Source organism: Thermobia domestica, chromosome 3, assembly GCF_964235325.1.
Source record: "Thermobia domestica chromosome 3, izTheDome1.hap1.1, whole genome shotgun sequence".
Lineage (NCBI taxonomy): Eukaryota > Metazoa > Arthropoda > Insecta > Zygentoma > Lepismatidae > Thermobia > Thermobia domestica.
In genome coordinates this window covers 281,583,980-281,656,068 of record NC_137456.1, presented here as the reverse complement: position 1 = coordinate 281,656,068, position 72,089 = coordinate 281,583,980, and positions in this window count along the sequence as shown.

Sequence of the window (72,089 nt, the reverse complement as noted above, 5' to 3'; positions counted from 1 at the left end):
TAGAACACAAAGTAATGAATAGGATCTGCCCGACGACAAATCTGTTATTTCCTTTTTTAAGTAGACTCTTTTTATCTTGTTCTATGAACATCTAAGAAGATTTAAGCTTTCTGTTCACGTGTACAACCATGAGAAAGAACACTCTTCTTGTTTCTTTTCTTCTTCTCTTTCTATCATTATTTATTTTCTCTTTCGTTACTTTTTTTTATCGTCTCTCCTCTTTTGCAGACCGACGTGTTGGAATGCAACTGCCTGGAGCACAATGTGGAGGCAGACGCCGCGCCGCTATCAAATACAAAATTCGGTCACTATGGTGATTGGCCAGTTGGTCACGAGAACAACTGAAGAACGGGGCAAGGATGGATTTTTTGGATAAAAACCTTGCATGTTCTCTTAACAAAAGGAAGATTGGATGAGACACCATCAACAAGTGTAAAGGCTTACTAAAGTCATATTATTAATAATAATGTTGTGGATATATAGAACGAGGCTCGCAGCCAGTAGTGATTTGGAGGAGGAGATTAGAATCCTAAATTTGCCGGAGTGAAACATATCTTTTGGTATATTTCGAACCTAATTTATTAAGAAAGTTAGGTTACTCCTTAATATATTTATTCCGTCCAATTTTGCCCGTGTAGCCTTCCATCCACCACCATTTGGTGTAACAGGCCTTTTTGTGGACCTAAGCCGTTCCAACACCATGTGTTAGCGACCGGCTGAAGTATGTTCAGTCTACCGGCGAACACTTGGTGAGAGCGCTACGTAACACTGTCTCTAACAGAGGAATCCGGAGCTTTCTAGATCTAGTGGCGGTCACGTTTTCATTCACGTGACTTCCCAGTTTGCCTCACGACACTGGATAAACGCCCAAAATTGTGAAGCACCGGCCGGGAGTCGAACACGGGACTATGCGGACGTAAGTCCAATGCTCTCACCACTAGGCTACGGTTACCGGAGACAAAAATTGCAGAACTAATTGATGGCTCACCACCAATTGTGAAAAAAATGAAATGAAATTTTTGAGTTTTACGTCCCACGGTTATGCCAGGTAAGGCTAAAGGAGACGGTGATGATGAGATATGAATGAAATGGTGTAATGAAGAAAGTGGGAGGAAACGGGAGAACCCCCAGAAAACCCACGCACATGGTGTTTGTCCACCACAAAGTCCACTTGGCGGGAGCAGGGTTTGAACCCGAGACCCCTACCTAGCACCAGAGGTGAACGCTCTACCACTGAGCCACCGCGGCCCCACCATCAGTTGTGAGTAAGGTCCAAAGTTACAAATCGAGTTCACTGACAGAGATGATATTCAAACCGGAAGTGATAGAAATCAACCATTTCCGGATTTAATGTTGATCAATATAGAATGTAATACATAGCGAGAAGCTGTTTCTTGCAATAGATTAAGGTCCACAGAATACATTTTGTCTTCATCCTTCATTTTGTCTCTACTAAATTCAAAAGTGACAGAAATCCGGTTTCACTACCATTTCCGGTTTCAATATTAATCTAGAACCCCCTCGTAGCTAAGTGGTTAGCGCACGTACCGTCAGCGTGGGAGGCCCCAGGTCGATTTCCGACGGGAGCTCATGTGGTTCGGATTCCATGTTAAACTGTATCATATACCCTCGCTGCTGAAAGGGAAGCTAAACTAAAAAAAAAAAAATCAAATCAATTAAATCAATATTGATTACACATATAAGAAACGAAAAGAAACACTGATAAGTTTTTATGTTTAAAAAAATCGTTTCAGGGTTTTAAAAATAGTTACTATCTTCTCTTTTAACTTTCTATTCCAACCAGAAATTACAGAAATCACAGAATAGGATTTTAAACCACATCCAGTTTTAATGTTAATCGATATAAATTAGGATTAGAAATTAGATTTCTGGCCTTACGGCATCTATGACCATGCTAGCCCGTGACGTATGAGGGATGGCGTCCTTCGGTGATCGCACTGTCCGAGGAAAGGGAAGGAAGAAAGTGGCTTGGGACCATTACATTAAGTACCATCCTGGCATTTACCTAGTGGGAATGAAGAACATCTCACTCCAGGTAAGTGGCCTAAAAAAGATTTTTTATTTTTTCGACCGAGTGTCCACACCAGGAATCGAACCCAGGACCTCTCGCATCAAAGGCGATTGATTGCTGTAGAGTAACAACAATAATAGATAGCAAGAAGCGGTTTTCTGAAGTCAATTAATCATCCCAAGAATATATTTTATTTCCACTGTAATCTATCTGTGAAAACCGGAATAATAATCTACTGAAATAATATTAGATTTCTCAATATTACTTGAGAAAATATAACGTCATACAAACTAAATTCCTTCAGTTGGTGTACAATAGGCATTCCTACTTATTTCCCTCATAGTATTCTAGGCCAGAATTTATGAGGCTGACACAAAAACTCGAACTTGATAATTGGGGCCAACTCGTGTGGGGTGAGTATATGTCTCGCTCTGAGAACACACAATATTCTTCCAATTTCTTACAAATACAGGGTGCGGCAGAACTGACTAAGCAGTTTCTATCGATTACCGCGAGAGCTGTGGTGGGGGTAGGCAGTTGTACATGGTCTGCCTTTGTTCAGTCGTTGACCCCATTTCAGTAGCTAATATGGTCTGGACCGGTGCACATCGTGGTTTTGCCGTTCGCGCTTATTATGAAAACAACAGATCTGTGATCGCTACACAACGAGCTTTTCGGCGACAGTTCAACATTCCACGCAACAATGCCGTTCCTAATGCAAACACAATTCGGTCCTGGGTTCGGCAGTTCGAGGAAACTGGTAGCACACTACGCATAGATACACATACACATGGCTGCTCACACAGCTCGAATTTCACTTGATGTTTTGAGAGAAATGTTTCCGGAAGAAATGTCTCTTTGAGGGGTAATGTCAAGTGGCCTGCGCGGTCACCAGATTTCAAATTTCTGACTACTTTCTTTGGGGATATCTAAAGGAAAAGGTTTTCAAAAGCCGCCCTTACACCTTACCAGAGTTAAAACAGCGGATTATTGACGAAGTGAATGCCATACCCCGCGATATGTGTGCAAGAGCTGCTCGAAAGTTCAGGGATCGTCTTCAACAATGTATTAATGCTGACGGCCGCCATCTTGAGGACATTATTTTCAAAACTAAATGAATGTAAAATGGTATATTGTACTAATTTAGAAAATAAAAACAATTTTTCTCTATATATCCAGATTTACTTTTTATTGCTCCTTAAAACTGCTTAATTGGTTCTGCCGCACCCTGTATATTTTGGTACATCTTTTGTCACTACAATACATCTTAATTAAATTTTGTTCTGAACTAATTATATACTCATTGTGTAACACTGCTTTGTTGGTATGTTCCGAACTACATAGTAAACAATGTTTTCTAGTGTTGAGCACGAGATGAAAATGAGACATAAGATTTTCTCCTCTCATTTCGTAAATTCTCTGATCTCGTCTCAATTCTCCGAAAACTTTTCTTATCTCGTCTCAATCTTTTCTAGCCTTTTTCGGCAAATTTATGTACAAAAGTTATGCCCTGATGTTCTCTTAATTTCGTCTAGAACTTACGAGAATTTCTCCGTGTCAAGAGAGGTACGCTGAAGGGTGTGCTATAACAACATTCAAACCATATTAGTTACTAGCATCAATTATCCGCATCGCTGAGTTAAATTAAGAAAAAGTAGTAATATGTTTCGTTAGCCAGTCACTTTTTACTATTATTGAAGCGTTCCTTGATATTGGTCATTTACGATGATACTTATATATCCCCTCTCAATCCCATGTTGCGGGCCACGGCATCGGCAGTGTCATTCTTCATCTCAGCGACCCCGAACAGTATGAATTCGACACTGAATTGGTCATTTTGATTTATATATATATATATATATATATATATATATATATATATATATATATATATATATATATATATATATATATATATATATATATATATACCCTTCCCCAATTTTTGTGGGGCTGAATTTGGATTTATATAGCATCAGAAGTGTCACTGTTCGTCTAAGCGAACTCAAAAACTATAGATTCGACACTAATATTGGTCATTTTCGATCATTTGTGAATGTCTTTCACCTCCTTTAAGTTACATCGTCAAAGTGATATAATAAAAATCATCTTATGTATGAACTTCATCTAGGTTGAAAATTTGATCGAGATCGGTCCGATGGTTCAAGAGTTATTAAGTTTTATTTATTTTTATATATATATATATATATATCTCCCCTTCCTACCTCCTCCCCTAAATTCTGTCGTCAAAGTGAATAGATAAATACCATCCCAGGCCCGAACCTCATCTATATTGAAAACTTGATCGAGATCGATCAGGTGGTTCAAGAGTGAAGTCACATAGACAGTCACTTTCATTTTTTTTACATCTATATCTCCGCCTCCCCCTTCCCCATCCCTACGCTCCACCGTCAAAGTTAAATGATAAAAAATATCCCAAGCCCGAACTTCATCTATGTTGAAAATTTGATCGAGATCGGTTGGGTGGTTCAAGAGTTATTAAGTTTTATTTATTTTTATATATCTGTCCCCTTCCCTAAGTTCTGCCGTCAAAGTGTTATGATAAAAACCACCCCAGGCCCGAACTTGATCCATATTGAAAATCTGATTAAGATCGGTCCTATGGTGTAAGCGTGATGAAGTCACAAAGACAGTCACTTTTATTTTTATTATTTTTACATATATCTCCCTCTCTTCCTCCCCTAGTTGCACCGTAAAAGTGAAATGACGAAAACGTCCTAGGCCCGAACCGTATCTATGTTGAAAGTTTGATCAAGATCGGTCTGGTGGTTCAAGAGTTATTAAGTTTTATTTATTTTTATAGATTTCTCCACTCCCATCCCCCTCCCCTAAGTTCTACAGTTAAAGTAATATGATAAAAACCAGCTAATATCTGAACCTCATCTATGTTGAAAATTTGGTTAAGATGGGTCGGGTGGTTTAAACGTGATGAAATCACAAAGACAGTCAGTTTTATTTTTACTTTTTTGACATGTATATCTTCCCCTCCCCCTCACCTTCGTTGCACTGTAAAAATGAAGAGAAGAAAACACCCCAGGCCCAAGCCTTATCTATGTTGAAAGTTTGATTGAGATCGGTTCGGTGGTTCAAAAGTTATTAATTCCCGAACATAGTCACTTTTATTTCTATATTTATTGATTTTTTTATATCTACCCCTCTACCCCTCCCCTACGTTGCTCCGTCAAAATGAACTGATAAAAATCATGCCAGTTTCGAACTTCATCTACATTGAAAATTTGATCGAGATCGGTCGGGTGGTTCAAGAGATTTTAAGAGTCACAAACATAGTCACTTTCAATTTTATAATATAGATTGGAGGGTATTGTGTAATGAACTTACAAGTAAACCTTACGTTTGGGTGAATCAAGTTGCTGACTGGGACACATATGAGAAAGTAGTACTAAATGTGGTCAGTATTTCAGTGAAGTTTTAGGTGCGAAGCTCCAGGGGTTTAGGAAATACAGCTACCAGAACATCACATGGAAGTACAGAATAGTCTTCGTACAGTTGGAGGTAAAAGCTCTGTAAGACCTGTTGTAACGACAAAAGGTGAATAACAAATATATGGGTACATATTAGGACTAGGGGGAAGTCATATAGTAAGGGTACACATGACGGCGGCCATCTTGAAATCCGCCATTTTGAATTAAGGTTAAGTTTTTAAAATAGGAATAGGGTCATGTGATACATGATTTAAGGCGCAAATTTAATCAGAAGAACAATGGTGACGTTAATTTTGATTTACGCGCAATTGGTAAAAAGTTACAAGGAAATTAAATATTGTTGCAGCATATGTATTCGTCCTTTACCCTACCTTGTAAATTTTGTGTTAATGATAATAATTAAATGAAAAGCAGGTGAATAAATATTAGGTCTATGGTAAGAGTTGCCTTGATGGCGGCCATGTTCAAATCCGCCATTTTGAATCAGACAAAAGTTTTAAACAAAACGCATAACAGTAACACCTTATTAATAGCAAATTTTACCATAACTCCAACGGTATAACCATTCTTGCTTTATCATTAACCAGCACAAAATTAAATGGGAATAAAGTAATGCACAAAATTAAATGGATCGCTCCTTACGACTACTGCTTTGACGGAATTGTTAACGACAAATGTGTCAAGTGTAACTCGATTGCCTTTGTCAGGTGTGCTCACTGTGAGCAGAACATTTGTGCAAGTCATGCACTCTTTTCTGAACTAGATATTGATTGTACTAATTGAGAACTTTTCTGGAAAAAAGACCCAAGTTCAATTATGACTCAATTCCACTTTGGTCATTTTTCCTTAAATTAGCAACTTGTTTATGCGATAACAAATGCTGGTTAATGATAAAGCAAAAATGGTTATACCGTTGGATTTATGGTAAAATTTGCTATTAATAAGGTGTCAATGTTATGCGTTTTGTTTAAAACTTTTGTCTGATTCAAAATGGCGGATTTGAACATGGCCGCCATCAAGGCAACTCTTACCATAGGCCTAATATTTATCCACCTGCTTTTTATTTAATTATTATCATTAACACAAAATTTACAAGGTGGGGTAAAGGACGAATACATATGCTGCAACAATATTTAATTTCCCTGTAACTTTTTACCAATTGCGCGTAAATCAAAATTAACGTCACCATTGTTCTTCTGATTAAATTTTTGCCTTAAATCAAGTATCACATGACCCTATTCCTATTTTAAAAATTTAACCTGAATTCAAAATGGCGGATTTTAAGATGGCCGCCGTCAGGTGTACCCTTACTATATGACTTCCCCCTAGTCCTAATATGTACCCATATATTTGTTATTCACCTTTTGTCGTTACAACAGGTCTTATAGAGCTTTTACCTCCAACTGTATGAAGACTATTCTGTACTTCCATGTGATGTTCTGGTAGCTGTATCTCCTAAACCCCTGGAGCTTCGCACCTACAACTTCACTGAAATACTGACCACATTTAGAACTACTTTCTCATATGTGTCCCAGTCAGCAACTCGATTCACCCAAACGTAAGGTTTACTTGTTAGTATCTGTAAACGTTGATAAATGCTCTTCATTAGGTTCGTATAAACGTTTTATCAATTTATAGTTTGATATATAAATTATGAAATACTAAAATAGTGTTTGAAATCTAAAACTTGGCTAACCTAGGGTCGTCCACCATACTCATAAAAGTTCTAGTCTCGTCTCGTTTTCGAGACGAGAATTGTTCATGTTTCTCATTTTGTTTCAAATTTAAAAAGGTACTTTTTGTCTCATTTTTAGATGAGACGAGAAATTTCGCGTCTCGAGTCAACATTAAAACTACGTACTAAAAAGCCCCCTTTATACATATATATACCAATTTTTGATCCAGCGGTTTGGAAGAGCTTTCTCCTACCTTTGATATTAAATTCGTATGAGTAAATGATTCGCATTCGTGTCTTTAAATCCAGCGTTTCCAAAGAATCTTTTTTTGTTCTCTTAGGAAATTAATTTTTAGACAAAGAAAATTGCACACTGTAGGGAAACCGTGTTCGACATGAAGTTGATGGACGCGAGTGGTGGCGTCGGAAACGTCTGGGTCTTCTAATCGTAGCGGTGATATTAGAAATCAAGCCCGGGCAAGGAGGCCCCTAAAAAGGGACTCGAAGTTTTGGACACGGTTTCCATCTATTCGTCTACTAAATATGGAGTTGTTAGGACGTGGGTGGTAGAGATGGAAATGTCAGGGTCTCCTATACATAGCGGTGCTTAGAAATCATTCCCTGGCCCTGAGGCCTCAGAAATGGAATCCTAAAGTTTTGGGTTGTGTTTCTTCTATTCGCCTATTAAACATGGAGGTTTCGGACGCGGTGGTGGCGTTGGAAAGGTCCTGGTCACTTTGGCACATCTGTGATTTTAGAAATGGAACCCAAGACTCGAGGCCTTAAAATGGAATCCCGACAGTTTGGGCTCGAGTCCCTTCTATTTACCTATTAAATATGAATTTGTTGGACGAGGGTAGTGGGAGTGGCGTTGGAAAGTTAGGGTCGTCTGAGCAAAGGTGTAATGTCAAAAATCGGGATCTGACTCGAAGCTCCGAAAATGAGGTCCCGAAGTTTTGGGCTTGGATCCTTTCTATTCACCTATGAAACGTGGAGTTTTTAGACGCGGGTGGTGGCATTCGAAAAATCCGGGTTCCCTTATCTGATCGGTGATGTCACAAGTGGGACCCGGACGTGAGACCCCAGAAATGACGTCCAGAAATTTCGGGTTGCATCGCAAAGTTTTGCTGTGGCTTAAACTCAATATAGGTATCTGAAAGTCTGTTAAAGTCTAAGCTCTACAGGCTTACCAACTGTCATCTTCTGGTTAGGTGTAAATTGAGTTATCCAGGTGTCGGTGATAGCAACTAAAGTGCTTGACCCGACCTAATGGAGTTATAGCAGTTGGGGGAATACTTTTGCTGCTGACTGTACAATAAATTACTGGTGACACTATGTACTCAATTTAGCCGAGCGTTGCAAAGATTATTTCTATCTGTCTGATAGATTTGTCTATTTTCTTTTTTATCCCAAAGAAATTGCGTTTTACATATTGCTGCATATTACATTGTCGCCAAGCGATTTGGAAGAAACCACAGGTCATGAAAACAAGTGGGATCACATGGTGACGAGGAGACGTGTGGTTTTTCTACCATTTCTGTCATAGATCTGCTCCTCAGTTAGTTCGAAGAATTGTAGCTTGAGGGCGACACATGTCATAACAAATTCCAAGGAGGTGTTATTATAAGGAGGTGCCATAAGATTCCTCTACGAGGTGGTCCAGTCACATAGTCATTTTCTTAGAAATGCTTAGTCTGTAGTCTGTGTGACACTACGTAAAGTTCTCTCGCAAATTGATATCTCAAACTATTAGAAAATAAACAATAATTATATGTGTTTAATTTTGTAAACGTGATGATTATGTAAATTCACATATTTTTTTTACATACACAGGGTGATCATAAGTGACTGCAACATAATTTTGGAGGCATATCTTTAGAGATGAAGAGGTCGTGCTTGATAATAAGGGACGCGCACAAATTATTGATCGATCTTGTAAGACCTTATTTTCAGTAATACTTGAATACAAATACATGGCATTGCCACCACTTAAAACAGGAATATTTGAATTTTCATACTGATCTTAACTAGATTAGATGTATGTCCTACGTGTGTTTGCTCATTCTTATTCGCCTAGTGTAGAAGTAATGGTCGGCTGCAGTGGATTAGTAGTAGAATGCCTACCTCTGGTGTGTTGGGTTCATAGCTCAAGCCGAGCTTCCGCCAAGTGGGTTTTTTGATGGTCAAACATCGTGGACTTTCTCAGGATCCTCTTTTTCCTCGTCTTCCTTTCGTCATTCCACTATTTCATTCAATCTCATCGACACCGTCTCCCTTAGCTTCGAAGCATAATCTTGGAACATTTAAGAAAGAACTGTTTCAGTGATTCATGGTAGATTTGGGAAGGGCGGGTGTTTTATTAAGAAGTGATATGGCAAACAATGGACAGTGGATACAATAATTGTGACAAAACACTTGCTATTCGTATAAGATGATAGCCGAAAGTACTATTATGAAGGATATCTGGATAGTATTACAACTTTGCTTTAAAATTATATAGGCAAGCAAACACTTACACTATAGCGTTCTAAAGCGTAGAGATCTTTAACTACTTTAATTAATACTTATATATATAGGCGCCGATTTTTAAGTTTATCAATGAGTGCTCAGGTTTCAGCACTAATGTCCCATATTTTTTTTAAGTTATCTATATTTTTAGTAGATCCAATAGACCGGTGGTTCCTAAATTCTCCCTGAAAGGCGAGAAAGATTATCAAGAGTTGCTGAAATAAAATGAACTTATTTTTAAATTGCAAAGGCTAATAATAATAATAATAATAATAATAATAATAATAATAATAATAATAATAATAATAATAATAATAATAATAATAATAATAATAATAATAATAATAATAATTTAATTTATTTTAGTACGATTTTCTAAACTTTATATGGAACAAAATTCCTAAACACTAAGATTTAGTTTGTAAATTTCAAACGTACATAGCAATATTGGCCAATAATCAACTGCCTCGTAATTTACGTAACGCATTTTACATTTTTAATAACATAAATTAACAACATCAAACATCAAATTCTTTAAAGAGATAATTATTCAAATTTACACCAACGGATTATTATTATTGTTGTGATGTTAAATCGCTCTATCCTCGATATGCCGTAAACCTGAATAGTTTAAAATATGTATTGATAAATCGTTATTCAAAACATATGGATCCCTATCTAAAATTTAACCTGTGATCACGTGCAATATAGTTTATTTTTATTATTCACGCCATGAAAATGTAATGTTGAAGCTAATTCCAACGCAAAAATTCAATGGGTGTTCAGCACCCATTAAATACCTCTAAGGGTGCTTGAGTTCCAGAGCACCCACGTAGTCGAATGTATCCCGCATACTTAGGACTCCAAGACGTCCAGGATTTATATCATTCTATCACCATAGAAATTGTTCGGGATTCCAAATGTCCCAATCACCTTCCAAAACATAAGTTAAAATAATTCCTATAATATCTTTAAAAATATCTCACTTTGATGTGTAATCGATACTCAATTCCTCAAATGTCAGGAATAATCTATTATCTATTACCCACTTTTGGTGACTGATCACTTATTATTTAATTAATTTTGTTGTATTTCAGCAAGAAGCAAGTGCATATCACATACAGTGACTTTTCATAAAGTACTTTTTTTTTGTCTAGAAATACTGGAGCTCTAGGTATACTGAAAGATAATCGGATTATGATGATAATATGTAAGGAATTGGAAGCCTATATCTGAATACTGCATAAGTAGATTGCTAATTTGTGCTGGAGATATAGGAGATTATGATTATAATAAAGAAAGTGGTAGCCGTAATTGAATGGTATTCTTTCCTTACATATGCAATTTTCGTACAGTTGATGAATCTGGACGCCAACACAATGTACAGATCATCTCCTGCTGCTTTGAAGAGGCTTTTTCTGTTAATTTATGAATTATCTTGCATTTTAACTCATGCCCTGTTCACATTGGTAATGATTTTCCTGAACAATGTTGGGTTGCCTAACCTTTTACAAGTATTTTCTTAAAGTACTTGATGTAATTTATATTTTTCATCTATGAAGATAGACGACCCACAGCTTTCTGGAGAATGTTCGGCTGTATAAGAGATCTTAAACCTCAGAAAACATTTTTTAAATGTTGAAAAAGTAATTGATAGTATCTAGAGATAAGCAACCTTCAATTCTCCACAGATTTTAGGGTTGCATAACTGTTGAGAAGGATTTGAGCCTCAGGCAAAACTTTTTTTTTTAACGTTGTTGAAATAGTACTTGAAATACTTGCCGGTAGGCAACCCACAATTACTTGCAGTATAGTGGGTTGCATAACCCAATCATTACAAAAATACTGTCCTCAGGCTATAACCTATATATTAATGTTTTCGAAACGGTAGTTGATATACTAGAAGATAAGCAATACTCAACTTCCTGAATAGTGTTGGGTTGCATAACCGTTTGTTTGTTTGTTTGTTTGTTTTTAAGAAAGAATGTATTCTCAGGGAACAGATATTCTAGTTGTTGAACCAGAAACAGTGTTTGGAGATAGGCAACCCACCATTCTCTGATGAATGTTAGGTTGCATAAACCTTAAAATGTAGCCTCAGACAATGAATTTAAAGGAGTTAGGTTTACCAAAACTCTTATGCGTGTATATTTATTTACTCTAATCGTCCGCCCGCCCAAGAAATACTTGATGGAGCACCATTAATTGTGGCCAGTATGTAGAGAATCAAAAGTTAGACGAGAAGCGGTTTCCTGCAATCGATTAAGCACCCGAAGAATACATTTCATCTCCATCCTTAAGTCTTTACTAAAACCGGAAGCGAACAAATCCACTAGAACTTCCGGTTTCACTATTGATACACATAAGCAAAAAACAATAGGAGATAACGAGAACCTTTTTAAAAAATCTATTTATAGTTCTAAAAATAGGGACCACGTTCTCTATATTCAAACTGAAAGTTACAGAATCAACTTTCTGAATTTTAACGCTGATTACTGTAAAATAAAAACGGTAATAGATAGCGAGAAGCGCTTTTCTCCAATCATTTAACCATCCCAAGACCATATTCCATCTCTAATCTAATATCTCTACTAAAACCGGAATGGATAAACATCTATTACCACTCCAGGTTTCAATATTAATTTAGAAAATATCACGTCATAAAAACCAAACTTCTTCAGTGTTTGCCGACCGAGATTAACGTAGCAATGTGCGTAACATTAGGGCAGTACGTGCTCCTCCAAATGCAAATTCGTTTCCTGTTTTGAACTGAGTATATTATCCCGTGATCTGAGTATATTTGTTCAGAGTATATCATCTAAATATTATTCCGTCACAGACACTTTTCATTGATATCCAAGTGGAAATTCCGTGCATACTTCCATTATCCTTAGTGTTTCTACTGCAACAGACATGAAAGTGAAATCCAAAAAGAAACCTCGGAACACTTATGAGAAATGTGTGACTTCCCATAGACATGTTGTGTTACACGTGTTATCACTATTATTGTTCATTAAAATAATAATAATAATAATAATAATAATAATAATAATAATAATAATAATAATAATAATAATAATAATAATAATAATAATAATAATAATCCAAAATATATTAACATTGTCCCTTATAACATGAACAATTTTCATCAAAGAATGACGTCAAAATACTGTAATTTATTTAATTAGAAATTCTTTTTATGATGTGAAAGGTCGTACACAGTAAAAGTCATACAATCAGTGTCGATCTTTATTGTATTACGAACAGTTGGAGTGAATGTACGCTGTACTACACCAAAATATCCTGTATTGATGAATCTAAAGTACGCCCTGGTGCAACAGAGCTACGCAAAAACTATAGTTGGATCGGAAAACGCAAAAAAAAAAAAAAAGGCAGGAACTTGACGGCATCGCACTGATGCCACACCCAGCATATAGTTCTGATTTTGTCTCTTCGGACTACTTCCTATTTCAATTTAGGGCGCACTCTCTGAAACCACATTGCTTCACGAATCAGCAAGAGATGGAAACAGCAGTACTTAGTATCGATGTAGAATCGAGGAACTGGCAGGAAGGTGTCTACAGGCAGTTCAACACGAGGGACTATACTTTGAATGTTAATATGCTTTCATATTACTGTAATAAATACATGTATGTTGTGTACCAGAATATCGGAAAACTTATGACCCATCCTTTTATGTCTCTTGAATTTAAATATTATTCTTTGACTAGTGATTCGATTTGTCTTTGGGCTAAGTTTCGATCCATATCTCTTGAATTTGAATGACCTTATCCTTTGATTATTGATTCAATTTGTCTTTGGGCAAGTTTCAATACATATCTCTTGAATTTGAATGACATATCCTTAGATTATTGATTCAATTTGTCTTTGAGCAAAGTTTCAACATCAATCTCTTGAATTTGAATTACAAGTTATCAGTTATTACAACTGATTCAATTTGTCTTTGGGCAAAGCTTCAATCAATATCTCTTGAATTTGAATGACATATTATCCTTTGATTCAATTTGTCTTTAGGCTAAGTTTCAATCTATATCTCTTGAATTTGAATGACATATTATTCTCTGATTATTGATTCAATTTGTCTTTGGGCAGTTTCAATACATATCTCTTGAATTTGAATGACATAATATCTTTTGATTATTGATTCAATTTGTCTTTGAGTAAGGTTTCAACATCTATCTCTTGAATTTGAATTACAAGTTATCTTTTATAACTGATTCAATTTGTGTTTGAGCAAAGTTTCAATCAATATCTCTTGAATTTGAATGACATATTATCCTCTGATTATTGATTCAATTTGTCTTTGGGCAAAGTTTCAATACATATCTCTTGAATTTGAATGACATATTATTCTCTGATTATTGATTCAATTTGTCTTTGGGCAGTTTCAATACATATATCTTGAATTTGAATGACATATTATCCTCTGATTATTGATTCCATTTGTCTTTGGGCAAAGTTTCAATCCATATCTCTTGAATTTGAATGACATATTATTCTCTGATTATTGATACAATTTTGTCTTTGGGCAGTTTCAATACATATATCTTGAATTTGAATGACATATTATCCTTTTATTATTGATTCAATTTGTCTTTGGGCAAAGTTTCAATCCATATCTCTTGAATTTGAATGACATATTATTCTCTGATTATTGATTCAATTTGTCTTTGGGCAGTTTCAATGCATATGTCTTGAATTTGAATGACATATTATCCTTTGATTATTGATTCAATTTGTCTTTGGGCAAAGTTTCAATCCATATCTCTTGAATTTGAATGACATATTATCCTCTGATAATTGATTCAATTTGTCTTTGGGCAAAGTTTCAATCCATATCTCTTGAATTTGAATGACATATTATTCTCTGATTATTGATTCAATTTGTCTTTGAGTAAGGTTTCAACATCCATCTCTTGAATTTGAATTACAAGTTATCTTTTATAACTGATTCAATTTGTGTTTGGGCAAAGTTTCAATCCATATCTCCTGAATTTGAATGACATATTATTCTCTGATTATTGATTCAATTTGTCTTTGGGCAAAGTTTCAATCCATATCTCTTGAATTTGAATGACATATTATTCTCTGATTATTGATACAATTTTGTCTTTGGGCAGTTTCAATACATATATCTTGAATTTGAATGACATATTATCCTTTGATTATTGATTCAATTTGTCTTTGAGCAAAGTTTCAATCCATATATCTTGAATTTGAATGACATATTATTCTCTGATTATTGATTCAATTTGTCTTTGGGCAAAGTTTCAATCCATATCTCTTGAATTTGAATGACATATTATGCTCTGATTATTGATTCAATTTGTCTTTGGGCAAAGTTTCAATCCATATCTCTTGAATTTGAATGACATATTATTCTCTGATTATTGATTCAATTTGTCTTTGAGTAAGGTTTCAACATCCATCTCTTGAATTTGAATTACAAGTTATCTTTTATAACTGATTCAATTTGTGTTTGGGCAAAGTTTCAATCCATATCTCCTGAATTTGAATGACATATTATTCTCTGATTATTGATTCAATTTGTGTTTGGGCAAAGTTTCAATCCATATCTCTTGAATTTGAATGACATATTATTCTCTGATTATTGATACAATTTTGTCTTTGGGCAGTTTCAATACATATATCTTGAATTTGAATGACATATTATCCTTTGATTATTGATTCAATTTGTCTTTGAGCAAAGTTTCAATCCATATCTCTTGAATTTGAATGACATATTATCCTCTGAGTATTGATTCAATTTGTCTTTGGGCAAAGTTTCAATCCATATCTCTTGAATTTGAATGACATATTATTCTCTGATTGTTGATTCAATTTGTCTTTGGGCAGTTTCAATACATATATCTTGAATTTGAATGACATATTATCCTTTGATTATTGATTCAATTTGTCTTTGAGCAAAGTTTCAATCCATATCTCTTGAATTTGAATGACATATTATCCTCTGATTATTGATTCAATTTGTCTTTGGGCAAAGTTTCAATCCATATCTCTTGAATTTGAATGACATATTATTCTCTGATTATTGATTCAATTTGTCTTTGGGCAGTTTCAATACATATATCTTGAATTTGAATGACATATTATCCTCTGATTATTGATTCAATTTGTCTTTGGGCAAAGTTTCAATCCATATCTTTTGAATTTGAATGACATATTATTCTCTGATTATTGATTCAATTTGTCTTTGGGCAGTTTCAATACATATATCTTGAATTTGAATGACATTTTATCCTTTGATTATTAATTTAATTTATGTTTGGAAAGAAATTCAACATCTATTTCTTGAACTTCTGGATTAAGATGAATATTGTTATTCGGTGAAAAAGAATACATTGAGAAGGACAGAAGAAGTGTATTGATGATTGACACTCCTCTACACTCACCTGAAAATAAGAGATACCAGCCGGAATATTAATTAGTATAAATCCGTTAACAAGACTCTGCAAGTCATGTTATTTATTTATTCTCTCTTATTGCAAATGAAATTTTCAATCTCAAATACAGAATACTTAAATGTAACAATCACTTCTTTAAAAAACACAAAGCATTCCGGTATATAAAAAGAAATGTATTAAGATATACCTAGGTAAAGATGTATTTCTTATAGTTACGAAATACGGTATTTTTTTCTTTTCTCTTTTAGGTAAAGTCTGTCACTAATTAATGTTATTGATATGAATATTCTTCATCAAACTCATTTCCTGTATAATACGGTTTATTGTTTTGTGGGTTAATGACAACGTAGATATATCTAAAACATAAAATCTCAAGAACTCGCGTTTTGCCAATAACTTTTGACAATAATAATAAACATATTCGAATTCAAATTATCTTATTTTATTTTGCACTATTCATATCTAATAAAAACCTACCTTAATTCACAGAGAATGTAAGGCTTAACTTCTTCAAAATGGATGAAAAGAACTAAGGACTGTTCTTTTATTTCTCTTTTAAGAATATATTTCGTCGCCTGATGGCAGCACTAGTAAAGGAATCTTGGTCTGACATCTGGCGGTCCATTTAAGAACTGCATATTTCAGTACAAGGGTAAATGGTATGAAAAGACATGTGGATTACGGGGCAAACCAGTGATGCCAACCCATGGAGAAAATCCCATTTCGTGGGATTTTTTTTTTTTTTTTTTTGCCATTAATGTTTCGGGAAGAGATAATGAGAATTTTCGTTGAAATTGCCAACATATATTTTTCATACATATAAAATTCATGCCAACAAACATCACTATGGGCAAAAGATTGACATAAGTTATCAATAGGCATGCAATCAGTGTTAATTGTGAAATTTTAATCAGATTTTGAAAAATTAAAATTAAAAAAAAAATGTACGCTGATATTTAAAGACAGAAGAAAAGAAAATAATGAACGAATGAATGAAAGAAATTGGGATATCAACGTAAGATAATCAATCTTCAAAATGTCCCAATCAGAATGTAAGTTTTTCTAGCATCATTAGACACAGTATGAGGATGATGGAGATGAAATGCGTGATGGAGATACTGCAATTCTGGAAACAAAATATACATATTTTCGGTCAGGGAAATATTTATTCACGAAATATATTCTAGGCGTGAAAGAACGAATAGTTTCATATTATTATTATTATTATTATTATTATTATTATTATTATTATTATTATTATTATTATTATTATTATTATTATTATTATTATTATTATTATTATTTAAATAGTATAATATTGGAAATTGAATATCAAAATGGGAATTTTTGACACCCGACATAGGATTTTCTGATTTTTAGGTTGATATCACTGGGGCAAATCTGCATACAGAGAAATATTCGAGCAGTAACCAGAATTTACAATATATTAATTCTCATGGTGAGTATAGAAGAATTTAGGAAAACAGAGGAAGTTTGGAAAGCGAGAGCCCAGAAAACCTGTAGAATCAATGCGTCTTGTAGAACTGGAAATATTTGAGCATGTTCAAGTTTTTGACATGAACGCACTGCAATATTCCCAGTTCTACAAAACATGCAGATCCTACTTTTTTTTTTTATGTAAATGGACAAGAGCCGTTATGGAACTGGACGACTCAGTTGAAAACCAGGTGACATAAAATCGGAATAAAATCTTAATTGGATGTCAGAAACTGGGTCACTGCCAATTAATAAGGTTGCAAGATTGAACTGAGGCAACTGCTGAGATCAGTGCATTTGTGTAAATAGGGGCGCAAATCTGAAAACGAAGTTTTCTCTATGTGTAATGTATCGCCACCATTATCTTAACTAGTACTAAGCAAACTAAATAAAAATAAATTAATGATTATAGACACCTACCTTATTATTAATTTTTTTTAGAGCCTTCCGCTGCGTCAGTGTGTTGGTATCCAAAACCATTTTTTTTAATGGCAGGTCAGTTTTAAATTCATCTAAACCTAAATTTCGTTTTAGTCACATTCTGTTTCTATCATCTGATCTTAAACTTTCGTTACTCTAAACCAGTGCTATTTAACCTTTTTTCTCGCGCACCCCTACACTCAGTTCGCCATCCAATTATGTACACCTGAAGCTGTTTAAAAGAAATTAACTTATTAAACTTAATATACATGTTCTGTTGATTAAAAAGGGAGCAAATAGAGACCCAATAAAGGACAATCAGTGGACCAATCAAAATACTATTTACGAGGGGGATAAAATACACATCCGAAAAAAATAACATTGGACATTTCAAAACATATGGGAGACATCCAATTCTACTCAGAAAAAAATCCCCATCATCCTCCCTGATAATTCGTACACTAAGGACAATGTTAAAAATTCAAAAACTAAAAGTAACTTAAGAACTAACCTTTTAATGAGATGACTGAGCTTGTTTCCAGAACGGCAACTCCTCAATTCTTGGTCGAATATTCGAGAATGCTAGAATGTGAGCTGATTCTGGATTCAAGGAATTTCTATGCTTCGTTTTTATTGATGTTAATGCAGAGAAACCCTGTTCACATAAATACGTTGATGGAAATGGAAGAAGTTGTGAAATAGTACTAATTTTATTGTACTCTTTTTCAGCATAAATTCAAGTCACAAAAGGACAAGTGGTCGAATATCATTTGCAGTGAACTGTCAACAGATATTTCCAGTTGACCACCAGAAGCAGCTTTACGTCCCCCAGAAACATCTTCGCGTACCCCCGGTTGAATAGCACTGCTCTAAACACTCGTTCAACATGTACATTAGTGACTGCTGCAGCGATAATATACTATATTATTTTGAAAACGCTTCGTGCATTTGCTTTCTTGGAAAGCGCAATCTATGATCTATAATAATAATAATAATAATAATAATAATAATAATAATAATAATAATAATAATAATAATAATAATAATAATAATAAAAATAATAATAATAATAATAATAATAATAATAATAATAATAATTATTATTATTATTATTATTATTATTATTATTATTATTATTATTATTATTATTATTATAGGGGACACTGTAATCTAGTGGTTAGATTTGGACTTTTCTCCGTGTGATCTCGGGATCGATTCCCGGTCGGTGCTTCCCAATTTTCGGCGTTGACCCAGCGTCTTGAGGTAAACTGGGTAGTTACGTGAATAAAAGACGTGACAATTATTAGGTCTAGAAAGTTCCTGACACGCCTGGTAGAGACAAGGCGACCCAGCATGCTGACCACGTGTTAGTCGCTAGGCTGGACGTAGTTCAGCCGGTCGTTAACAGATGGCGTCGTAGCAGCTCAGGTCTACAATGGGCTGTTAAGTTATTATTATTATTATTATTATTATTATTATTATTATTATTATTATTATTATTATTATTATTATTATTATTATTATTAAGAGTTGATATTACAGATTTCTTTTAATATAAACTTTTCTTGTACTCATAACGGGTCTCACATGCCCTGGTTTAACTTTGTCTTCAAATCTAGCAACCTTAATTGAACTCATTTCCGACGTCATAGAATGATGAAAATTTTGCATATCCTGTAACAATACAATGCCTCATTGTTACTTTTATTGATTTCTATACATCCTTATATATATATATATATATATATATATATATATATATATATATATATATATATATATATATATATATATATATATATATTAGGGTGTATCGAAAAAAAAACTTTTTTTCGAAATCCGGTTACGGCTAGTGCGGATTTTCGGCCAAATTGCATCAATAAAACGTATAAAAAATCTCAAATCGATCAGGCAACTCCTTCTGCTGCCGAGTAGACCCCAAATATTAGAAAAATCAACAAAAGATTCACTTTTCAACTGATTTTCCAAAAGGTATCTTTTAAATATTTCCTATATTTTTCGGTCTTTTAAATTATTGAAATAGCATTGGAAAGGAGAAATAAATACATAAAACAAATTTATTACGGTTATTTCTGTTCACCACAAGCATAAAAACCTAGTTAATTATTTGTAAAAATGCACTGATTTTCTGGCGTATCGTACAATTAAATTTTAATATAAAATTATTGAAGTCTCTTGAATAACGAAGAAAACACTTTAGTGCTAAATTCTAAGAGCAGTAATAGTATAAATAATTTGCTCCCAATACCGTATGCATTTGCTTATCACAATAGATCACCTGCCGCCCACCTCTCCCCGAACGCCTCTTCTTTTGTACTTGCCCAGCTGAAAGGATCGGTCTTATCAGTCGCCAGTAGTCAACCAGCTGTGTCGAACGTGATTGTCGCTGCTTGAGTTATTTATTAGTGCTGTAGGAAATTTTAACTAAATAATTTGTTTTCGTGTGAAGTGCAGTATGTAGAAGTGAGAACAGTGTTTCAGTTGTGTTAAGTACTTTTTATTAGGAAGAGAGTGACAGATACGCTGACGTTATGGCATCGACAAGTTTGTTACGGTCTGACGTTAGGAATAGCATTATTGGGACACCCAAGGAATTGGGTAGAACACAGCTACCAACCGTTGAAATGTATTGAGACAATACCTATGGGAGCGAGAAGAAAAAATGAGAATTTCGGGATCCCGAAAAGAGCCTTCAACAAAGGATTTATCTTCTATCGTCGCCAGGAAGATTGTAGAAAATTGAGATTACGCCTCAATCTTGTGGTTCTTTGATCTAGAAGAAAAGGCGCCTCTAGCACTGGCACTTTTCTTCCTTTTTCGCAGTTGCAGGCAAGAGGATCGGAACACTTACAAAAGGCTATATCAAATGAAATATTTTTGGCAGACTGTTGAAAATCAGCAATTCGTTTCGCAGAAGTTTGGAAACCGGACTTAGCTGAGTTTTGCAAGTCACGGACAATATTATGGTACTTCAATATCATTGCAACAATCCTTCTGACACTGAAAATTGCTTCGCCGCTGATTGAGGCGTAATCTCAATTTTCTACAATCTTCCTGGCGACGATAGAAGATAAATTCTTTGTTGAAGGCTCTTTCCGGGATCCCGAAATTCTCATTTTTTCTTCTCGCTCCCATAGGTATTGTCTCAATACATTTCAACGGTTGGTAGCTGTGTTCTACCCAATTCCTTGGGTGTCCCAATAATGCTATTCCTAACGTCAGATCGTAACAAACTTGTCGATGCCATAACGTCAGCGTATCTGTCACTCTCTTCCTAATAAAAAGTACTTAACACAACTGAAACACTGTTCTCACTTCTACATACTGCACTTCACACGAAAACAAATTATTTAGTTAAAATTTCCTACAGCACTAATAAATAACTCAAGCAGCGACAATCACGTTCGACACAGCTGGTTGACTACTGGCGACTGATAAGACCGATTCTTTCAGCTGGGCAAGTACAAAAGAAGAGGCGTTCGGGGAGAGGTGGGCGGCAGGTGATCTATTGTGATAAGCAGATGCATACGGTATTGGGAGCAAATTATTTATACTATTACTGCTCTTAGAATTTAGCACTAAAGTGTTTACTTCGTTATTCAAGAGACTTCAATAATTTTATATTAAAATTTAATTGTACGATACGCCAGAAAATCAGTGCATTTTTACAAATAATTAACTAGGTTTTTATGCTTGTGGTGAACAGAAATAACCGTAATAAATTTGTTTTATGTATTTATTTCTCCTTTCCAATGCTATTTCAATAATTTAAAAGACCGAAAAATATAGGAAATATTTAAAAGATATTTTTTAGAAAATCAGTTGAAAAGTGAATCTTTTGTTGATTTTTCTAATATTTGGGGTCTACTCGGCAGCAGAAGGAGTTGCCTGATCGATTTGAGATTTTTTATACGTTTTATTGATGCAATTTGGCCAAAAATCCGCACTAGCCGTAACCGGATTTCGAAAAAAAGTTTTTTTCGATACACCCTAATATATATATATATATATATATATATATATATATATATATATATATATATATATATATATATATATAAAGTTATTAATATTATTCTCTATAAACTATACAGGGTGGCTCAAAAGTAGGTATACAGATCCGTAGTGATCAGATCACTGTATTTTATATAATTTCTTATTGCTATCCAGCAGGTTAACCTAGCTTCTTTATTATTTGTTCTTAATGTCTTTTTACGTATATCTTAAGCTCGGAACAGCCGAAACAAATAAACCCATAAACTAGAATGTTATACTTGATCAATGCAGGGATGTATACCTATTTTTGGGCCACCCTGTATATCCTACTCCGCTATGAAACCAAAAATTCTCTGAAGCAGTGATGTCAATCTTAAAGCTATAAAATCCCATCTCGAAAGTCAAAAATTCCCATTTTGCTCTTAAATTTCCATACTAATTATAAAATTTTCAACATTTATAAAATATAAAAATTGAAACTAATGTATATCATTTATTTTGTTAATATTTGAGTGAATTATTCGTAAATTTCGATCTTCTAAATTCCTAATAAGTATCTTCCTTTATTTAAAGAGTCTATTGAAATTGTTGCTGAAAACATGCACATTTTGTTGCTAGAATTTTGTATTTCCATCACGCTTTTGTGCCATAATGTTCTACTGAACGTACTGAAACTACAAAAACTTCATTCTTCAGTTATTCCGTGTGGAACGTTTTAGAAATTCACTCTTTCTTGTTTGGTATTTAACCTTCTAATTAACCTTCTTCCGTTCATTTTTTTAAATTTCTAGAGTACAATTTACGATCCTTGTTGCTTTTTGTTTGTGTTGTTACTTTGAGATTCATAATTTTCTGGATAAATCACTTTTACCCTATATTTATTCAAGGGTCATTAGCCTACTTTCTACTTACAAAGAAATTTGTTGCTGTCTGTGAAATAAATATATTTAAAAATTTCATGTATGTTGCCAATTTTGACGTAAATTCCATATATCTCTACTCGAAAAATGAATGTCAAAAAATCCCACAAAATGGGACTTTTCCGACGGGTTTGCATCACTGCTCTGGAGAAGTCATAGTGTAACATTCGGGGATCTTCGTAAATTATATTTCAGACTGTGAGTGTACGATAGGCTTCAAGAACCGATTGAATGTGTAAACATCTTATAATAAAAAGTCAATAAATAAATATACTTTAACAAAATATTAGAAAACAAAAATTATATAATGGATACTTTTAAAAACATAATTTCCTTTAAAAAAAATAAAATAAATCGTATCAAAAAGTGAAAAATAAAACAAATCGCGATAAAAAGCAAAAAACAATCTGTTTTTAAGAAAATTACTTTAAAAAAATCTATTTATATATGACAAAAAAATAACATGTGTGCTCTCCTATATTTATATTATAAATTGATTGTATACGAGAGCGCTCCTCGTACTATTCTTTTTAGTCACTCATGAATAGAATTTCTTGAAAGTAATTTTCTTAAAAACAGATTTTTTTTTTTTTACTATTTAGTACGATTTTTAATTTTTTCACTTTTTACTTATTTAAAGGGAGACACGCTTTTTACAAGTAAAAAATAATTCTGTTCCACTTTCAGAAAGTTCTATTTGAGCACGATTAAAAAGATAAGCATGAGGAGTGCTCTCATATACTTATATTATAAACTGATTATATATGAAAGCGCTCCCTATGCTTTTCTTTTTATTCATGCATAAATAATTTTTTTGAAGGTAATTTTCTTAAAAAAAAACAGATTTTTTTACTTTTTAGTACGATTTCTTTTATTTTTTACTTTTTATTTTTTTTTAAAAGGAAAACACTATAAAATTAGAAAAAATTCTATTTTCTGGAAAATTTCTTTCAAAAGATTTCTATTTATGCATGACTAAAAAGAAAAGCATGAGGAGCTCTCTCCTCTATTTATATTATAAATTGATTGTATATGACAGCGCTCCTCATGCTTTTCTTTTTAGTCATGCATAAATAGAAGATTTTTAAAAATAATTTTCATAAACATTTTTTAAACTTTTTAGTACAACTTGTTTAATTTTTCACTTTTAATTTTTTTTGAAGGAAAGCACATTTTTTAAAAAAGTAAAAAAAATAAGAAAAATACTTTCAAAAAATTCTATTTATGCACGACTAAAGAGAAAAGCATGGGGAGCACACTCCTTATACAGTCAATTTATAATACAAACATATGAGAGTGCTCCTCATGCTTTTCTTCTTAATATTTTGTTATGAAATTAAACATCGTTGTATACTGTAAAATAAAACATCAACTTGCCACCGTCAAAAGTATTTCAATGTGGAAAAATGATAGCACTAATAGAATGTTTATAATTGTATCAATTACGTTGTAAAAATAAATAGTTCTTAATAATAATAATAATAATAATAATAATAATAATAATAATAATAATAATAATAATAATAATAATAATAATAATAATAATATGTAATAACTTGTAATTGGTAGATGCTTCTTCATTCTTACCATTGCAACGATTTAGGGAAACTTCGAGAAATCTCCATAATGATATCTTCTTTATTTGTTATAAATATTTGTTCTACTTTCATATTTAGTTGAATATAAACTATATAAAGTGCATGTAGATGATTCTGTATTCAATTGTATTATTTTAAATACAGTAATAAAATGAACATATGAAAGGTAAAAATTCAAAATATCCATGCACACAATTCATACAGTACCGGCTCACTGTAGCCATTATTTATTACAGTTTTCAAACAAGGGAACTGTTTACACAGTCAATATCCATGTAAACTAATTTTCATTCCAATCCATGTCAAACCATTAAATGAAAATAGTGTTTTTTGGTGCTTTAGGCACAACAATGAAAATAATTTAAACCGAGATTTTTGTTACGATACAAACAACAAATCCTTGTAAGCCCTCGTAAAACAACAACTTGCGAACTAAGTACAACATACATTATATTATGCATAGGTAAAATAATTAACTAATAATGGGTAGTTTAAGCCCGTAAATTTAGTTTGTTAACCAGTAAACCCGTTGAATCTATTTCAAACCAGGCAACCCTAAAGGTAATACTTTTTCTTAAGTAACACATCTGAAGCTCTATGAGCTATAACATTTTCATCCCATACAGTCAGAGTGTACTCAGTCTTGAAATGCTATCCATCGACATCTCAAGAGCGAGTCTAAATGACCCTTACACTCGGAACTTATAGACCTAATTAATCGATATTGACCTTTGGAGCGTTAATAAGCACTGGTAAGATCTAGTGATTTAAGTACTTTCCAAATTACAAATTAGAAAATTTGTATAAATATTAGTGGTGTAAATAAATGAAATATTTCAGTTTGATGTCCTACGATTATGCTCTTTTAGGCTAAGGGAGACGATGATGAACGAAATTGAGTGATGACGGAAGAGTTGGTTGAATGAGAAAGTGGGAGGAAACGGGAGTATTCCGAGAAAACCCACGAACACGATGCTATCCCCACAGGATGTTACTTGGCCGGAGATTGAACCAGGGACCCAACGCACCAGAGGTAAGGACTCTACCATTGAGCCATCATGTCCCCCTATTAATGGTACTGAGTACAAGCGAACGTACGTATCATGTTTTTAAGTTGGGAGTCGGAGGAGAGACTAAATTTATCCCCTTATCCTTCACCAATTTCTACCCCGATGCCATATTTCATTAAAATCGAAATAATAATAATAATAATAATAATAATAATAATAATAATAATAATAATAATAATAATAATAATAATAATCTTTATTTTAGTGCCGCGAACAGCTTTTGGCAAAAATACAGCACTTGGTATCAGAGTATGCAATGGAATGATGATACTACTAAAAATAAATAATAAGAAATAAAACAATAATAAAAAGAAGGGTACTAATATAAAACACAATGTAGATAAAAGTCAGCTAAGCAGAATAATTCCTTGTCAACGCAGTAAAAGTTATCAAGTTTTCCATCCATCTAAAACAACAAGAAGCTAAGAACAGCAGTCATAAAATTACATTTGGCTTAATGTTTCTAAACGTCATTGATTAAAAACTATTAGTCAGATCACATAAAACTTTCACATTGCTTAATACAATAAGTCTAAAATGAGCTTAAAGAATGTGTCAATCTTTTTAAAATTTCACATTTCCAATTCAGAGGAACTAAAATCATGGTATTTCTTATGCTATGATTTGGCACCTTAAAACCTATGTTTTGTAAACAATATTCACTGATATAAATGTTATCTAGTATTTTTTGCATGCATGCTCTGTCGAAATTTTTTCGTCTATTCATAAGGCTTTCTATACCCCAATAATCAATTCAATATTCATAACTATGTGAGTAATAGCTCATTTTCATTTTAAAACATAGCAGTCGAATAAAACATTTTTGCACAGATTCAATCTTGTTTGTCAAAGTTTTAGAAATGCTGTTCCAAATTACCGAACCAAATTCTAATTTTGGTCTTACAAGTAATTTATATAGAAATACATACGTTTTATCTCTTTCAAATACAGGCCACTGTTTAAAAATAAAACCTATTATCCTTCTGGCACCTTGTACAATACAATTTATATGATTAGAAAACTTTAACTGACTGTCAAATGTAATACCTAGGTCTTTAATAATGCTTATTTTCTCAATTTGTACACCGTTGACCTCATATTTACTGACATAATATTGAGTTTTATTGGTGTATGTCATAAATTTTGTTTTCTTATCATTAATTTTTAGAAAATTATGTCTACACCACGTGTTTACTGCATTTAAGTCTTGTTGCAGTAAATAATTATCGAACTCATTGTTGACTAGTCTGAACAACTTCATATCGTCAGCATATAGGAGAATTTTAGAGTATTTTATTTTTTCTGTCAGGTCATTTAAAAATAAAGAAAATAAGAGAGGGCCCAAGGGCGACCCTTGTGGTATTCCGTTTTTTACATAGCCTACACTAGAATGTACAGGTCCGATTTTAACTTCGTAAGTTCTGTTTGACAGATAGCTTTCAAACCAACGAGTGTACAAAGGTGATAAACCAATATTTGATAACTTGCTAATGAGATACTTATGACTGACAGAGTCAAAAGCTTTTGATATATCTATGTATATTACATCGACTTGCAATTTATTTTTCAGTGCGTTATAGGTAAAGTCTGCAAAATGAATTAGATTCGTTACAATTGACTTGCCCTTATAAAAACCATGTTGAGACTCATTTAAGATATTTCTTACATTAAAATATATGTGTTTATGGACAATTAGTTCAAATATCTTCGAGAATGCATTGACAAGAGTTATTGGCCTGTAGTTACTTGCAATCTGTCTATCACCTGATTTATATACCGGAACAACATATACTTGCTTCCACATTGAAGGATACACACCTGTACGTAATGAAACGTTAAATATTTTTGCTAAATTAGTTGAAAGTGCAGTTGCACAAGCTTTTATTACATAATAAGGAATATTATCTGGACCTGGAGTAGTGTTCGGTTTAATTAGTTTAATTGCTTCCATTACATCTAAATCAGTAACGGTAGGAATTCCGATTAGAGCACTATTACTAACGATATTCTCAGGCAATACCTCTTGACCTACTTCTAAGTTAAAAGCTTCATAAAATACACTCTTAAATACTTCAGCAATTTCGATAGTGTCTTGAATTAGCATACCATTACAATTTATTTGCTTAGGTACTTGTTTACAGTCAGACTTTTTAAAAACGTTCCAAAAATATGAGCTGTTCTTAAAAATACTATTTTCTAAATCTGAATAATAAGATTTTCTTGCTTCAATGTATTTCTTTTTTACAAGTTTCCTTAGGTCTGAATATCTCTGATACCATACGTCATCATTTGTTCTTTTGGCTTTAACAAAATATTTAGTTTTTTTGTTTATTAGTGCTTTCAGTTCTCGCGTCATCCATGGATCCTTATATTTTTGTTTACAACCAATTGACTTCTTAGATACATGCTCGTTAAATACAGAATAAATTAAATTATATAAATGGTCAGTGGTTTCATTGACACTGTTACTGCAATTATTTATTAAGTTAATTTCTCTAATGCCCTTGTAAATACCTAGGAAATCTGCTTGTTTGAAATTATATGTATCGTACTGAGGAACGGGACAATATTTGCCACTATCTATAATTTTCCACTCAAACATGAATGGGGGATGGAAGCGATCGACTTTAGTCAGTGGTGGGATGTCAAAATGCATAGAAATGTTATCCAAATTTGTCAGCAACAAATCTAATACTCTTCCCGGATTACTATGGTCATATGACTTGTTTTTCTGGTTTAAATTTAAAATATTGCTTAATTCAAATATTTTTTCTGCTTTTTTCTTCGAATAATAATTATCAGTTGTGATGTTACCTGAAATCCAATCTATACCTCCTGCGTTAAAATCTCCTAATATAATTACATTAAAATCTTTCGTCAATACAAAAGAACATAGCCAATCACAGTAGTTACTAAAATCTTGAAGTAACATGTCAGGAGGGAAATAAACTAAACATAAAATCAATGGAGTACTGTCAGGAATTAAAATTTTTGCTATAATAATGTCTAATGATTCGTCAGGGGGATTAAGGATTTCATAAGAAAATTCATTTTTTATTAAGAGTAAACACCCCCCACCTTTAGACTTATTTGTGAGGGTTAGATTTCTATCTTTTCGTATCACACTGTAGTTTCTAGAGATTTGAGAAAGATAACAGTTTTCCTCTTTATACCACGTTTCTGTTATACAATAAAAATCATAGTTCTCACAGTTTATTTCATCTGTAAATTCTTTTTCTTTTGTGTTCAAACCATTAGAATTTTGATAGTACAGTTGTAAATATCTCGTATGCATTGATTATGTATTAGTTACCTGTTGTTGCTCTTTTCCATTCCGATCGCTTGCTGACGTGGGTACCACTATTTCATCCTTCAAACGTCCCATGAACCTTGTAAACAATACTCCTTCAGGCCACATGTCTGAATTGCACACAGTATCAAAATGTTTTTCATGTACACTAACGTAAAAGGATGAATAGCTGTTGTGTTTTGTTTTTAATTTGGCACACTTAACAACCTCAATGTTTGCACTATCTTTAATAAATGCACTAAGCTCATCACACGAAACACTAGGATCAAGTCGAGTCACAAACACTGCGGATACACGAGGTGGTTTTTTGTTTACCTTTAGTTTATCACTAGCACTTCTTCCCTGCATTAGATTTGAGCTTCTTGTAAGTTCACGTGATTCATGGTTTGTTATGATTCCTGGCTGTTTTGCTGGATTAATACGCCTGGAGCGTTGGCTTACAACCTTCCATTCACTATTGTTTACATTTTTTGCAACTCGCTCATATGGCATGTCGTTCGCTTCATTGACCTTGACATTGTTTTCATTCGAGCACCCTTGCACTAGAACATGGTTAGGTGTGAGTGGACTATTTACAACTTCTGCAAATGTCTTAACTCTGTTCTCACTACTTGCTTTCACTAATTCATTTAATTTGATGTTTTCTTCCTTTACAGAAATTAATTCAGCTTTCAATGCCTCATACTTGTCACTTATTTCCTGTAATATAGATATTACATGGTCTAACTTTTCATTCACTACACTGCAGCATGAAACACCTTTTGAGTTGTTATTTGAACAAATAGTATTTGAGGATTTGTTTTCCTCATGTTCTAAAACTTCATCATCACTAGAATCACCACCATAATTGTCTATTTGATCAGTGTCTATGGAACTTACGTGCTTCCTCAAAGTAGGAGTAACTGCCGTGTTGTCGTCTCGTTGCCTTATGCAGTTTTGACATTTATATGTTGAAATGCCTTTTTCCGAATACATTTCGTATTCAACACGTCCAAATTTGAGACAGTTCTCTTGGCTACTCTATAATAATAATAATAATAATAATAATAATAATAATAATAATAATAATAATAATAATAATAATAATAATAATAATAATAATAATAATAATAATAATACGAAGGCATTTTTTAAACCTCCGGTACGCCACCAGAGGACAAAGACATAAGATGGCGAAATGCAGATAAGCCAAATTGTTTATTGGAGGTCGTACATCCCCCATACTAAGATACTCTGCTGTTCAATCATTGTGGAGTACCAAGCGTTTAGACATATCGATTTGAATCGAAGCGCCCACCAAGTGTAAACTACGTAATGTAATTTGATTTCTCCAGGCGGTTGCTAAGTTCTCTGAAATCTCAGGATCACACAGTTCAGAAACCACATGATTCACGCTTTCATCAATATCGTCTTCCGCCACAGATTTCCACCCTTGGCTACTCTCTTCGTGTACATCGGTAAGTTTTTCTTTAAACTCTTTCTAATGCTTGTACACACAGTAATCACTTATAAAGTTCCCGTCATAATCCTTAAACATTCGACGGTGAATAGCAGCTGTATTATAACATTCTGCCTGGAGAAATCGAATTACACCGTAGTTCACACTTGCCAGGAGCTTCGATTTAACTCGATATGTTTTGATGCTTGGTAATCCAGAATGATTGAACGGCAGCGCTTGTCTTTTGAAATGGAGGGTATGCGACCTTCAATGAACACATTTGACTTATCTGCGTTTCCCCATCTCATGTGGTTCTCTGGTGGCTTAATGGAAGTAAAAAAGCCCTTGTAATAATAATAATAATAATAATAATAATAATAATAATAATAATAATAATAATAATAATAATAATAATAACGAAAGTTATCATGAAATAAGTTTTTTTCCTGTTCTTAAAGTTGAAGAACGGGTGAATCTAATCAATTGAATCCAATCCTTTGTTCTACAGAGGGGAGAGCCAATAATATTTGATACAAACATTTACGTAACTTTGTAACTTTTGATACAAAAACCTAGATAATCCTGTTACTTTTGAATAGGGTTAGGTTTCAACTCTTAAAACGAGGTTACGTCACTAAAATTTGATTAGTATGTTTGGTTAGTGGTTCTCAACCGATGTATCGCGACACACTGGTGTGTCACGCAGTCCCCTATAGTGTGTCGCGAAATTTTAGAATTTAAAAATCACGAAGAATTTAATGATAATTAGTTAAAATCGAGACAGACTGTACCAGTCATTACCTCCAGCGGTAGCAATAATGTTCTGTGCCATAAGTTCTGTCACTTTTTGTGGAGGTCTGTGTTCCATTGGCCCTCACACCGTAAGTTGAATGCGAATTAAGATAATCCAAAGGTCAGTTGTTGGTGTGGGTATATTCAATATACTACCTGGTTGTGGCAGTTCAGTTACACCGGAAACTTGCGTAAGGACAGAGTGAACATGGGACCTCCACAGAGTGTTGTAAAGGCGTGTATGCTGTACGAGTTCAAACTGGAGTCAAACGCCGATGCAGCAGGACGGAAGATATGCCAGGCCTTTGCTGAGGGTGTCGTGACTACGCGGACAGTGCAACGGTGCTTTAACAAGTTTAAGGACGGTGAGGAAACACTCGAAAACGCACGACGTGTCAGAAGACCAACACATGCACAAAATGAAGATCTTCAGTCAGTTATTGAGGCGAACAGTGGACAGACATGTGAGGAACTGGGACTACAATTCAGTGTGAGTTGAGAAACCATTCGGCAGCACCTCCATCAACTTGGGAAGCACTACAAGTTGGGTCGATAGACAAGTTGGGTCCCACATGATTTGACTTCTAGCCAGAAGGCAACCTGTGTTTCTTTACTGTCTCTTCTGAAGAAGGAGCCATTTTTGGACAGGGTGTTGACATGTGATGAGAAGCGGGTCCTATACGAAGCTCCACGGCGTCGTCATCATTGATTAGCATCATTTAAACCGGTTCCAAAACAGCCAAAACCAGCACTGCACCAGAAGAAGGTCCTCCCTTGTATTTGGTGGACTGCTCGCGGCATCGTGCATTGGGAACTGCTACCAGCTGGTGAGAACATCAATAAAACTGTGTATTGTCAGTAGTTGAGCCGTGTTCAAGAAAAACTCAATACTCTGCACTTCTAAATCGCAAAGGGGTCCTCCTGTTACAGGACAACGCTAAGCCCCATATGGATAGGATGATTAGGGACACCATTCTGTGCCTTGGATAGGAAACACTATTCCATCCATCATACTCCCCGGACATTGCACCGTCTAATTATCACCTGTTCTATTCCTTGGACAATCACTTTAGAGGACGCCAGTTAAAATCCCTAGTAGAGGTGCAAAATGCACTCGGGGGTCCTCCACATATTACGTAACACGGTGGCAAAGGAGGAGGGGTTACAAAGTGTGACAAGGGGGAGGTAGGGATTACGTATTCATTATGTTACTATGATTTTTGCTGTAATTTTTATTTTTATTCCCAAATTGATATGCAATCATTTAAACAAATAATTTTATTAACTCTTTTCTTTTTTATAAATGAACTAGCATAATACTCGTTCTTCGCACAGGGAGAATACGTTTTATTTTAAACATAAAGGGCTCCAAAACTGAGGGACTCAAAAAACTATGAATTCGACACTAATATCGGATATTTTCAATTATTTTAGATGTCATCATCCCCCTTTAGAAGTACTAATGGGGGCTGAATTTGTATTTAAACGGCATCGGAAGTGTCACTGTTCATCTCAGCGGGCCCGAAAGCTATGAATTCAACACTAATATCGGTCATTTTCAATAATTTATATATATATATATATCCCCCTCCCCCTAGCTGAACCTTCAAACTGAAATGATAAAAACCACCAGAGGCCCGAACCTCATTTATGTTGAAAATTTAATCGAGATCGGTAGGGTGGCTCAAGAGTTATTAAGTTACAAACATAGTCACATTCATGACTGGTGACAAACTTCGTGTGTATTACACTACAATAAAACTCCGTTTTGAAACTATCGCAGCATTGCATTTACGGCACATACTTTTCTCGAGTTAGTTGTTAGTAACCGTAACCAGCGCTTCAAAATGCCCTCGCGTTCCCACTCGTATCGCTATTTCTGAGAATATTGTTCAAAACTTTTGATTTTGATCATTATCAATTCTTTTCTTCTAAGGGGTTTCGCATGCGGAACGGAAGAAACTCTTTTTCGTGAAATAATATTTTCCGCTACGGAACAATCCACGACTTGCAAGACAAAAATAAGATATTAAAATCCTAGTTCGTCTTTTATTCACCTCGCATTCCCGCACTGATTTAGGACAAAAAGAATTTGAAAAGGGGTAAACTGAAGTACAAAGTCCAAACAAGATGCTCGAAAACTAATTCAAAAATGAGATATCCCTGCTCCTCCATGTGTGCAGCCACTTGGAATCTGTTGTCGACGAGGGGAAGAGAACTTTGCATAGTCGACACTGGCAAACTGCAAATGCACGAAGCATCCTGGATTCCTGACAAAGAGGACGATGTCAGTTCTTTAGATGTTTCGCCTGCACCTTCCGGCAGTATTTTCTCCCTCTCCTCAACGGTGGCTTAAAATTGTTGGTGCTTGGGAGTATCTATTATGTAGCTTAAACATTGAACGCTTTAGTGTATATATATATATATATATATATATATATATATATATATATATATATATATATATATATATATATATATATATATATATATATATATATATATATATACTTTCACACGATTTTCTTCTTATTACATAGATTAGATATTGTTCTACTAATGCATTTCTCCTATAAATTTTGTAAAATTTCCATATTTTGGCCTGCTTCCGCGAAAAAAGAAATCCGAACTACATAAATATTGTAGCATAGATATGCGAAACAGCACAATGTAAAATGACTTTTTATTATGGACTTGCAAAAACAACTTACTTTCTGTTGCAGAACTATATAAATAGTTAAGAAATTACAAATTGAAGCAATTGTCCCTACCTGAGTTTATTAAAATTATTAATATAAAATTACCAAGACAAAATTACACTCGTCCTTTGGTGCGAGCGGTATTAGGTTCGATTCCTGGTGGAGATATTCGGTCGAAAAAGTGTAAAAAGCTTTTTCTGGCCAGCCGTCCTCAACCAGAAAGCCTGGGGTTTCCTCATTCCCACCAGGCAAAAGCGGAGATTGTACCTAACATACAGGTCCCAGGCAGCTTAATTCCTATGCCAATCCTTTCTTCCTTCCGTTTCCTCAGATAGTTGACCGCCGAGATGGCCATAAATACCGAAAGCCCAGAAATCTGAAATACTAATCCCAGTCCTAAAATTAGACTCCAGGAAGACAAAATTAGTGTGCTCCCCATTTCTGATTTTGCCCCAAAATATTATTGAACTGTAGTTGTCGCTTCACTGCTTGGATGTTTCTGAGATATGTATGTGTGTGAGAAAGCACGTGTGTGTCTGTATATATGTTTATAATACACAATGTGTGTATTAAATCTGAGTGAGGCAGAGCATGTGCTTCGGTCTTTGTCTGTCATTCTCGATGCGCGTGTGGGTGTCTTTTGAGTCGTGTCCAAAAATTTTGGCAACATATTCAGCAATGACATCAGAACAGAAGTCAGTTGGAGGTTGACAAGACATCTGCAATTCCCCGCCGTTACACAAGTTGTTGCTGGAATTAAAAATAAGATGATGTTGACTGAGACAGTGGTTAAAAATCTCACTTTATATCGTGTCTTCCCTTTCTTTTTAACATTCCACGTCGGGACGAGCGAAGAGGAGGCCCTCATCTAACAAGTAGGCGTTGCGGTAAAAGGTGGGAGGGCGCTGCGAAAGAATGCAGGGGCGTATCCCTACAAGAGATTCATATGACCTTGGAATCGTCTCCCAGCATCCGAATAGACAGGAAGTGGAACACGTGATATGAGAATCACAACGTTCCGACAGAACATTAGGTCAAGTACCCCGTCTTCTACTTCAAGGTCTGGCTCAGCCATGGTCATTCATTTTCTAACCAGTGTCGCCAGATACACTGCTTACGAAGTTACTAAAAAGCCACAATGATATGCTAATTTATTAGGAAGAAGGAAATTAAAAAATAGTGTTCCTTTTTATATTTTCTTGAATTTGAAAATGCGAATGATGGTGTAAGTAGGTACTGCTGTTAATTTTATCACAATTATTTCCATTAGTTAATTGTTAACTATTAAAGGTAGAAGTAGCCTGTTTGGATTGAACATACAACTTTCTTAACAGAAAATATTTTGAACTATACTCCTTTTGAATCTAAACAAGTCAAAATCAGCATATATGTAAAAGGAATGTGGCCACAAGTAAAAAAGATTCAAGAACTGACTTTTAACCAAAGATCAGCTTACTGTGGCTACCTTTCACAGGTATAAAGTTACTGGGATAATTACCAAGAATAAGGCGTCAATTGTCAGGGTCAGCTCTAAGTAATTTGCCGCCCAGTGCAATAATAATATATACTACCCTTCCTTCCCTAGAAACAACTAAAAATCACGATAGTTCTGATAGCATTAATGACAATAGGAATTCAGTGAATAACCAGAAATACATAAATGAGTCCGATATTTACGGGGAAAAAATAGTTTATGCAATAAAAAAAATATGTTGTTTTCATCCAAAAGTATTTTTGCATCTTTCTAATATACTTCTAATTGGATAACATTGTGAATAATACGTATGCAGTGATTCTAAATCCGTGAGTGTATCCCTAATATTTAAATCTTTCTGGCGATTGCTTTTAATTCAATCTGATATTGTTAGTTGATGGAAGTTAAATATTTTCAATGTGGAGAAGTTTTTAGTGAAAATGAAAGAGCAACTTTTCTATATAGGCCTACTTCCCCAATAAATTCATTTATCAGGAAGTTAATCCTCATGACATGAACTTCGTTGCATTTCCTGATTATCTTACTAAAGCACAATAAGAGGTGATATTTAAAAAACATATGGGGAATGGTGGATTTGGCTGTTCTATACGTATCTACAGATGCAAAGGAAATCTGGGCTGCATTCAGATTTGAAAATTTGAGCATGGGCGGATTTATGGGTTGTCTGCTGTGGAGCAGGGCGGACCTTCAACTACGGGTGGAAGTCCAGGAGTTGTCCCACGAGAAATTGTTTAAAAATTGTTCATATGAAAACTCGTTTTTGGAGCATCTTCGAGTATAAATCTCTATAATACATCATAAGGGGATTTTTTATATTGATCAGAAAGTTGGGGCGGGGACAAAACCTCTCCATGCTCCTTTTCCCCGAAACTAGGAAGAAGCTCCCTCATGGTTTTGAGTCATTATGTAAGTACATAGGTTGTTCAGTCTACATTTGGCCAATTTCGACTGACCTAAAAATTTACAAGAATCCATGGCGCCAGGTCCGTAAGTGCTCGATGTGTTTCCCTTGGTTCCTAACAATAGCCGACAGCGTAATTTCCTCTGTAATAGGCTTCTCTGAAGAACTGGGAGGGGAATCTTGTCCCATTCCCTTTGCACAGCTTTCCAAAGTCCTTCCACAGTTGTCACACGCCGTTTACCCAAAGCCCGCTTCAGCAATCCAAATCCACAATAGTCCATAGGACTTGCATCTGGAGATTTAACAGGTACCTCATTGAAAGGTATCACCTGTATATCACTTGCCTCCTCCATCTCCCTGTAGAATGCGAGGGACGATCGTGAGGTATGTGATGAGGCCTTGTCCATGTGAATGCGCACCAGATTGGCGTCATTTCCGTACATTGTTGGAATCTCATGCTCGTAGATCGGCCGCATGATCTGCTCCTGAAAATACTGCGAATTTATTTGGAGTTCTTCGCCACCCTACGAATCTTCAGTTTACCTCGGTAACAGTAGCCAGTAACAACCACGAACTCTTTTGGGAAGGATTCTTTACAGACACGGATCCACCTTCTGAAGCTCTTGGCGCCTTTCTCTCGGTACATGATGGCTCTCTCGGTTTGCCGCAGTCGGAAAGGTAAATCCATGCTTCATCGAGCGTTACGACGTACATAAACCTTTATTTTGCCAGATGCCGTTCGTACAGCTTCCGGGCGTTACACTTTCGTTCCTTTTGATGGGCATCCGTGAGAAGATGGCCGCGAGCTTTCATGACTTTTTCCAGCTTGAGTTGATGGTATAACGTCCGGCTTACAGTCCCCAAAGACACGTCAAGACGATTAGCGATACACCTTTGTGTTGGCGGATTTTCTTGCATTGCCATTTTGCGAAGTTTCCTCTGCATGCATTCTCGCTTCCTACGCAACTTCGTTGATGATCCGAATGGTGGAGCTTCGTTGCACTTGTACTTTTTAATAACATTTTTTATTCCAATTAAACTGATGTTGCAACCATTCTTCTTGCACTGTTTTCTAATGACAGAAACACTAAAGTGGGCGTCATAAAGAGCCGCAACATAGCCATCCCAAAACTGGCTTAGTTTGGGCGGCATTTCGGTCACAGAACTGAAACCCACACACTTGTTAACATGATACTGACAACAATGGTCCTGTTTTGTGCGTTATTGTCGTCCACGCGGAAAAACAACTCCGTTCCCAGGAAGCCACTGCACAACACTGCAGGACGCCACGAACCAGGTCGGGTGAGTCCATTCTACCCGGGAGGGGAAGGAACGAAATCGGCCAAATGTAGGCTGAACAACCTCTGTAAAAATGCATATATAATACCCTTACTGTATTTCAACATTTATATAGAAGGTATGTCGAGTCAAAATTGTAATAAAACATACCGCCTCTGCTTTATTTCACTTCGAAAACTGAGTTTTATATATATATATATGAGCACCACTGGCTGTAGGTCCATGTCACGTGTGCATCGTCTTGTGCAAAACGTAAATTAAGGGCCCAAAATTAGAAAATCCATTCAAATACGATGTCGAGGTATCTTAGAGGCTACGGCTATCTCGGCTCAGGAACGTATTGTGAAAGTGTAGTGTCGTCTCAAACAGTGTCTTTGTTTATCTTGGAAGAACTTGTCCCATCTTGATTTATGAAAAATCCTAGGTTGCTGATGCACATTAGAACGTTACGCAGAAACAGAATGAGTGGTATCATTTCTTTCTAGAAGACACAATTTCACTTTAACTTATGGCAGAGGCATAACCACGGGAGCGGGGGGGGGGGAGACAATCGGTTTCGGCGGACCCCCAAACCTTCGAAACTTACCATATATTTGTATACATTCTCATTAAAACTATACTTGTTTAACAGGAAAATGATCGATCCAGCATGAAAATTTGATTTTGCACTTTATCTGTACTCTTTCTCTTGTATATATATATATATATATATATATATATATATATATATATATATATATATATATATATATATATATATATATATATAAACAATCTAATTCTAGAGTTAATTCTGAAAATATTGGTGGAAGTATTTGACATTTATTTATCGTCTTTTTAAGTACAAAATAATACTCTTCAATACTACGTAGATGTAGTGTATTGTAAAATGTTGCTAAAATAGCTTCAAGAGCTTAAAGATGCTTGTGAATTGTCATGCTATGCTACTAGTTTATATTAAAAGGGCAATTAGAAGATAAATGTCTTCCATTTTGCAATATTTATTAGAACCATTACCTAAGAAGATATTGATATAAAAACAAATGATATATACAGGATAATAATATATAACACAAGTAATATAGTGGAAAGAGAAGCACCAAGGGGAAGTCCTTGGTTCCCTTGTGTGTGTCCTTTAATGTTTTGTGGTCCTTCCTTCACTCAAATTAAGTCATGTAATATTCAACTACACAAAAGCATAGTCACAAATGTCCTTCAATGGATGCCAGTCCTGGTAGCCACATCTTGGATTTTTCTGCGTTCTCAGTTCCTGTACGACGTGAATTCGACACACCTAACTACACAATTGTCGGGTGTAGGTAGAATGATATTTTTTGCTTAAAACGCTAGTTTTTATATTGTCACAAAACTGTTTTGGAATTTAGAAAGGCAATTTGTGTGATTTTTTGATAATGAGATTTTTTTTTTTTTTTTTACTTTTTTCCAAAATAGTCACCTTGAAAGTGCTGTTTTCATTTTCTGTAGATATATTAAATTGTTATTTTGTTCTTCACAAAGGAGACGTCACTGATTGTATGCACGTCTAATAATTTTTAAAACTTTTCGTTGTTTAATGTTTTTAGGAATATAACAATTGTATTATTGTAGGCCTACCTTCCCAGGGCTTGAAACCCCTTCCAACAAAAATTTCTGGATGCGCGCCTGACTTATAGTCACGTTACTGTTAAACATCAAACTTTATATTCACTTTCGTAAACATTATGAAAATGGCGCTAATTTCGTTTATGAACAACACGGTACATATAGTGTTGGAGCTTAAAAGTGCGTTATACTCCAACCCATCAGTTCAACTGGAATTCAATTGTAAAATCTCATTTTTTTAGAAATGAAAAGAAGAAAAGAAAAGAAAAGAAAAAAATGTTTTTGAGGACTAATAATAGGAAATATCATGTCAAATCAGGTCTGCACTCCCTGAATTGGGAACGGTAAATTTTCAATGCATCGTAAGTTGATTGAATGAAGTTGAACAGTTTCCATGCCATAACGAAGAAACATGAGAATAATATCTTTCATAAAATTCATAAAAGTAATTATTTTGAATTTACTGTACTTGTGTTACTTTTAGGATTGTACACGAAATTTATTTAGAAAACAAAGGACACATCCACAATTTGATATTTGATTTATATTTTCATTTTTAATAATAATAATAATAATAATAATAATACAATAAAATAATGTATTTGTGTACCTATGTGAATATATAATCAGGTTTTCACATACGAAGGGTTCACCTATGGCCACCAAATTTCACATATTGATGTGTCTTCACTAGCGCTAATCGCACACGAAGCCGTTTTTGTCGAGTTTCGGCTTGAAGGGGAATTTATGAGAAGTCAAAATGTAAGTGTTTTTGATTGTTTCTAAGAACGTCTTCTTTGTATGCAACCAAAATTACATATCGGTTATGCAGGTTACATATCATCAGAAAATAAATCGGCAGACAATGGAATGACATTCGTCTTTTTTTTAACCACGTTCTGAATTAAGTCACGGCAATAATGCTTGCTTATGGTTAGTTAATAATAATGAAATAGTCTACTCGTAATACGTGTGTATGTGGGGGGAGGTGTAAGTGTGTGCTTGTCGTCAACTTTTCGCATAGAAAGGACTCATCAGCAGCACTTTGTACACAGATAAATCTTCACTGGACCAGTGGTGCTATTCTAATCTTTTAAATCTTTTAACAACCGGTTCTCTCTCTGTCTCTGTCTGTCTGTCTGTCTGTCTGTCTCTCTCTCTCTCTCTCTCTCTCTCTCTCTCTCTCTCTCTCTATATATATATATATATATATATATATATATATATATATATATATATATATATATATATATATATATATAGTGAAACTTCTCTAAAGCGGACAGCCATGGGGAATCAAAAATTGTCCGCTATAGAGAGGTGTCCGCCTTAAAGAGGTTTCAATATTTTCTTAAGTAAATTAGTAATCAAGGTGATATGTAATTAGAAAAAAAATATTTTTGCATGAATCATGTATTTACGAATATTACCAAAATGTTAAAATACCTGCATTACCCTCCGCCATCAAATACTCTATGTTCGAGGCACAACATTGAAATAAGATGCTATAGTTCTCTGCACTTTACACTTATCGCTACTTACTACGTTTTCAGTATGTCGTTTTAATTTGTTGGTTAATTGCAGTCCAGAAGTGTCTTTTTTGAGACAATATGCATAACCGCAGGCGTGCACCAAACTTGTCTTTTACTTGGTCAGAGATTCCAGAGGGACAGTAGCATAACATGTCATCCCAAACGTCGATCAACTGTCAATCACTTTTGTGTCGACTTGGATGGGAGTGGGATGCATGCAAAATACATGAGAGTGTTGCTAAACAGAGACGCTTCATCTGGGTCGCTGAGCAGACAGTTGAGGAAGCTAAATGTCACATTGCTTCCTTAGTGACATATATGAAAACTGAATGTTTACTATACTTTTTAACTTGTTTCTAGAGAAAGTGTCCGTAATTCGGAGGTAAACAATACCTATAAAAGACAGAAAAGACTGTCCGTGTCCGTACTAGAGAGTGTCCGCTTTAGAGAGGTTTGCCAATATGTTTTTCTCTATTGCAGTGTTGGGGATTACGAAATGTGTCCGTTACTGGAGGTGTCCGCTTTATAGAGGTGTCCGTTAGTAGAGGTTTCACTGTATATATATAGGGTGTTTCAAAACAACACCGACAACGTTTGAGAGGTGATTCCTGACACCAAGATAAGACAAAAAGTATAGACCAACCTGGGTGCACAAATGCTTCCTTTCAGACTGCCGAAAACGTGAAAAAGTGAACTTCAAAAGCCCATATCTCCATAACTAAGGGACCTACCGTAGTCGGGTCAAGACTTCACTTAGGAACTAATATGTGCCCTGCCCATAAATCCACGTTTCAGACTCCTAGGGTTCTCACGCAACAATTTTTATGGAGGGAGTTTTGCTACGGGCATTTAATTGGAAGTGCTCACCAACTACCTCTATAAAAATGTTGCGCACTATTCTGAAACATGGATATTTACATAGGGCACATATTAGTTCCTAAGTGAAGTCTTGACCCGACTGCGATAGCTCTCATAGTTTTGGAGCTATTTACCTTTAAAGTTCATTTTTTCATGTTTTCAGCACCTTATAACTCCGAAAGGACGTATTTGTGTACCCAGGTTGGTCTATTCTTTTTGTCTTATCTTGGTGTCAGGAACCTCCCAAACGTTGTCGTTGTTGTTTTGAAACACCATATATATATATATATATATATATATATATATATATATATATATATATATATATATATATATATATATACCGTATTTACTCGCGTAATTTTCGCACTATTTTAGACGAAAAAAGTTGTTTTGAAACAAGGGTGCGTAAATTATGCGGGAAAAAAATTAGCCACATCAGTGAAGATCATCTAATTTTTTCCCCAGTCAAAATAACACGAAAATACCGGTACACATTTTCTTTGTAGCAAGAATTGACAACAAACAACTAATTCTAAATTTGTAGAAAAATAACATTAAGAAATTGATTAAGAAGTTTCTTACCTTAGAAATCACTGTCAAATCTCGCGCAAATTACGCGAGGAAAATAATATATACAGAAAATGCCCTTCAAAATTGGGATACGAAAATTATGCGAGGGCGCAAAATTACGCGCGTATTTACGGTATATATATATATATATATATATATATATATATATATATATATATATATATATATATAGAGAGAGAGAGAGAGAGAGAGAGAGAGAGGGTCCCACCAGCAAAGTGCCATATTTTGAGGAATGATAGTATTGGTCATGACAAGCAATCGATCAAGATATCGATGAAAAGGCCACTTTATTTTGTACACATTACTTCGAAGGTACATATCTCGAAAACTAATGAAGACATTGGAGTCATTCAAAAACGTGTTGCAGATAGGTGACACACGTAATAGGCATTAGGAGCCGTTTATATATTACGTAACATTGTTTTTGGTCAATTTTACCCCCTTCCTCACCCTTGTCACACTTCGTAATGCAAGGGTGAGCCCCTCCCCCTTTGTTACATAACGCTTTTTGATTTTTGTTTTTTCACCAATTTTGCTTATTTTGGGGATTATCACAATAAAAAAATAATTTTAATGGCAGAAATTTCATTACAAAATGCTTGTATTTTGAATATATTTGTAGTGTTTTTTCGCCAACAAATCAAAGTATTAGAAAATGGCAGTACCGTAATAATATTTTAACCGCATAAGGTTGTTAAATTAACCAGTCTTAGTTCTTCGAAATTCCATACTGTCGTTTTCCCAAGGAGATCGCACTTAACCTTTTAGGTCGATGATTGGCAAGGAGGAAGTGCTGCAGGAAGATGCAGGGGAAACAGGATCTAGAGCAGCGTTTCCCAACCGGTGTGCTGTGACACACTGGTGTACCGTGAATGGGCCGCTAATGTACCGCGAGGAATCGAAACAAAATTATTAATTTTATAGCAATCAAATTGCAAAACGTAGGGAAAAATGTACAATGAAACTCTACTATGAATCTACAATTTTAAGTTTCATACCGGGTTACTATTCTGTACATTTCTAATGTTGAAAAAAGTATTTGTTATTGTTATGACCATTATTGCTTCTTTATTGTTGTAGACTTGAAAATTTAAAATATCATTCAATCCTTTCGACAAATTACCTACATTTGTGTTTTAAAAGTAAAAGAGATTTGTTTGTTCGTTCGTTATTTAGTGATCTTCCTTCTTAGTAGTAGGTTGCATCCAGTTTTTAGAAAGAAAACATATTTTTTAAAAACCTGAGTCCAATATTTCATTGTAATTTTCTTTTTTTTAAATTAGAACGATTTACCACGGGGAAAAAACCAGTGATAGAGCTTTGTTTTCTGTAAGGAGATCAATAATCACAGAAAAAATACCACTGTGTTTCATATTTACAAATAATAATATCTATAAATGTGCCGCGAGAATCCAAGTAACACCCGTAGTGTGCCGCAAGTTGAAAAAGATTGGGAAACGCTGATCTAGAGAATTAATATTGATATCTTTCTTCTGGAATCCAGGATGTTTCCTGTATTTGAAGTTTCTCAGTGTCGACGATTCAAAGAAATTCTCTTTCCCTTAAATCACGGATTCGACGTGACTGCACACGCGAAGGAGCAGGGACATCTCGTTTGTGAACAAGCTTTCGGCCTTCTTCTTTGGACTTTATATAGTTTACCCGTTTTCAAATTCTTCATGTCCTAAATCAGTGCCAGAATTCGAATAAATTCGATTTCTCTTAGAAAATTAAAATCTAAAGCTAAAAAAAAATCTGTGAAATGAATATCTGACGAATTCGGTTTTAATGTCTTATTTTGCTTGGATCGTTCTGTCGCGGAAAGTATTATTGCACGAAAAAGAGTTTCTTCTGTTTCACATGCGAAACCCCTTGGAGGAATACAGTGAGTAATGATTCAAATTAAAAGTTTTAAATATATTCTCAGAAATAGCGATACGAGTGGGAACGCGAGGATATTTTCAAGCAGTAGTCCCCAGACGCTAAAAACTAACTCCAGAAAAACGTGTATCGTAAATGCATTGCAGTGATAGCCAGAAAACAGAACTTTATTTTATTGTAATACACGCAAGGTTCGTCACCATCATGCTGGTGTCTAGTACCGTCTTCAAATCCCTTCTGCGTGATTCAGTTTAAACAGGCTGTATGTTCTCAATTTTCCAAAACAATATAAATATTTATTTATAAAAATGAAAAGAACTGAATAAAATTATTTATTTAAAAGATTGCATATAAACCTGAGAATAAAGGTAAAGATGTTAACCCCCTCCTCCCTCGTTTCATACATCGTAACGCAAGGCCAAACCCCCTCTCCCCCTTTGCCACGTTATGTAATATGTGGACAACCCCTTACAAGTAAAGGTTCTCTTCCAAGAATTGGGGATTCGGAACCTGCGCATATATTTAGATAGAGGAGGGTCACGAAGGAATACTGGTGAAATATACCGGGCCGACAGCAAAGAATAAATCCAATATGGCCGCCCGAAGATCATGAAAATCGACTTTTGCAAGCAACTTCTCATCCACTTCCCATGGGCAGATTGATTTAATGTTTTGCAGATTGATATATATATGAACACTACACATCTATTGGTTTGAAATTTCGCGGACGTTGACGTATTGAACCCAATATGGCCGATCAAAATGCCAATGGGTCAAGACGTGTCTGGAAATTGTACTATGGAAGAACAGTATCACTAGACGTGTACGAAAAGCATTAAACGGTTCAAGATATCGCCATCTGAAAACCAATATGGCCGAACAAAATCCTGAACCAAACAGTTCGTGCTACAAAAACGAAATTTGGTGTAAAGGTCCAGTACCACTAGTAGGTGAGGAAAATAATACAAGTGGATCACGATTTCTACATCATGTATCCAATATAGCCGCGAAATACGCATATAAAATATACACTGTAAAAGTTCAGGTGGTTTCGCATGAAAATCACCTACAATTCACTGGAACAGAATTTGCAGGTGAAGTGCCAGTACACGCAAACATATACTGTTCATTTGGCAAGGGCGATTTTTGTTATATATGATATGGTTTACAAACTTTAAGACGCGTATTCTAGGACGTTTGTGACTAGTGCGTTCTAGACCTTCCTAAATGAACAGTATATGTTTGCGTGTAACACTTCAAACAAATAACACAGGCAATGGCAACATTTTTAACTTACTGGCATTTCACCTGCAAAATCTGTTCCAGTGAATTGTAGGTGATTTTCATGCGAAGCCACCTGAACTGTTTACAGTGTATATTTTATATGCGTATTTCGCGGCTAAATTGGATACAAGATGTAGAAATCGTGACCCATTTGTATTATTTTCCTCACCTACTAGTGGTACTGGACCTTTACACCAAATTTCGTTTTTGAAGTACGAATTGTTTGGTTCAGGATTTTGTTCGGCCATATTGGTTTTCAGATGGCGATATTTTGAACCGTTTAATGCTTTTCGTACACGTCTAGTGATACGTACTTCCATAGTACAATTCGTTTTCCAAACACGAATCGTTGGCACATTGACATTTTGATCGGCTATATTGGGTTCAATATGTCAACGTCCGCGAAATTTCAAACCAATAGATGTGCAGCGTTCATACATATATCAATCTGCAAAACATTAAGTCAATCTGCTCATGGGAAGTGGATGAGAGGTTGCTTGCAAAAGTTGATTGCATAACCTTCGGGCGGCCATTTTGGACTTATCCTCTGCTGTCGGCCCGGCATATTTCACCAGTATTCCTTCGTGGCCCTCCTCTATCTAAATATATGTGCAGTTTCCGGATCCCCCGCTATCAGCAAAGAACAAGATTTTGTTATTCATGTCGTTCAGTCTGTTTCCGAATTTGTAAAGGTTGTGGTTGGAGAGATTAGTGAAGAGAACTGATCTTGTTTTTGTTTCGGGGTAGAATGCCATTGAAAAGAGACAGACAAGCCAGACATAGGAAAGACAAATTGTCGAATAATTTGAGAGTCAACAAAAAGGAAGAAGACTATCGACTGGATTGAAAAAATATCAGGAACGGAAAAGGGAAGCATATATTATTATTATTATTATTATTATTATTATTATTATTATTATTATTATTATTATTATTATTATTATTATTATTATTATCCTTTTGGAGAAAGTAAACACAACATTGATGTGAAGTAAATATTCCACAAGAGTTACGTACATAATTCCCCCTAAGGATGTCCGTGAACCTGGCCCCACCCACATCGGCACTAATTTTAAAACATATGCCAAAAATTAGTGCCCAATTAGTGCTGACGACATGTAATGTTAAAAAAATTTGTGCCGTTACACAGACTTCAAAAAACAAAAAAGATTCTGGGTGGAGCTAGGTTCACGCTAGCCCCACCCACTCAACCGATCGAGATAAAACCTATACCAAAGGATAGTGTTAAATTAGTGCTGTCGATACCGCATAAAAAGAAAATTAGTGCTATTATCAGAAGGCCAAAATATATTCGAAAATGTTCAATGGCGGCATCATCAAAGAAAACCAAAGATCCCTCATTTTTATGATAAGATATATAGCACGAATCTTCTTTCTATGCAGTATCGTCAGCACTAATTTAGCACTAATTTTTGGCATAGTTTACAAAATCACTGTTCCATTATTAAAAGTGGGTGGGGCTGTCTTCACGTGAACCTGGCCCCACCCACAGCGGCACTAATTTTAAAACATATGACAAAAGTTAGGGCCGAATTAGTGCTGACGACGTGTAATGTTAAAAAAATTAGTGCTGTTACCCAAACGTCAAAAAACAAAAACGATTTTGGGTGGGGCTAGGTTCACGCTAGCCCCACCCATTCAACCGATTGAGATGAAACATATGCACAATGTTAGTGGTAAATTAGTGCTGTCGATACCGCATAAAAAGAAAATTAGTGCCATTATGAGTAGGCCAAATATATTCGAAAATCTAATATGGCGGCATCATCAAAGAAAATAATCGATCCTCATTTTTATCATACTATACATAGCACTAATTTTCTTTCTATGCGGTATCGTCAGCACTAATATAGCACTAATTTTTGGCATAGTTTTTAAAATTAGTGCTGCTACACAAACGTCAAAAAACTAAGAAAAAGTGGGTGGGGCTAGCGTGAACCTAGCCCCACCCACTCAACCGATTGAGATGAAACCTATGCACAATGTTAGTGGTAAATTAGTGCTGTCGATACCGCATAAAAAGAAAATTAGTGCCACTATCAGTAGGCCAAATAATTCGAAAATCTAATATGGCGGCATCATCAAAAAAACAATCGATCCTCATTTTTATCATACTATACATAGCACTAATTTTCTTTCTATGCGGTATCGTCAGCACTAATTTAGCACTAATTTTTGGCATAGTTTTCAAAATTAATGCTGTTACACAAACGTGAAAAAACAAAAATATGTGGGTGGGGCTAACGTGAACCTAGCCCCACCCACTCAACCGATTGAGATGAAACCTATACACAATGATAGTGTTAAATTAGTGCTGTCGATACCGCATAAAAAGAAAATTAGTGCCACTATCAGTAGGCCAAATATTTCGTAAATCTAATATGGTAGCATCATCAAAGACAACAATCGATCCTCATTTTTATCATACTATACATAGCACTAATTTTCTTTCTATGCGGCATCGTCAGCACTAATTTAGCACTAATTTTTGGCATAGTTTTCAAAATTAGTGCTGTTACACAAACGACAAAAACGGTACTAATATTTTCGTTATTTCTGCCAAGTTAACGCTGTTTTCAAAGGTTTTGTATTTACTTGTAGCACCTACATTAAAAAATCAGGAACGGTAGGTTGTTGTGCATTAAGAAGCACTAGCGATGCACTAACAATTGAGCTAAAAGGGATCATCAGTGCTTTTGATTTTGGTGGAAATTTAACGCAATGAAAACTTCCCCATGAATTTCTTATGGAGTTTCGTGACATGTAATTAGCCATATCTACATCAATAGTTAAGCATTTACGAAACTATATGTGTTTTCTAGAAGCACAAACGATGCATGAACGAATGAAGCTTACTTTCCGTTAGTGCTTAAAATGGGAGCCAAATTCACGCTGGTCCCAAATGTTTTTCTACTTGTAGAGCCTACACTAATGGACCGCTAACGTTAGTTGTCGGTGCACTAGGAAGCACTAACGAATGACACTAAGTTTTTCATTAGTACTTGAAATTTCAGTTGCAGCGTCAACTTGGCGCCACAAAAGGTGTTTATTTGTAGCTCCTATAGTAATAAAGCATTAACGATAGGCGTTAATGCACTAAGAATCATTAACGATGTACTAGCGATTGACACTAAATTTATCGTTAGTGCGTGATGTGGAGGTTATGTTCAGGGACATCGTTAGTTCTTCTTAATGAAGGTGTTAGAAGGAAAACCCTTCGTGGGACAATTTCTTGCTGCTACAGATACTTCAACCACTAACGGAAAAATTAGAGCCATTCGTTAGCGCATCGTTAGTGCTTCTTAATGCACCAAAACGTAACGTTAGTGCTTCATTAGTATAGGTGCAACATGTAAAATACTTTGGGAAATAGTATGAACTTAGGCCCTACTATAAGCACTTAGGAAAAAATTAGTGCGATTCGTTAGTGCTTCTAGAAAAAGTTTCGTTAGTGTTTATAAGAAATTTATGAGGAATTTCTCAGTATATCAAAGTTCCACCACATTTAAAAGCATTCATGACCTCTTCTAGTGCAATCGTTAGTGCAGTGTTAGTGCTTGTTAGTGTACCAACCCCTAACGTTAGTGCTTCATTAGTGTAGATGCTAAAACTAAGATATATTTGGAAGTTGGCTTGAACTTTCCCCACTTCAAGAACTAACGAGAAAGTTAGTGTCATTCATTAGTTCTAGAAGACACTAACTGCTTGTATACAATTTGATATTTCTGTAGTTTGTCCCCACCGAAAGCCTTGAAGAAATACCAAAATATGGTAGCAATGACGTTAGTGCTTAGTGCGTTTAAGTATTCTAACAATGCACTAACGATTTGTCATTAAGCCCATGTTTCTACGTCAATTTGTATAGATTTGGATATTTCTGAGGTTGCCCTCACCAAAAATCTTGAATAAATCCCAATATGTGGTAGCACTAACGTTATTGCTTAGTGCGTTTAACTTCACAACGATGCATTAGTGATTACCGTTGACCCTATGTTTCTACGTCAATTTATATGGAATTTGATATTTCTGAAGTTGCCTCCCCCAAAAATCTTGAATAAATCCCAAAATATGATAGCACTAACGTTAGTGTTTAGTGCGTTTAAGTGATCTACTATCGATGTACTAACGATTGCCGTTAACTCCATGTTTCTACGTCAATTTGTATAGATTTGGATATTTCTGAAGTTGCCCCCACCACAAATCTCCAGTAACTCGTAAACGCTGATATCACTAACGTTAGTGCTTAGTGCGTTTAAGTGCACTTTCCATACACTAACGAAGTGCGACGTTTGGTATAATTTGGGAGAGGTGGGGGGCCAACTTCATGCACGTGTATACATAGCAATATTTTTATTTCTATGCGACGTGTTTGAAGTTGCCCTCTCTCTACCTCTACCAAATTACAACAAACGTCGTACATCGTTAGTGCATCGTTAGTACACGTTAGTGCAATCACAATTTACGAGATATTGAAGATTTTTGGTAGAGGCTAACTTCATATGTAGTTATTCTTTCCACTAAAGATGGATTAGTGATTGCCGTTAACCCCATGTTTCTACGTCCATTTGTACGGATTTTGATATTTCTGAAGCAGCCCCAATACCAAAAGTATTCAATAAATCACAAAATATGATGGCACTAACGTTAGTGCTTAGTGCGTTTAAATGCACTAACGATGCACTAACGACTGCCGTTAACTCCATGTTTCTACATAAATTTGTATGGAATCTGATATTTATGAAGTTCGCCCCTCACCAAAAATCTTCAATTACTCGTAAACTCAGATAGCACTACACTTTGTGCTTAGTGCGTTTAAGTGCACTAACAATGCACTAACGATGTGTGACGTTTGGTGTAATTTGGAAGAGATGGGAGCCAACTACAAGCACGTTTATACATAGCACTAATATTCTTTCTATGCGACGTGTCTGAAGTTTGGCTCCCACCTTCCAAATTACAACAAACGTCGCAATTGTTAGTGCATCATTATCCACTAAACGCACTAAGCAATAACGTTAGTGAAATCAGAGTTTACGAGTTATTGAAGATTTTTGGTGGGGGCCAACTTAAAAAATATCAAATTCCATATAAATTGACGTAGAAATTTGGGGTTAATGGCAATCCTTAGTGCATCGTTAGTGCGCGTAAACGCATTAAGCACTAATGTTAGTGGTATCAGAGTTTACGAGTTATTGGAGATTTTTGGTTGGGGGACAACTCCAGAAATATCCATATCTATACAAATTGATGTAGAAACATGGGGTTAACGTGAATCGTTATAGCATTGTTAGTGCATTTAAACGTACTAAGCATTAACGTTAGTGCTACCATATATTGTGATTTATTGAAGATTTTTATTGAAGGGCCAACTTCAGAAACATCAAATTCCATTCAAGCTGTTAGTGTTTAATGGAAGCACTATCGATATACTAATGAATATCACTAATTTTTTCGGGGAGGAGTTCAAGCAAACCTCGAAAGATATTTTACTTTTAGCACCTACACGAATGAAGCACTAGCGTTAGTGGTTGCTGCACTAAGAAGTACTAATGATGCACTTACGATTGCACTAGAGGAGATCATTAGTGCTTTTGAATTTGGCGGAAATTTGACGCAATGAAAAATTTAACATACATTTCTTATCTGTGTTTTCTGACATGTAATTGGACATAAATACACTAACAGTGAAGCACTAACGAAATTGTTAGTGTTTCATACAACCACTAAAGATGCACTAAGGAATGGTACTAATATTTACGTTAGTACTTGAAGTGGGGGCGCCAAGTTCACGCGCGGCCTATACTAACGAAACACTAACATTAGGTGTTGGTGCACAAAGAAGAACTAAAAATACATTAACGATTTCCGTAGAAGAAATTATTAGTGCATATGAATTTGGCGGGAATCAATGCAATGAAAAATTCCCCATACATTTCTTATGTGAATTTCGTGACATGTAATTGGCCACAACTAAACTAATAATCCAACATTATTGCAACTGTTAGTTTTTTGAAGCACTAACGATGTACTAACGAATGCCACTCATTTTTAGTTAGTACTTGAAGTGGGACAACTAACTTCACCCTAACGTTCAAACCTATTTTATTTGTAGCACCTATACTAATAAAGCATTAACTTCAGTTGTTGGTGCACTACGAATCACTTACGAATCACTAACAATTGCACTATTAGAGGTAATTAGTGCTTCCGAATGTGATAGGATTTGGAAATATAAAATATCCCCATGTATTTCATATGGGAGATTCATGACATATAACTCACCACCTCCAGATAAGCAATAAAGGAAACATTAGTGCGGTTTTAGCAGTTTGTGTAATAGCACTGATTTTGTAAACTATGCCAAAAATTAGTGCTGACGATACCGCATAGAAAGAAAATTAGTGCTATGTATAGTATGATAAAAATGAAGATCGATTGTTTTCTTTGATGATGCCGCCATATTAGATTTTCGAATATATTCGGCCTAGTGATAATGGCACTAATTTTCTTTTTATGCGGTATCGACAGCAATAATTTAACACTATCATTGTGTATAGGTTTCATCTCAAACGGTTGAGTGGGTGGGGCCAGGTTCACGCTAGCTCCACCCACATATTTTTGGTTTTTTCACGTTTGTGTTACAGCATTAATTTTGAAATGTATGCCAAAAATTAGTGCTATATTAGTGCTGACGATACCGCATAGAAAGAAAATTAGTGCTATTTATAGTATGATAAAAATGAGGATCGATTGTTGTCTTTGATGATGCCGACATATTAGATTTTCGAATTATTTGGCCTACTGATAATGGCACTAATTTTCTTTTTATGCGGTATCGACAGCACTAATTTAACACTAACATTCTGTATAGGTTTCATCTCAATCGGTTGAGTGGGTGGGGCTAGGTTCACGCTAGCCCCACCCACTTCTTCTTAGTTTTTTGACGTTTGTGTAGCAGCACTAATTTTAAAAACTATGCCAAAAATTAGTGCTATATTAGTGCTGACGATACCGCATAGAAAGAAAATTAGTGCTATGTATAGTATGATAAAAATGAGGATCGATTATTTTCTTTGATGATGCCGCCATATTAGATTTTCGAATATATTTGGCCTACTCATAATGGCACTAATTTTCTTTTTATGCGGTATCGACAGCACTAATTTACCACTAACATTGTGCATATGTTTCATCTCAATCGGTTGAATGGGTGGGGCTAGCGTGAACCTAGCTCCACCCAGAATCTTTTTTGTTTTTTGAAGTCTGTGTAACAGCACAAATTTTTTTAACATTACAGGTCGTCAGCACTAATTGGGCACTAATTTTTGGCATATGTTTTAAAATTAGTGCCGATGTGGGTGGGCCAGGTTCACGGACATCCCCTAAGGTTTTTCGTTCATGAAAGACGAAATACCCCCAAAAGAAAATTTGCATAGGACATAATCCTCTATAAAGAAAATTATTCTAGGACTTAATCCCCCTAACAGTATTTGCTTATTTTTTAAAAAAAATCAGACATAGTACATTTATTTAAAACACAGTTCTGACCAGAACAAAATGAATTATATTAATAACTATACGTTTTTTTTTTTTTTTTTTGTTACAGTTTCAAGGACCTAACGTCCTCTTCATCAGACATTTAGAAAAGTCTTGTCTTGTCTTCTTCATCATTTAAAGGTGTTTCATTACTTTTGCACCCTCCTATTGTTGTGCAACTTTAGAAAAGTCAGATGACAGCAAAACTTATATCTTCCTCAGCCGTTAGTTAGCATATTCATTTGTATAATTTTAATTGTTGTTTTTATATATAAATTTAAATTTGTAATATGTAACAATATCATATAAATACATTGTTAATACATGTTAATTGTCAATGCAATTTTACCCAGCATCCCTTCTAGTAGTTCCAATAATTCCCAATGTTCTATATGTAACAAGAAGTTTTCTCAACTCAAGAGGACTAACCATATATAACAGCAAATGCTACAATGACATTAATAAGGATAAGAAAGTAATCGATGCCACCGCGAAACATTCTTCATCTCATCAACAACCTAGTGCGCAAGTTTCGAATACAAATGTCAATGTGATAGATGAAAATGCATTAATTTCTAAATATAGTAATATTTTAGGAAAATTAAAATCATCAGTAAATATTTTACGAAGAGTTCAACGAGGAGCAAGACATGTTATGGCAGATTTGTTATGTGAAGTGCTTGAACAGATAATAGACTCTGACAATTTGGAATCCTGGATGAATCTGTTACTCTTCTTCTACGTAATAATTTGTATGCCTCCACATACTGTAAAAACCAGTAACCTAACTACATGGGTAAAACAAAGAATCCAAAATTGGTCAAGCAGCTCCAGTGACAATAAAACAAACCAAACATCTTTGAAGAAAAATAAACAAAAACGCACAACTGACAAATCATCTAATGGCATATTTATCAAGATAATTGAAAATAAACTTGCAGATGGAGATGTACACTCATGTCCAAAATGATTGTCGCATATCTATAACTATCTCCTTGTAAGAATATAATTTGATAATGATTTTGCAGGGTACTTTTAATACTGATACTATGTGTATAATCGGAAAATGTATATTTGTGGTAAATTTCAAAGGAAAAGAATTATAAATACGAAAAGTAGAATGAGTAAAATAAAATGTTGCTAAATGGACAAGAAAGTTTTATTTTCGTTCAATTGTTCTTATTTACTGCTCTTTTGACATGAAATTTGGCACATAGATGTCTTAGCCGATTATACACATACTAACATTATAAGAAATACCGGGCGAATTCGTTATCAAATTATATTCCTACAAAAACATATTTATAGACATGCGACAATAATTTTGGACATGAGTGTACATGGAGCAGTCAGACTTATTATTTCCGAAGATACTTTAGCTCCAACAGATGCCGCCTTGTTGAAAGCCCTAAAAGCCAAACATCCTACACATGCATATGCATTTACAGCTCCTGATATAAATGATTTTAGCACTGATCTTAACAACGTCACATCTAATGAATTTCTTAAAGCACTGAAATCCTTTCCTTCAGGATCGGCTGGTGGTTTAGATAGCATGCGCCCTTCAATTATCAAGGATTTGATACTATATAATAATCAAGATTGTAAAGATCGCCTAATTAACAACATTTGTGAGTTTCTTTCAAAGATTATATCAAGTAATGTTCCTAAAGAAGTAAGACCCATTTTCTTTGGAGCATCCTTAATAGCCTTGAAAAAGAAAAATGGCGGTATCAGACCCATTGCCATTGGGAATGTTTGGAGGAGACTTGCATCCAGGATCATCTGTGGGAGGATTAAACAACCACTACTCCATTTCCTTGCTACACACCAACTTGGAGTAGGCATTCAACATGGTGCTGAAGCGGCAGCACATACAGCACGTATCTATTACTCATACCATCACCAGAAGCCCAAGCTTTCTTAAAAATAGATTTTAGGAATGCATTCAATGAAACAGACAGATATACAATGCTTTCTATCGTCAAAGAAAATTTTCCTTCGATATATCCCTATGTACACCAAAGCTATGCTGAAGCCAGTAATTTATATTTAGGCAAAGATAATCTTATCAGAAAGAGGAGTTCAACAAGGAGATCCTTTAGGTCCAGCATTATTTGCCGTAACATTGCAGCCTATAGTCAATAATATCAAGACAGACTTAAATATCTGGTACCTCGATGATGGTTCAATAGCTGGAGATCCGGATATTGTATTGAATACATTGAAAATGATAAACACACAGGCAGCTACAATTGGTCTGCAACTAAATTTCTTGAAATGCGAAATCAGCTTTCTTGAAACTACAAATGAACAAAAGCATACACTGTTTTCGTCATACAACCAAGTAGCTCCAGGTATCCAATTGATGTCGCCATCAAACGCTTTCCTCCTTGGAGCTGCTCTATCAACTGAATCAAGAAGAACTCTATTAACTGAGAAGATTAACCAGTTAGACATATATTTCTCACGTCTGTCATCAATATCTGCTCATTCTGCCTTTTACTTACTAAGAACATCACTTTCCATCCCAAGATTATTATATTTCCTGCGATGTTCACCTTCATGAAAAGAAGAGGATTTATTAGAAAGATAAAACAACAGTATAAAATCTGGTTTGGAGTCTATCCTAAATTGTGTCCTTGAGGATAGCACATGACTTCAGGCATCTCTCCCAGTTAATCTTGGTGGATTAGGCATTCGAAGAGCCTTAGATTTGGCTATTCCCGCCTTCTTGGCATCATTCTACGGCTCTCAATGTCTAATAAAATCACTTCTCCAACAGAACAACAATCTCCACTGGGATTCTGAAGTTCAAGATTGCTCGTCCACATGGTCATTGTTGGTGAGCTCCGATTTACCCAACTTCAGTTTCAGGGCTAAACAATCCACATGGGAAGAACCTATCATACATCAAATTTTTCATTTTTACTACAGTCTTCCGACAACCCAGAAGACAAGGCCAGACTGATCGATGCATCGTCCATTGAGGCAGGTGCTTGACTCAAAGCTTTGCCCTCACGTCCTCTAGGCCTTCACCTGAATGATGAATCTTTTAGGATAGCGATTGCGTTAAGATTGGAAGCAGATATTTGCAAACCCCATAAATGCCAAGCGTGCAAAAATCCTGTTGACAAAAAAGGACTTCATATGGTCTCTCCTGCATGAAAAGCACAGGTAGACATCCTCGACACTCGAGCTGCAACGACATCGTTATGAGAGCACTCATCTCCGCAGGTGTACCGGCAATAAGGGAGCCAAATGGCTGTAGTAGAACAGATGGAAAAAGACCAGATGGGATGTCCTTAATTCCTTGGAAGAAAGGTAAAGCCTTAATTTGGGACTTCGCATGCACAGACACTTTTGCATCTTCCAACCTTCCTTTCTCTTCAATGCAGCAGGTCGGAAAGAGAAAGAGAAAAGAAGAAAATACAACCACCTTATGGAAAAATATCAATTTGTACCAGTTGCAGTTGAATCCGGTGGCTCGTGGGGAAGGAAAGGCCTAAACTTCATAAAGAAAGTAGGAAAACGCATCACACACTTATCCGGTGATAAGAGGGCAACCAGCTTCCTAATCCAAAGAATAAGCATGGCGATGCAGAGAGGTAATGTAGCCTCAATACTAGGAACGATACCTCCCGGTAAAGCACTGGAGGAGATTTTCTTACTTTAAAATACATATACTTTACATTTTTACTTTAAAATAAAATAGCTTAAAATACTTAAACGAAAAAATAGAATGTATATATTGTTATACATTTTTTAGAATTATCTAGTTTTGAGTTAAATAACAGAATTGAAATTTTGTAAACCTCATTAGTCATAAAATGTGTTAAAATCAACCTGTATAAAAATAGCTTGTAAACTTGATTACTGCATGTAATATATATATATATATATATATATATATATATATATATATATATATATATATATATATAAATTTTATAATTATATTGATCTTTATATAATAATATAACAGAAATTTGGAATTATTCAAATTGCACTAATATCTTTTGTGCACTTTTCTTTTTACTTTTCTATAACTTCTAACAATTTCTCCCATTGCTCATGTATATTTATACCACTTATCCAGTACATTAAGTTCTCCTCTTATGAAATTCAGAGCATAGGAGAAAAGACGGAAGTAATAAAGAAGTTATTAAGAGAAGGAGGTATTAAGACATATAAAAAAGGAGGAGAAACGTTGTTGAGGTGTATAAGGAAGAAAAAGAAAAGGAGGGAAAGCAATATAGAGGAGGAAGAAGAAGGAGTTATCTATGAAGTGAAATGTAGTGATTGTGACATGAAATACATAGAGGAGACGGGAAAAAGACTTATGGACAGATTACAACAACATAAAGATGATGCTAGAATGAAAAGAGAAAATAATGCTATTTGCAAACATGTGAAAGAAACGGGACATAGAATAGATTGGGAAGGGGCTAGAGGTTTAGAAAGAGAAAAAAGAAAGATTATTAGGAAGTGGAAGGAAGCGAGAAGAATAAAGAAAGAACAAGAGGAGAACTTAATGAACTGGATAAGTGGCATAAATATACTGTACATGAGCAATAGGAGAAATTATTAGAAGTTATAGAAAAGTAAAAAGAAAAGTACATAAAGGATATTAGTGCAATTTGAATAATTTCGAATTTCTGTTATATTATTTTATATAAAGATCAATATAATTATAAAATAAAGCCAGGCTTCTTGCTGCCTCGTCTCCCGAAGCGGGTGCATGGTTGATGGCGATACCTTCTCCCCCTTTAGGCCTTCATTTGTCAAATGAAAGCTTTCGAATTGCTGCAGCCTTACGTTTAGGCTTAGCAGTTTGTGAGCCTCATCGCTGTCCAGCTAGTGGGGATGAGGTTAACCAACGTGGCTTGCATGGCCTTTCATGCATGAAGAGCGCTGGTAGATTCGCCCGACATTCCTCGGTAAATGATATAATACTACGAGCCCTCAACACAGCTGGATTTCCTTCAATACGGGAATCTTCTGGTTGCTGTCGTTCGGATGGAAAGCGACCGGATGGGATGACACTGATTCCATGGATGGATTCCACAATGTAGCTAAATGTAATTTCCTGTTGATTGGTTTATATGACGTCCTTATCCTCCCCCCCCCCCTTTCTGAAAAGTAATTTTCTATTTACAATTTGTTTCCAAATATCTTATATTAAAGGTCAGCATGTTAAAGGGAATATAATCTGAGTGAAGCATGAACGAATATGTCATTTGATTTCTACCTTTCTATTAGTTTCGTTCTTCTACGGATGCAAGTGTTCTTTTATTGTATTTTTTCTCATCTTTCAGAGGATTTCATTTCGATTTCAATATTTTTGTTGTACTGATTATGCTTGTAGATGCTTCCGTTGTTATATAAAATAATATTATAAAATTGCATTGACAATTAACATGTATTAACAATGTATTTATATGATATTGTTACATATTACAAATTTAAATTTATATATAAAAACAACAATTAAAATTATACAAATGAATATGCTAACTAACGGCTGAGGAAGATATAAGTGTTGCTGTCATCTGTCTTTTCTAAATGTCTGATGAAGAAGACGTTAGGTCCTTGAAACAGTAACAAGAAAAAAAAAAACGTATAGTTTTTGTTCTGGTCAGAACTGTGTTTTAAATGTTATTGTGATTATCCAGAAACATGGAGTTTGTTTAGTACATTTATTACATATAATTACAGATGCAAAATGCTTTCCAGCAAGGCTTACTTCTTTATATTGGAACAATTAACTCTAGTATTAAAGCCTATTTCATCATGTTCAGAAAGACATCCACAGAAAGCATGAATACATATTTGTCTGTAATGCATTTCTAAAGGCTTTCTAATGTGTTACTGTGATTTTATATGTCACTTTTGATAATTTTAGGTCATCAAAATCAGAGCCTTGGTTATAAAATCGATGATCAGAAATAGAAATTTTTTAAAATCATTTCCGGCTGAGATTTATCAGTTCAGAAATTAAGACATCAAAAATTGTAACATTTTTCGACTTTCCACAATGTTTTCTCACCGGGGTGATTTGGTCCGTGGAGTGGTAATTTTGGTCAGACCAGTAATTTTGAACCGCTAATTCTCGAACCAAAAAGGAAGTAAAAAAATTTGACTCCATTGAAATTGAGGGACAGAAATAAAGAAAAATACAGTTTGAATTTAACAGTCATATAAGTTCGTATGTAATAGTCTAAGCTAAAGCTGTTCCTCGTTAAGAATCAAAAGTCGTGGCGGTTAAAAAAAAATGACCTTAATAGATGTCTTAATTTATACAAATGACAAAATGCTATCAATAAAAATAACGTGTAGCCTACTTCTCACTCCTACTCGTTATTGTATTTGAATTTATCTTCAGAAAGTCATAAATATCCTTCTCAAAACATTCTTTAAATATCTAGACTGCGGATCAGACTTTGAAACAACAGCAACCAAATAATAATAATAATAATAATAATAATAATAATAATAATAATAATAATAATAATAATAATAATAATAATAATAATAATAATAATAATAATAATGATAATAATAATAATAATAATAATAATAATAATAATAATAATAATAATAATAATAATAATAATAATAATAATAATAATAATATAATCATCCGCCTGCTTTAGCCTAAGAGGCAACACTGAAGAACGTTAATTCGTTTTAAATAAATCTGGGATAATAAGTTACCAACTCTTCTCAGATATCTTTCTTCTTAACACGACTTTCCCTCTTTTTGTTACATAACCAGTATTGTTCTTTTATGTGACATAAGTTCTCATACGATGTCAACAATCTGATGTTCACTACTGGGAGGAAAAGAGGTACATGGTAACTCATTGTTAGTATGCAACCTATATGGCAAAGGGTTCTACTTTAGCAAAGGGATGACCAAGTGAGTCTGTGATGAAGAACATTGTATATATTGCTTGTACAGTCAGGGACAAAAGTTCTTTTCGTTTGGTAAAATGTATTTTGGAAATAACGTTGATATGGCTGGAACGTACAGAAAAGTACTTTCTTTTTAATTTACTGAAAACTGTACTCAAATTGTCCTTCCATTCTGAAGTTATTTACGCATACGATTTGGAATACGAATTGAGTATTTACTGTATTTTTATTTAATGTATTATTCATATGATAATCTACCTATATCACATCATCGTTTACTTACCCGCATCGCATCAGTATACACGCAGAAGGCTGATGGATTGATATATATATATATATATATATATATATATATATATATATATATATAATATATATATATATATATATATATATATATAATCTTGATACGCCCTTGAAACTTTTAAACCAATAGACAAAAAACGCTGAAATGTTGTACCATACAAATAATGGCAGGGGGACATTGTTTGACATACTCTGTGATTTTTATTATTAAGTATTCTGCCTTACGGTAGGTCCTGGGAGTAATGAGAATTTTTTTTTTTTTTTTTTTTTTTTTTAATTTTAGATTTAGACCTGGAAATACTTCTTCCACCTTTCCCGATCTTTAGCTTCCTCTTTTAACTCCCAATATTTTCTTCTATTTTTCAAATCATCGATCAGCTTTGTCCTTCTTCTTCCTATTCTTCGCTTTCCTTCCATCTTTCCTTCTATGGTGGTGTGAAGCTTCGTAAGATCTGTCGTCCAATCCAATTGGCCTTCCTACGGAGGATGCTGGATAGAAGTGTCCTCTTCTTCCCAATCCGTTTTAAAATATCTTAATTTGTTGCTCTCTGTCCATTTTATCTTTTCCATTTTCCTCCAACATCACACTTCGAAGCTCTCTAAACATTTCTTCTCAGACTTCCATAATGTCCAAGTCTCTGAACCATACAGTCCAATGCTTCATATATAGCACTTGACCAACTTCTTCTTAAGTCCAATATTGAGCCTGCTAGTTAAGAGTGATACTCTGTGATATCACAAGCTTAACACCGTTCCCAACCCAACATAAGGTTTTATTTTTTTTTTTTTTAATTATTACATCAAGTTATTACATATTATAAATCTATATGTAAAAGGAAAACATACACTACCACACTTGTATGCAAACTAAGAACGTTACAGTATCACAAAAATCAACATTTTGGTGTCCTCTACAGCAGTAAAAACGCAAATAAGTCAGACGGGGCAATACAGTTTCAGAATACTATACTATCTAATACTATGAGCATGATACAATGGATTTTTAATGAATATGAACCAAGTAACAAAGGACTGAAAATCTGACTTGTTTCAAAAGCATTTATTTGGAAAAACTGCTTAGATAAGTAACTATTCAACTGCAAATATTATTTTCAACCACAACGCAGTTTACGGCAATTTAATAGTTCAAACCGTTCTGGAGATATCATAAAAACTGTTGAAGTTTGCCACATTCCTTAAAATTGCGTAATTCCGAGAACTTATTGTAATTACAAGTATTATATATGTTATAGAAGCAAAATAAATAAAAAAAATGTTTTATAAAATTCCCACAAATATGTCACTGAAGCGATATATAACATTTTATTATTTGTTTCGTATCTTCCGATTCCCTAATGGTTTAAGCTATCAAATTACTGTAAAAGGCATTAAGATCTTTGTGTCTATTGAAACCCATCTATGTAATTCGATGTGATACTTATCTAAACACTTTTTCGAAATAAAATCCTTTGAAAAAAGTCAAGGGTTCAATTCCTCGCTACTTTGTTTCTAATTGTTCGAAATGCGTCATATGACGATCGTAAAATACGACATTAAGATACTTTGAATGTGTGTTACCCGTCCATCTCACTTGCGTTATTACTGTTGTAGAGATTACCTCCCAGATGCGTACATGTCAAAAACCTTCCCATATGCGTAAAAGTGTCACGGGCGATGACATGACATATTTTGATATTGATAAGAGTTTTCCCACTTCCGTACATGTTTAATAACTGACGCTGTTTCTGTGTATTTTTAATAAAGTTTGAGCAGAGGAGGATATGGAATTGCATGCTCAAGGAAATATGAAAAGATGCATACATGCTTTCCATACTGTTGTAAGTATTTTTTTCGACTCAACTCTTCACGTTGAATTCAAATTCGACCAAAGTATCCCCGAAATATGTGAGATATGAATTCACAAATCACATCAAAGGGATATAGAAGTCGGCTTTTATAAAGAGTTTTCGTCGAACTAATATCTGGATCTTCAATGATCTTGGTCCATGTGCAGTAGGCTGTTTACCGTTGTTACCACCACCTATAAGCAATGCTTATCAGTATATATATACGATTTACAGTTATGACAACTTATAAATACATGAAAGTGCAACCAAATATCATCTAACATATTTTGAAACATCAAAACTACCCAAAACGTTTTTTTTTTTTTTTTTTTTTTTTTTGTCAAGCTGCATATATAGGTATACTTTCTTCTTTTACCTTGCAACTTGAGATACTTTCTGTCGTAAGCATAGTCACTCGTTCTGGCTTCTAACTTGGCGAAACGGACTAATTCGATGACATGAGGGTTTTGCTTGTTTATCAGAGTATTTAATCTGTTATCCCAAACCTCTGCGGTATTATTTGTTCTATGGCGTTTTTACATGACAGTTCCACATGCTTATTGGGATTGTAGAATTTTCTAGCTATTGGTCAATGAAATATCCATAGAATTGCTCAAGCTTAGGGGATGTCTTCTTGAATAAACAGTCAACCACTGTCGACCATTTCTAACGGAAGAAATGTTAATGACGCAAACATTCGAACCTGAAGTCTTACATCATCATTGCTTTTGTAGTCTGTAACCAAGACCAAATCTTGTATCTTACGCCAAAGACACTGGTTAAAGTGAAAATTGCACCCACTTATGGAAGCTGAAGGGAAAATTGTCCTAAAAGAATTTATTACTGCTTCCTTGAAGCCTACCATTACAACTTCAGTGTTTCAATTCAGGACTTCAACCTTTCATTTATATGCTTTCTCTTGTTCGGGAGAAGGCTAAAAACCATCGGAATCACATTAGTTTCCTCTATTGAGCTTCCAATATCTGCATGAATTACAAAAATTTGGAAGAAAAGTTTGTTGTAGCTCTTAAACGTGCCATCAACAAAGAAGGTCGTGCTGGCCTGCTAGGCAGTCTACAAAACGAAAACTTTTCAAGGATTCTTATTCGCTGTGGCTGCTACTCGAAACGAAACCTTTAGATTCCATATATCCCTCTGCTCAAAACTAACAAAAATTCACAGAAATAGTGCCAGCTATTGAATCTGTACGGAAATGGGAATTCTTCTCTCGCTTTTAAATCATGATATTTCATTGCATCTGGCACTTGAACGCAACTGGGAAGAATTTTGACATGTACGGAAATGGGAATGTACTCAAGGGGGAGGACATCGTTGTAGAACCCTCCAGAATTTGTTTTTCGATGTTTGTAATACTCTAGCGTCTTTAGCTTGCAACACTGTATGACAAGTATGAAGTGTGGTATTTTATGTTTTCGGTTCACATGTGGATCTGAAATATATAATAACCCGACGTACAGTCGTTTAAGAAAATGCACCTTTATGTTGGGTTGCCAACACCCTTAATCTTGTGGTATCGCACTCTATGCCAAACAATGTCTGCCTGCTGATATTTGCATGGTACAAAATTTCATTGTTTTGTATCCATTAGTTTAAAAGTTACAAGAGTATATCAAGATAAATGGTCCACCCTGCACATACGAAGTATTTTTGAACGAGTACTCAATTCAATATATATATATATATATATATATATATATATATATATATATATATATAAAATAGCGTCACCAGCAGTTATGTTCTACCATCAGCATTGCTGACAATCGCTCTTTACTATCTTATATACAGGAATCTGATCGAGATATGTATAAACAATTTTCAACACTTGCCATTAGGCCGGCCGAATATTGGACAAAGGACAGGAAAGCCGAGCTGAGTTTCAGTCATGTGTGCAATACAACAAAGCCTCGTATCGAAAATTCACTCTAGGATGTGCTAGACAAAGGCCTCAACTGAGGCAGTCAATGCACTCAGACCTTTCTCTCTGCATCATCTCCTCCCTTGGTTGAGTTGGCCTTCCCCTGGTTAATATGCGGCCAGCCTTATATGGGTCTGGGCTGCAGATGAGTCATGAAGTGTTCTCACATTACTCTCTGTAAGCTATCTAGAGACGGTTTGTAATTTGTACATAGAAATATTTGAAATGCTGTTTGAGGGAATCAAAAAATCAATGAAACTGGGATTATGGCTCTTCAGTATAACTGGAAACAGTATAACAGGAATTCATATTTTCTTATATATTTGGTGGTATTTCTACGGGACCATTTCGTTGCATGGTTGGATCTATTATAATGTGGGTAGGATGTCTTGTTCGTGCAAACGTGATATATCTTTTATTTAAAAATGTAGTTCATAAATAAGGGTCGTTAGGTTAGGAAGTATGAAAATTAACTTGTCAATTCGTGCTAGGCCTACGAATCAGCTATTTCCCAACTTAACCAAATTTCTACAACTATCATATGTACCTCAGAAGTGACAACCAAAGTTGCTAGATCTCTTTGTAGCAATAACGTGATAAGTAATATGAGTTCTATCAGTCTTATACAGGGTGTTTCAAAATGAATATTTGGGTTTTAAGGCCTTGTAGTATTTATTACATTATAACGTGCAATTACACTGGTCGGCAAAATGAAACTTTTTTCGCTCCCACGAACGAAAATAGGTGATTCCTATAGGTTTCGAGCTCCTGAGTTCGAATCCGTAACCCGTTTTTCTCCAGGACGTACCAGTTTTCAGGAAGGAGGGGATGTTTCAATATCCGCCCAAAAATGCTATTGTTCACCCATAATAATTTGCACGTTTTAATTTAAATATAAATATAAATTATGCAGATAAAATTGCATGAAATGTTAAAGTTTAACACTTAAGTGTCACTTGGTTTTCCTACTCCTCTTGTAATTACTACAGAGTGTCTCGCGTGTCACATTCCAACAGAAGTCTGCCAACATATTCACACTCCATTTACCACTGTAGCGCCTCTCCATGGTAGCTATTTGCTGGTGAAACCTTTCCCCGTGTTCGTCAGAGACCTCCCCCAAGCTCTACATTTCAGAAAAGAAGTCCAGGTAGCAAGGCAGGAAGTGTAACTTGAGGGACATATTACATCCCATGTTACGAAATGTAGTAATTAACTTGCCCAAAATGCCTTTGTAATCAGGTGACTTATGATTTCCTAGAAAGTTACTGCACACTTCTCGAAAGGCCTCCCAAGTCTCACTTTCCACTTCATTAAGCTTAGAAGAAAATGTAGTATCCTTAAAAACGTCTCTGATTTGAGGTCCCGTAAAAACACATTCTTTCACCTTGGCCTCATTGAGTCTTGGGAATAGTTTTCTGAGACGATTAAATGCTTCACCACCATCCCGGTTCAGGGCCTTGACGAAGACCTTCATGAGCCCTAATTTGATATGAAGGGGTGGTAAGAATATTTTCTCCAGATCCACAAGACGTTCATTAGCCACATTCATCTCCCCTGGAACCAGTTGCTTCCTTGGCGGCCATTTTGTGATGGTGTACTTATCTTTGGCTCGACTATCCCAATGACACAAGAAGCAGCAGTGCTTGGTATAACCTCCTTGTAAACCGGCGAGGATGGCAATAACCTTAAGGTCAGCGCATACAGACCACTGGAACTGTTCGTACTTTATTTTCTGCAATAGATTTCGCATGTTCTCGTATGTTTCTTTCATATGTACAGCATGAGCAATAGGGATAGCTGGTTTTTCATTGCCAATTTGTAGTAACACTGCCTTGAGACTTATCCGAGAGGAATCTACGAATAGCCTCCAATCTTCAGTGTTGTAGTTCAACTTCAGTTGTCCCATAAGCGATGGAATGTCACTGCAATACACCAAATCACCATCCTTTGTAAAATTAGGAACTAGGCTCACCTCTCTTTTCCTATACATCGATATATTCACATCTTGGTTTAGTAGATTCCATTGTTGAAGTCGTGATGCAAGCAACAGGGCCTTAGACTTGGGAAGGTTTAAGTCTCCGATCAGATCATTCAGCTTTTCCTGACATCACATGTGGTTCATTAGTGTCAGGCACTGGAGCGTAATTGGGATCTGACTGTGTACTCGAAGATTGTGCAACATCCTCACAAGCAGCAGGTTCTTCATCGGATGAAACACTGCACAGGGTGTATGAGTCTGGTGGTACGGGTACAGGCAGACAAACATCATGTTTCACAGGTCTCCTCGCGGAATCCAAGCTAGGATACTGTATTTTATGCTTCATGTGTTTTGAGAAACCTTTTATATTAGTCAGGCAGAAGTAACAGTCTGAAACATGGTCACGGGGCTCGCGCCAAACGATAGGTACGGCAAACGGCATCGATTTATGTGTACCTTTCAACTATCCTGTGAGAGTACGCGCACACGAATTATAACTTTGTTTCGGAGCCCAAACGCGATCCTGATCGCCGATTTTACACCCGAAGTACAGATGGTAGGCTGTCTTCAGGAACGATGACAATGGCCTACTTTGTCCCTTGAAAATCACTTTCCCACATATGTAGCAGAATGAATTTTTCGAATTGTTGCAAGTTCTCTGCATGTTCGTTTAACACAAATGTCAATATTTCACGCAGAAATATTTTTCACCTTCGGTATACACAGACACAGCGTAACACCACCTTCTAACACGAAGATCAACTCGAAACTGAAATATTTGTTTCACGCGAAAACTTGGTGTATGTCTTGGCTCCTTTTTTTTTTTTTTTTCTTATTCAACAATCTGTTGTCTAGACAAAAGGGAGCCGACGAATGATCGCAAGTTGATTACGAAACCTTTCTCCGTCAATAACGCCTAGGTTTTAGTGTATGCAGTGTGGAACGACAATAAATCTTTGCAACCCAAGGGGAGGGGTTACGTTTCCGGGGGATCGTGAGCTAGAGAAAAGAATGTTCCTGGGATATAGCCTAGTAACGGTTCTTGGATTAAAATAAAAATTCAGAATTATGCACTCCAAACACGGAAAAAACATATTAAAAACGAAAAATACGATTTTTCTGTCAATTATGGAAACAGCACCCCGCCAAAAAAACCTTACGTGCTGGAACTTATGAGGTATTCGTAATCAGGGTCTCGAAATCTATCCGGTACACCCTTTCACCCTCGTGGGAGGATTTTCATGCCGAACAGTGTTATAAATAACACATCAAATGAAAGAGCAACTCAGTTTTTCTACAAGTGTTTAATGTTAGCACCATTAGCCACACGGCACACATCGGGTCGATAGTCGAATTCTTACCAAACCTTGATCAGTGTGTTTGGAGTAATTGTTACAACTGTTTCAATCCTTTTTATCGGTAGCAAGGCACATACATCCTGCTGCATCCCCAAAGGTTAAAAAAAAAAAAAAAAAAAAAACGCATGGCGACAGATCTAGTGAACGTGCAGGCCATGCAAAACAATAACTGTCATTCGGACCCTTGCGGCCAATCCAGCGGTCACACAGTGGGCGAAAACGCAAAAAGGTGGCCAAAAATAAAAAAAACGAAAGTTAGTAATATAGGAATTTTTTATGTAGTTGGCTAGACTGATGTTAGAAGGGCCCAAATCCATAAATAGAGTAGGGTTTTTACTTTATTCCGACTACCTGAGCCACTCTTAAGTAGACCCTTCAGCAGGTCAAATGCGTAGAGAACAATAGAAGAATTGTGACGCGTCCGTTACAACGGTTGTAACATTCGAACGCGTTCATAGTTTTTAAATCTGTAAAGTTTTCCTATATCGTACTGGTACGTAGAATAAGTGTATGAAGTGAAAAATTAATAATAATGATGTAATAATGTATAATTTGAATCGCAAATCAGGCCAGGGGCGGATCCAGGACCGACTTCTGGGGGGGGGGCGGTGGGTTGTCATACTTCTACTTTTAAGGGCTCCAAACTTTGGAATGGGTTTTATTTATATATATAAAAAAGGAAAGTTTCCTCTTCTGGGGGGGGCGATCGCCCCGATCGCCCCCCCCCTGGATCCGCCCCTGAATCAGGCAAAATTTTCACATTGTTTATATATTTTATTAACTTAAAGCGTTGAAAACATTATGTGCACCTTCGTGCACCACGTTCATATTTTGTAGAATGGTAGTCTGAATATTAATTAATGCTGTCGACAAAAACGTAGCTGCCAAAACGTGCCAATTACGAAGCGTGTTGATGTTAATTATTGTTCATTTAATGTTCCAGCCGTTGCAGTTATCATAACCTAATCAAATACCAATAATTTGTGTCATTTAAGTAATAATACATTTCTAATAAATAAGAACGTAAGTAACAAGTAATTGTTTATCAAAATATGTGAAAAAGTGAATAATATTAAAGATACATTGTGAAAATTACGAAGTATGTTGACATTCTGGTTATTCCGCCATTTTGTTTTTTTCAACTTTAGTTGCAGAATCGTAATCAGCAACCTCAATGACCCCTTTATCGCCACTTTTGAGAACATTACGACTTTTTCGACTTTTGCAAATTTTATTCCGCCATTTTGTTTTTTCAACTTTAGTTGCAGAATCGTAATCAGCAACCTCAATAACCCTTAATACTAAATTTCATTCAATTTGAATATAGTTATCATATTTTGGCCAGCCTTTCGCGTTTTCACCCCACTGTGGGTCGGGTACAACGTCGTTTAACCAATCTCTTCCAACTGCAGACAGAGGGAACAGTGTATGCGCACGTGTGCGTACGAAACTATTGCTTTTTTCATTTGATGTATTGTAAGTTAATTGTAATAAATATTACGAAACATTAAAAACCCGATATTCATTTTGATACAGCCGGTACATGTCAGCCTCACCTAATGACACCATAAACTTTCACTTGCCACCTGCTAGGTAATGTTCGTACAGTTTACAGCAGTTGTATTTTTTTCTTTAACGACGCACAGTTCAAGATGATGAAGGGCAGTATTGGCGATCGATTGAATCAAACTCCTGGTCATCTTCCGCTGTGGTGGTGGGTTTTCTTTGTCGCATTAACAGAATTCGCCTCTTTGACTGAGGTTCTAATCCGAGTACGTTTTTAAAGTGAATATTTAACCATTGAGCTTTATTGTTTGAAGGGGTCGTGATTGCATACACATACAATCTTCTAATAGCATATCTACTGTACCAACCAATGCTGTTTCAGAATTCTTTCATAACTGAACTGTTTTATAAGGAGGGATTTCTATTTAAGTCGAATTTTTGTGTCTTTTCACTGCTACGAAAACTTAATTTTGGATTGACTAATGCGTCGCATGTGGCACTTCTCTAAAGGTCGTGTATGTAAGTTTTACATACGATCATAATCCTAAGCACATATCCTAATCAGCCTTGGTGTAGTGCTTTCGGAAATAAACAACTATACAGAATTTATAGCTTCGTATATATGGACTCTGAAACTGTTACTTAAATAATTAAAAATTTTCTGACCAGAGTATATACTTACTTATTGAAATTAAAATAAGTCATAACAGTTTTAATAATAACTTAACGCTATCTTCATCAGACGTTAATTGGCAGAAATATCTTCATAACATTAAATTAATATTGTTGTAATTGTTTCATTTTATTAATTTTTTTATAAATAAAATTGAGCATATTTGTTTTGGATTATGTTACAAGAATTTTCTGAAATCACTTTTACATTAAAAGTGTACTTAACACTTATAGTTATTCTATTGTTCGCTTGTTTGTGTTGTACTAGACAAGAAACACCTCCTCCAGTTCCCTTCCAGGCGGCAACTTACCAAGAACTGACGAAACGTTGCCACGTTGGACCGCAATGGATATACTTTGGATTAAGAAGGATGCTGAACGAACATCTCCAAGAACGATAGATATGCGTCTGCCTACCTCTTTAATAAAATCAAGGCTTCTAGAACTCCATGCCCCACTGGTCTCGATGGCTATTGGAGCAAAAATAAATTTCTCGAGGAGGTTATTGTATTTCCTTTCCTTTTCTGCCTCTCTACGTCTAGCAACTTCTCCAGCAGTTTCATTTTATAATTTTAAATTTTTAATATGTAATAATCAGGTATTGTTATAATTTACTGTTTCATTTTAAATTGTTAATATAACAGTTTTTTTATAATCATTATTATTTTCACTTTTCTCTCTTATTTTAATAAATTATTCTAGATATCAGTTAATTTTTAAGTTTCCTTTCAATTCAATGTTCTATCATATAATTTTATTTCCTTTGCTTCTCTTAAGAATTTTTCATATCCTTTCACCTACAAAGAAAACATTAATAAGAAAATGTAAAGAAGCGCAAAGGAAGAGAAAGAAAGAAGTGAAAGATTAATGAACTGAACAAATGGACTTTAAATACATGAATTATGGAAGAGATTGTTAGAAAGAATGGAAGGATGTTAATCAAGGATATGAAACATTTTTAAGAGAAGCAACAAAAATAACATTAATAAAATTAACACAAATTAATATAGAACATTGAATTAAGAGGAAACTTCAAAATTAACTCATATTTGGAATAATTTATCAAAATAATAATAATTAAAAAAGAGAATAGTGAAAATAATAATGATTACTAAAAATTCTTATAATAAAAATTTAAAATGAAACAGTAAATTATAATATCTGATACATATTAAAAATTTAAAATAAAACAATTAATATTATATAACAATATTAATTTAATGTTATGAAGATATTTCTGCCAGTTAACGTCTGATGAAGATAGCGTTAAGTTGCGGAAACTGTTACCACTTATTTTTATTTTCATAAATAAGTATATGCAGGGTCGGATCCAGGATTGTCTGAGAGGGTGCACCAATAACTACCAAAATAACCAATCACACTGAAATACTTCAAAGTGACATGTGACATTCTTTACCCCTGACAACACTGATGCATTTAACAGAGGAAAGTATTTTAAAGAGGGTCGCAAATGTTATGCATGAAAAAATGTTCTCTCCTCCCAGCTTCTGTTTTTTCCCTACTTGAGAAATGTTATATTGTTTTGCTTGGTGAATCCTTCTTCTTCAACCTTTAGAAAATCGACTTAAACTATTGCTTTTGCAAAGCTCGGCTTTGTTTTAAGACCCAAACGGAAACATGATGGTAGAGAGGTTCAGAAAGTGTTGCTATTTTCACTGCTAGCTTCTCATTTTACATACTGTATATGTGTAACGAAGGAGGGTGCACGTGCACTTTTGCACTCCCAAATCCGGCCATGAGTATATAGTCTGGTCAGAAAAGTTTTAATTATTTACGAAATGTATAGATAGTACAGATTTAAGAAAATAAAATAAAATGACAAACTTTCTGGAATTTCCAAACTTGAAAAAAAAAAAAAAAAAAAAAAAACTTTACGTTAAATCCTTAGTAAACTATATGCAAAATTCTGTACAAATTATTAGTAAGTAACAACCCCAAAATTCTCATATCTTACTTTAGGTCCGAAAGAAATAAAGGAAGGAAGAAAGAAAAAGAAATACAAAGAAATATTAAACCAACATTTTTATTTTGTATGAATAGATAAACATCATAACATGAAAGCTGTTATCACACAATCGATATGAAGGTGCTGAGACTTCTCTTCAGAATTCAAAACTAAAATGTCACACTAAGTGTGTGCCAAATATTCAAAACAGATTTAAAAAAAAAATTAATTTGGTATACTTTGAATAATTATGCTCATATGTTACTTCTGTTATAAAGGCTATAGTAATCATATATAGTTTTGTCCTGTTTTAAACAATAATTTACGTACAGTACATCTACAGGAAGGTGAAGCAACAATTGGTTGAATGCGCAAAAAATGATTTACTATTTCAGTTTGTTTTCAGCTACTAGTTCTGACTTCATTTATTTCCATTATGTCTCTTCGTTTATTAAATTCTAAAACCAAGGCTTATGCATTACCAGGAGTTAATATGAGGAAATTTTTCTTTTGAATTCGAAATTACATTCTAGTTAGTGTCAGGATATATTAAGAAGAAAAGACGGTAGTGGTCCAATGGTGAAAAACCTACCACAATTAAAGAATTTCAGACATTTTCGTCGTCGCGAAGATAACTTCAAACGTAATGGGTTTCATGGATCCTGGTGATTATCATGTAGAAATCCAAAAGGCTCCTCGATTTCAGTTCC